The sequence below is a fragment of the Dipodomys merriami genome, unplaced genomic scaffold (genome assembly GCF_024711535.1).
Source record: "Dipodomys merriami isolate MVZ:Mamm:240054 unplaced genomic scaffold, mDipMer1.0.p SCAF_6, whole genome shotgun sequence".
NCBI classification, from domain to species: Eukaryota; Metazoa; Chordata; class Mammalia; order Rodentia; family Heteromyidae; genus Dipodomys; species Dipodomys merriami.
Window position 1 is genome coordinate 63,454,134 of NW_027206179.1, and position 72,089 is coordinate 63,526,222.

Sequence of the window (72,089 nt, forward strand, 5' to 3'; positions counted from 1 at the left end):
TGCTCAAGGCTAGCACTTTACCACATTGAGCCACAGTGCCACTTCTGGTTTTCTGGTGGTTCATTGTAGATTAGAGTCTCACTGACTTTCCTGCCCAGGCTGCCTTCAAACTACAACCCTCAAGTCTCAGCCTCATGAATAGCTAGGATTACAGGCAGGAGCCACCCATGCCGCAGATCTGTATGAGACTCTTATCTCCAAGTAACCACCAAAATGCCAGAAGTGGAAGTGTGACTCAAGTGGTAGAGCGCTTTCAATCTCCATGCCATTTTCCATAAGGATTGTCACGTGTATTGCATTTTCTTGAGGAACTTTCTTCCCTGTCCCAGTTTTATTTGTTTAATTTTGAGTGGAGTTCGAAAGAGGCGATGGGTTTTTTCTTTTTATAGCAATCCATAAGTGCTTCTCACACGTGAGAAATTTTGTTTTTGTGCCTCCTTTTTCCTCCAGTTTCCATGGTGGTTTCTGGATTGCATTTGCTCGGTGGTTTAGCGTCTAGATACTGTCAGTTGCCTGGCCCTGGTGCGGGCACTGGGACTCTGCCGGGAGCAGTGCTGACAAGTCATGGCCCTCAGAAAGCTCAAGTTAGTGGGAACTGCTGTTTGAAAGTGTCATATTACTTTTTCTTCCTCCCCCCCCCCCCCCCCCGCTTTCCCCCTCCTTCCCTTTCCCCCACCCTTCTGTGTGTGTGTGTGTGTGTGTGTGTGTGTGTGTGTGTGTGTGTGTGCGCGCGCGCGCGTAGTCCTGGGACTTGAAATCAGGGCCTGGGTGCTGTCCCTAAGCTTCTACAGCTTCTAGCTCATTCACTTCTGGCCTTTTTATTGTAAACTGGAAATAAGAATTTCATGGATTTTCCTGCCCAGGCTGGCTGGTTGAACCATGATCGTCAGATCTCAGCCTCCTGAGTAGCTAAGATTACAGGTATGAACTTTTCTTCTCCTTTTTGTTTTTGTTTTTGTTGTTGTTTTTGGATCCGGTCATGGGGCCTGAACTCTGGGCCTGGACGCTGTCCCTCAGCTCTTCAGCTCAAGGCTAGTGCTTTACCACTTGAGCCACAGTGCCACTTCCAGCTTTTTTCTTTTTGCTTATGTGGTGCTGAGGAATCGAACCCAGGGCCTCATGCATGCAAGGCAAGCGTTCTACCACTGAGCCACCTTCCCAGCCCTTTTCTTCTCCTTTTATCTGTTGCTGGCCTTGCTCAATTCAGCCTGCTCCTACCTGAAGCAGAGCTGTTACCTGGAATAAGCAACTAAAGGAAAGTTCAGAAAACCCCAAATTCGTAACGAGTCTAGAAAAGATGCTCAATGTCACCCATATTAGAGAAACACAACATCAGTCCACAGTGAGATAATATTTCACACCCATGAATCTGGTTAGCAGAGTGCTTAACTCCAATGGCATTAACTTGACTAGCTTTATATCCATGTATGAAAAATGAAACCCATTACAATTGTAACACTAAGACGGTACTAGTGGCTCATGCCCATAATCCTAGCTACTCAAGAGGCTGAGACCTGAGGATCACAGTTTGAAGCCAAAGGGGACAGGAATATCTGAAAGGCTTACCTCTGAATAACCACCAAAAAGCTAGAAGTAGAAATGTGGCTCAACAATGTAGCACCCCCATTGAGTATAAAAGCTAACAGTGCCCAGGTCTCGAGTCCAAGACCCCCTGCCTCCCCCCACCGAAAAAAAAATGTTAAAAAAAAAAAAAAAGTAGGGGCTAGGAATGTGGCTTGGTGGTAGAGTGCTTGCCTAGCATGCATGAAGCCCTGGGTTCTATTCCTCAATACCACATAAACAAAAAAGGCCAGAAAGTGGTGCTATGGCTCAAGTGGTAGAGTACTAGCCTTAAGCAAAAGAAGTTTAGGGACAGTGCCCAGGCCCTGAGTTCAAGCCCTACGACTGGCAATAAAATAAATAAATATAAAAAGTCAAATGTTAGAGATACTATGGCTTTCGAGGAGAGAATACAAAAGCAAAGCTGTGAGAAGTTGGAAGTATGGGTGCTGCTGGTAAGAATGTAAAAGTTGTGGGGTGAGAAGGTGGCTCCATGGTAGAGCGCTTGCCTTGCATGCATGAGGCCCTGGGTTCGATTCCTCAGCACCACTTAAGAAAAAAGAAAAAAGCCAGAAGTGGCGCTGTGGCTCAAGTGGTAGAGTGCTAGCCTTGAGCTGAAGAGCTGAGGGACAGCGCCCAGGCCCAGAGTTCAGGCCCACGACCGGACCCAAAACAAAACAAAAAAAAAGAATGTAAAAGTTGGACAGTGTGGAAAACCCAAACCCTGTGACCCAGCCAGTCCCTGTCTGCGGCTGTCTCCAGGTTCAGGCAGATTCTTCCACACCTGCATGCACACCAGGCTCCACAGATGTTGGAAGCAACATCCCTCCCGAATGGAACAGACAAATAAAACAGTGGTGTTGTGAGGGCAGGGAAGACACTGTACAAAAGGAGATGTACTCATTACCTGACTCATACAATTGCAATCCCACTCTAAATCACCTTTATGATAGCAATAAAAAATAACAAAGTACGAAGGCTTTTAATCCAACAAATAAACAATAGCTATTACAGTGTAGCACATATACAGGAATAGTGTTCTGCTCTAAAAGGGAAGGCAGGTTTAATCCATGCTACGATGAAGGAGAGCCTGTAGGCCAAGGTTAACAGGCCTGTTCCAGAGGCTCAGGGGAAGGGAGGGGAGAGTTACAGAAGTCAGGAGAAGGCCCTGGGGCCGGGCCAGGCTGTATGGGGAGTGGGAGCGAATCCTCCCCATCTGCGGGGTGCGGGGCTCATGGAGTGCCGGTGTAGCCTCATCCAGAGAGAAACTGAAGGACCCAGAAGTACCTCTCTATTCTTGGGAGAGGAAAACGGTTTTACTTTTCTTAACTTACAAGGAAAACAAAACCAGAACGTGCACATTCAAATGGGCATTCATTGCTCTGCAGAGGGAAAGTATGGGGAGGAGGAGGCAGCAGCAACGGAGCCCTGGTGGGGCCTACACGGATCCCCTCCATCCGTTACCGCGGCTGGGAGCGGGGCTGCTCCGAGGCTGTCCCGCACGCAGCCACCGCGCAGAGTCCCGCCCGTCCTCACGCTCGCACCGTGGCTGCCGCTGCGCCACGGGGCGCGCTTGGTCCCGGGGAGACGCGCTCCGCTCACCGGCCCGCCCGCGGCTCCACCTCTCCCCCCCTTCCCCCTCCCCCGTCCTCCTCCTCCCGCCTGGAGACCGATTCCGATTCCGCAGCCTCCGCGCAGTGCCCCCGCCCCCGCCCGCCCCGCCCAGGGTGGCGAAAGACGCCACCGCCGCTGTGGAAATGTGTACAGTGCTCACCGTGGTCTGGGCAGCTGGGTCTCTGTGGCGCAATCGGTTAGCGCGTTCGGCTGTTAACCGAAAGGTTGGTGGTTCGAGCCCACCCAGGGACGGCAGCCGTTCTTTTCCGCTGAGTCCACGCCCTGCAGGGGAGGTTCATTTTAAACTGCAATCCCGAGCTTTTTAACTGGATACGATGCTCGTAGCTTCCCTCTGGTGCCCAGGGCGGGCCCTAGTGGGCTGCGGTCCCGTGCATGATTCAAGGGCAGTTGCACAGGCGCTCTGCGGACCCAGCAGGGTGCTCGCAGGCAGACCCAGCAGCCTGGGGTGCTGGGGCTGGAAGTCAACCAACACCAGTGATTTCTCGGCCACGCTGCACAGCACCAAACTGCAAAGGTAGCCTTTAGTATTTTGCTGTGTGGAAACGGAAGAGCCTTCTAGAAGTGTGCGAAAGCAGCCTGCCTTAAGAAAGCTCAGTTCAGCTGCTGAATGTGGGGACAATGGACTTGAACCCAGGGAAAGATCTCTCTCAGATTTCACACCGAATCTCCCTTGAACTTTAGACCAAACAGAAACCCCGGGGGTTGCTGTTGGAAAGTATCGAAAGAATCCAATGTTGGCTCCGGAGGTGATGGTTCACGCCTGTAATCTCAGATACTCTATAAAGGTTGAGATCTGAGGATGGTGGTTTGAAGCCAGCCGGGAGACTCTTATCGCCAATAAAACTACTCAGTAAAAGCTGAAACTGGTGCTGTGGCTCAAGTGGTAGAGCACTAGCCTTGAACCAAAGAAGCTCAGGGATAGCACACAGGCCCCAAGTTCAAGCCTCAGGACCAGCATTTAAAAAGTTTCAGAAGACATATTTTCACCTCCAGTCTCACAGAAGACACTAATATTTTTCTTTCTTTTCTTTTCTTTTTTTTGGGGGGGCGGGGGTCCAGTCGTGGGGCCTGAGCTCTGGGCCTGGGCGCTGTCCCTCAGCTCTTCAGCTCAAGGCCACTTGAGCCACAGTGCCACTTCTGGCTTTTTTCTTTTTGCTTATGTGGTGCTGAGGAATCGAACCCAGGGCCTCAGGCATGCCAGGCAAGCACTCTACCACTGAGCCACCTTCCCAGCCCGACACTAATATTTTTCAAGTAGTTGATTCACTTAAGACTTTAATAAAGACAATCACATATTGTCATTTTTCTGCCAATACGGAGGTGGTAGGGGTAGGTGCTTTGTCTCTGGAATCAACTTCACTGGCAACTTGAGAACTTTAAGAGCCCCAAAAGAAGGGGCAGTTAACTGAGCCAGTAAGGCAGTTTCTTAGATGAGACTGGGAAAAGCCAATTTGTTACAAATAACTGCTGACAATAATATATCCTCTATTGTACAAGTAGAAGTCCTAAATGTGGAGACCCTATTGAGGACAATGGAATTTCAGACAGAATAACAGCCCCTGCAGAGTGAACCCCTGCTCAGATGGTCAGATCATTTACACATGCATACACCATTCAAAACATTCAGTATCCCTGCATGCCTGAGGATTCAGAAAGCCCTTGGTCAGCCAGTGTTGGTGGCTCACACCTGTAATCTTAGCTACTCAGGAGGCTAAGGTTTGAGGATCCAGATTCAAAGTCAGCCCAGGAAGAAAAACTATGAAACTCTTCTCTCCAACCAGCACAACAACAACAACAAAAACAAAAACAAAAAAGCACCCAAAAACTAGAAGTGGAGGTGTGACTTCTCTTTTACTTAACAAAAAAGTTGGGAGAGACCCTGAGTTCAAGCCCTAGTGCCAGTATGCAGTGGAGTGCGCGCACACACACACATGCATCCTTGTTTGTGGAGATTCTCGTGGATGTGTCCACTGAGTGCAGGTCTCTGGCATGGCTCTGCTGTCCTAGTCCCCAAGTGCCTTTCGCTGCTTGCCCTCCACCTGGACCCACTTTTTCAGGCGACACCATCTAAAGATGCAGTATCACATCACCCTGAAAACAGTGAGGTTCTTGTTACTGTATTAGAATCAAAACCCATAGGAAGACATAGCCAGGTTCCCATCACCTTGCTTATTCTTCTAGCACAGGCCTATCTCATGGTTCGTGCTGAGTACAGAAGCAGTCTCTGCCTTCATAAAAATATATGGCTCACAGAGATGCACAGCCAAACTGCACAGGATGAGGCATTCATGTGAGGCCCACACATTGTTCCCTGATGATTAATGAGATCAACGCTGTCTGGAGGTGGGTCTTGAAACAACCCTTAAAGAATGGGACAGCTAGCTGGGTGCCAGTAATCCTAGCTACTCAGAAGGCTGAGATCTAAGGATAATAGTTTGAAGCCAGCCTGGGCAGGAAAATCCGTTAGACTCATTTCCAATAAACAACCAGAAAATTGGAAGTGGTGCTGTGGCTCAAGTGGTAGAGCGCTAGCCTTGAGCTGAAGAGCTCAGGGACAGTGCCCAGAAGTCCAAGCTCCACAATCAACAGAAGAAAAAAAAAATGATTGCAACAGTTTAGAAGAGAGAGGCACTAGCCGGGTGCTGGTGGCTCACGCCTGTAATCCTAGCTACTCAGGAGGCTGAGATCTGAGGATCGCGGTTCAAAGCCAGCCCGGGCAGGAGAGACCGTGAGACTCCTATCTCCAATAAACCACCAGAAAACCGGAAGTGGCGCTGTAGCTCAAGTGGTAGAGCGCTCGCCTTGAGCTGAAGAGCTGAGGGACAGCGCCCAGGCCCAGAGTTCAAGCCCCACGGCCGACCAAAAAAAAAAAAAAAAAAAAAGAAGAGAGAGGCATTTATGGCTGGGGAAAACTCAAGACAAGATGGTGGGTGGAAGGCAAATGAGTGTAACTGGTGTGCAGAGGACATGTCCTTAGCTTATGAAGGATGCTTGGAACCGGGGGATGTGGCAAGACTCCACTGTAAGGGAGGGAGGGAGGAATGGAATCCTTAAGTGGATGATATAACACAGCAAAATAAAAGATCAATGAACAGCTAGGAGGCAACTATATTCCAAGAGAGGTTCAGGGATAAGGCGAGTAGCAAGAAAAAGAGGTGGTTACATCAAGGGGAGACAGGAATATATCAGAGAATTCAAACATGGGTGAGGCACATCCAGGGCAGCACCTGCATTAGAGCCTGGTGGCTTTCTTAAAAGGGATTTGGGATTTGGGTTTTTTTTTTTCTGCCTACATCAGGATCAGTGCTGCCTAGGCTATGCATCCCCCTGGGCTCAATCTTTCCACCTCAGCTTAACAAATGGCTAGGTGGAAGAGATCTTAACCTAAAAAACTAAAACTAAATTATGAGTCAGTACCAATGGCTCATGCCTATAACCCTAACTACTCAGGAGGCTGACAAGGAGGGATCATGGTTCATAGCAAGCCCCGATAGTCTGGAGACTCCACCTACAGTTAACCAGTGAACAGCCTGGCTGGAAGCATGCTCAAGTGGTACAGCACCAGCCAGAAAAGCCAAAGGAAAACATGAAATACTGGGTTCAAGCCTTAGAATAAGAAATGCCAAATTGCCCACATTCACTGTAGCTTATTGCATTAGACTCCCCAGCATATTTCTGTTAGAGTCAAACCTAGAACAAGAAATAGCTTTTTGCTATTTTCTTAAATTTTATTTGTTGAAGTCAAACTTCCCACAGTCTACTATAGGAATTCATATGGGATTTTCATGTATTCACAGGCACACTTTTGCCTCTGACACTCAGGGGAAGACACTGTGAAACAGAGTTGTTGGCTCCCAAGTTTGGAAATCCTATATTTGTTTTGTTTTGTTTTGTTTGCTGAAGTTATATTCTAATTACTGATAAACGCCACAAAGCATGTCAAATCTAAAATGTTTAAATATGGCAAAAACCACTCATCTGAGGACTTGAAGGTAACACAATGAATATGAAGAGTCCAGTACAAAAAGAAATCACTTTGCTTTGTTTTGTCTAAGTAGATCTGTAAAACTAACAATAAAGGACTTGAAACAAAAGCAGCTGCCTTGAGGTTTACACACAAAGCTTTATTGTCGCAATCAGCAATGCCTAGATGAGAAGGGCTTTAATACAGTGACCCACACAGTAACTTCTGTGGAGAGCTATGCCATTAGCAGATAGCAATTTGCATTTCTTTCCTGTGAATCTCTTTAATGACACCAGCAAATTGCCCATTTTAGTTAGCTCTCATAGGAATTGAGCCATTTTTCACTGTTTTTCTTTTGGGAAAAACAGTAAAATGTATGGAAATATCACCATGCAACACCTTTGTACAATTAGTATCTGCTAATAAAAACAACAAATTATTGTCGGTTGAAGATGAGGTTATTACCTCACAAGTCAAACCCATACTTCAAAATATGCCTTTGTGCCAGGCACTGGTAGCTCATGCCAGTAATTCTAGCTACTCAGGAGGCTGAGATCTGAGGATTAAGGTTCAAAGCCAACCTGGACAGGAAAATTCATGAGACTCTTATCTCCAAATGGGCAAAAAAAAAAAAAAAAAAAAAAAAAAAAGAGCAAAGAACCAGGCACTAGTGGCTCACATCTGTAATCCTAGCTACAAAGGAGGCTGAGATCAGAGGATAGTTAATGGCTTGAAGCCAGATCAGGCAAGAAAGTCCATGAGACTCTTAAGCTCCAATTAACCACCAGAAAGCCAGAAGTGGCAAAGTGGTAGAGTGCTAGCCTTGAGCAAAAGAGCTAGGGACAGCACACAGACCCTGAGTTCAAGCCCCATGACCAATTTTTTAAAAAGAAAGAAAAGAAACAATAACTGAAAGTGGAGCAGTGGCTCAAGTGGTAGAGCACTAGCTTTGAGCAAAAAAGCTAAAGGACAGCACCCAGGCCCTGAGTTCAAGCCCCAGTACACACACACACACATACTCTCTCTCTCACACACACACATGTTCACAAGCAAAAATACATATGCCTTTGTAAATGCTGAGATAATTATGTGTGTGAGCATAATGATGGCTTGTCTTTAGCTGATTTGATATATTTACTTACACTTGAGTATAGGTTTGATGGCTGGAATTTACCATGATAAATACAGTGTAGGTGAAAATATGCATAGATTAAGACTCAGGTAGAACTGTAAGTTTATAGAATTTCTCAATTAAATAAAAGCATAGGGATTCTCTATGCCAGTGGGACATCAATTTACAATAGCAAACTTGTTGCCATCCTGCCAAATAGGCCTGATTCCCATTGCCTTGGGGGGAAGAGGAACATTGTCAGGTGAGCTGCGGAGACACTGGAGCTTCAGCAGCATCTTTAGATAATCTCAGCCCAATAGGAAACACATAATGGGGAACATCTATATCTAATCTCCATCAACAGAGGAAAGGGAAGCTGGCATGAAGGACACCTTACCAGGGTATTAAGAGCCTGATAAAACAGAAAATGCATTTTCATTTCCAAATTGCAACAATTTCACAGGGTTCCCTTTTTCCTTAGGCCCTCTTGCTTTTGTAGTTCAATTTAAATTACTGTTTAAACATCTTCTTAAGCTGGGCACTGTTAGCTCACACCTGTGATCCTAGCTACTCCAGAGACTGAGATCTGAACGATCATCTCTGATTAATCAGCAAAATTTCAGGCTGGGTATGTGGCTCAAATGGTAGAGGACTAGCCAATCAAGTACAAGACCCTGAGCTGCTTTTGCTCAAGGCGAGCGCTCTACCACTTGAACCACAGTGCCACTTCCAGGTTTTTTGAGTAGTTTATGAAGAAAAGTCTCACAGAGTTTCCTGCCCAGGCTGGCTTCAAACTACAATCCTCAGATCTCAGCCTCCTGAGGAGCCACCGGTGCCCAGGTTCTCAGCATCCTACCTGTGCTGGGGGGGAGAGGGGGAGGAGCAGGGGAGGAGGGAGCTGAGCAGAAAAGGTAAGATTTACAGGGAGAAAACAGACTAACAATGCAGAAACCAGGAAGGGAAGGAGACTGGTTTTAGTTCTTTTTCTTTTTTTGGGGGGGGGGTCCGGTCGTGGGGCCTGAACTCTGGGCCTGGGTGCTGTCCCTCAGCTCTTCAGCTCAAGGCTAGCACTCTGCCACTTGAGCCACAGCACCACTTCTGGCTTTTTTCTTTTTGCTTATGTGATGCTGAGAAATCGAACCCAGGGCCTCGTGAATGCAAGGCAAGCACTCTACCACTGAGCCACCTTCCCAGCCCCTTAGTTCCTTTTCTTACAGGGCTCTTACCATGGATGACAGTATCTCTTCTAATTGGTTGCTAGGAAGCTCCTGGGCTCTTTCTGAATACTAGCCAGTTGTAAAGTTGTTTGATTACAAGGTTTGCTCCACTTTTGGGGCTATGCAAGAGCCCAGTCCAAAACAATGACCTCCCATAAAGTAACAAGGCTCAGAGGGACGAAATGGAGAATTTCACTGAGGCCCTTTTGGAACTTGTTGACAGTGGTTCTTTACCTGTAGCCAGAATGACGCTGTGAAGGGTTACCACTGAAATATGCAGAATGAAGTCCATTCCAGCGTTAACTTCTGCAGGGGCTTTCTCTAACACACCACCTTAGCCATGAACCCTTCCTCCCTTCCCAGGGCATACATCTCAAAATGACCTATATCTTTTGTTTGCTTCTGTAATGCCCAGCAAAATTAATACTTACTTTTTTCATTCTTCATACTCCTTTTGAAGATTCAATGTGCATTACTGTGATATGAGGACAAAAGAAAGCCTGATCAAAATCCTGTTACTAATGACTTTCTTGTCTTTTTTCTTCTGGAAACTGGTATTGTATCAATCATCTTAGCTTTCAACTGGCATGTGGTAATAGATCACTAAAAAATATTTCCCAGTAACCTCAATAATCTATGCAAATTTAAAGTATGTTAATAAACTGCTTGAGGATCTGGCTGTAGTTGTAGAGTGCTTGCCTACCAAGTACAAGGCCATGGGTTCAAATCTAGCAAACACATACAAATTCTAGCAGTACAACCAGACAGTGAAGTTATGTTAGGTGTAAGTAGCCCATATTAGTAATCCCAGCACTCAGGAGGTAGAAGTGGGAGGAGCATACGTTCAAGGATAGCCTTGTTACTTAGTGAGACCCTACCCCAAAATCCAAGGTTTGGTGATACAGTTCAGTGGTAGAGAGCTTGTGGCGTGTTGAATGCACAGGCCCCTGGGTTTCATTATTCCCAGTACTGAAAAAAGAAAGATAGGTGAATGATGTTTTTTGCATGGCTGATGAGTTGTTCAGGTTACTGGACAGAATTCAAATAACTTTACTGTGGGAGGGATAGAAAATAGAGAAATGTAAATGTTCCATATCAAAATACACCCCAATACATCACACACACACACACACAGAAACCTAGTTTCACTTTTTTTTTTTTTTTGGGTCCGGTCGTGGGGCCTGAACTCTGGGCCTAGGCACTGTCCCTCAGCTCTTCAGCTCAAGGCTAGTGCTCTACCACCTGAGCCACAGCGCCATTTCTGGCTTTTTTCTTTCTGCTTATGTGGTGCTGAGGAATCTAACCCAGGGCCTCAGGCATGCAAGGCAAGCGCTCTACCACTGAGCCACCTACCCAGCCCCCCTAGTTTCATTTTAAAATGAGGAAATATTTATAGTTTAGGGGATTGAAATCTTGTTAATAATGCATTCCACTAAAAGAGGAAATTATGTGAAACTTCCACACATTCAAACATTAAAAATAGCAGCCTGAGCCAGGCTACCAATGACTCATCTTGTAATCCTTGCTACTCAGGAGGCTGAAATCTGATTATCACGGTTCCAAGGAGCACTGAAACATGAGACTCTTATCTCCAATAAACCACTGAAAAGCTGAAAATAGAGCTGTGGCTCAAGTGGTAGAGCGCTAGCCTTAAGCAAAAAAGCTCAGATACAGTGCTCCCAAGTTCAAATCCTAGTTCTGGTACAAAAACAAATAAAGGCCTGAGCCTTTGGTGCACACCTGTAATCCCAGCACTCCAGAAGCTATGGCAGGATTGTGGATAATGAATTAAAGGCTAGCCCAGGCTAATGAAACCTGTTTTTAAAAAGTATCCTAGAAAACAAATTGCCAAATGACAAAGTTTACTATTTTATATGTAGAGGTAGCACAAATGAATGTTGAAGAGGTTTTTCAACATTCCAGCACCTCCTAATAGGGCAAAGCAGAACAAGTCTGAAGCACAAGTGTATTGGGTACCATTCCAGATCTAACATTACTCACACATAAAACCTTTTTAAGTCCTTGTCTCTTTCCTCCATTTGCCTGATGAATCATTCCTCTTCTCTCACTACATCTAACTCTGGCAGGTTCTTTGACTTACACTAGAGCAGATAAAAATGATGGGTGGAGTGGAGGGCATTAGGGGCATTAACAACAACAAAAAATGAACACCCCCCCCCGAAAAACCGCCACCATTATTTGCAGTCTCAGTTAAGTTTAAGACCATGGTACCCTTGGGGGGGGGGGAGAGGGAAGGGGGTCTTGACACAGCCTAGGCAAGTTCATCCTATTGGATTAGCTCCCCTCTCTTCCAAACCTCACTTCAATCTCCAATTCCTCTTCCCTCCACATCCTCAGCAGCTGGTCATATTAGTTCCCTGAGAAAATACTAGAAGCTGGGTGCCCATAGCTCACGCTTGTAATTCTAGCTACTTATCTGGGGATCATGGCTTGAAGCCAGCCTGGGCATGGGAAGTCTGTGAGACTATCTCTAATTAACTACCAAAAACCCAGAAGTAGAGCTGTGGCTCAAGCAGTAGAGTTAACAAGTGTAACTTAAAACACTCAGACAGCATCCAGACCCTGAGTTCATGCCCCTGAACTGGCACAAAAACTGAGCAACCCCCAGGAGAGATCTTTTTCCTTTCCCACCTATGCAATGTTTCCTCTGGCATTAGAAATAAACTCTTCCTCTTTTAAGGTCACATCCTCCTCTTCTATACTGGATCCTATCCCTGGAGAAACCTCTTGTAGTTTCTCACCAGGTAACAGACTGGCCACACAGAATCTATTATGTCATCTTGCACAGAAATCCAGGCACCAGAAACTGCTTCAAAAAAGTGGGTGTAGGACTGGGGCTGGTTCAGTGGTAGAGCACATGCTTGGCATGCATGGGTTCCATCTAGCACCTTCTCCTAAAAAGCGAGTCTCCATCATATAGCACCACTTTCTCACCACACCCTGCTCAGGAGCCCAGCTGGGAGTCCTTTTAGGGCCCATTCAACTGTCCTTGCTGTTACCATGGCCTTCCTTACTGCCCAAACCTCATGTTGCTTATTGTCCAGCATCTGATAATCACCCCCCTCCTTCCAAAAAGTATTCTTGCTTTGACTTTGGGGTAACATGTTCACCTACTGTCCCAGAGCTGTTTCAGCTCCTTTGATAGTGGCATTAAATATATACAATCAATCATACATAATCCCTAAACAAGCATCTCCAGCATCTCCTCCCCTGAGCTCCAACACTACTCCGATTCACCAATATGAACATATATAATGTGTACCTTTTTTCAGGTGCTGAGGATCCCAAGGCTTCACAATGCTGGTCAAAAAGGCCCTACCACTGGGTTAGTCCTCAGACTAAGGAAGGTTGTTTTTTTGTTTTTTTTTTTTGTCGGTCGTGGGGCTTGAACTCTGGGCCTGGGCACTGTCCCTCAGCTCTTCAACTCAAGGCGAGCGCTCTACCACTTGAGCTACAGCGCCACTTCCAGTTTTCTGGTGGTTTACTGGAGATAGGAGTCTCATGGTCTCTCCTGCCCAGGCTGGCTTTGAACCGCGATCCTCAGATCTCAGCCTCCTGAGTAGCTAGGATTACAGGCGTGAGCCACCAGCGCCCGGCTTGAGGAAGGTTTTATACATAATGCAAACCAACAATTAGCAAGCCCTGCAAACATCATACTTCTCCCTGTTACCTGGTGCTTTGGTTATAGAAATCAAAGTCTTGGGAAGATTGTACATATACTAACGTGTGAACATTTTGCACATTATCACAAAATAGGTTACTGTTCTCCTGTAATACATTTATTGACTACTTACCATTACTCAAAGTTCTATTAACAAAATTTCTTACCAGCCTTTCTAAGGCTAAATCAGAAGGAAACCATCAGGCATTCACACATCTATGTTCAGAAATTTAAGTTTGTATGAACTAACTAGAGCTTTTCCTGAAACATAGAACCAAAATTTAATGCAACTAGACAATATTTTTTTCATGAAATCTTTGTTGTTGTTTTTGGTCAGTCATGGGGCTTGAACTCAGGGCATGGGTGCTGTCCCTGAGTTTTTCCCTCAAAGTTAACACTCTACCACTTTGAGCCACAGTACTACTTTCAGTTTTCTGTGGTTAACTGGAGATGAGTCTCATAGCCTTTCTTGCCTGGGCTGGCTTTGAACCACAATCCTTAGATCTCAGACTCCTGAGAAGCTAGGACTACAGCTATGAGCCACCAGCAACCAGCTCTCATTCCCTTAGAGGTACAAAATGAGTCCCAACAAGAATACATTTTTTTTTTTTTTGGGTCCGTCATGGGCCTGAACTCTGGGCCTGGGCGCTGTCCCTCAGCTCTTCAGCTCAAGGCTAGCGCTCTACCACTTGAGCCACAGCGCCACTTCCAGCTTTTTTCTTTTTGCTTATGTGGTGCTGAGGAATCGAACCCAGGGCCTCAAGCATGCAAGGCAAGCACTCTACCACTGAGCCACCTTCCCAGCCCCAAGAATACATTCTTAACTGATTTTGGTGCTGGTTCTGGGACTTAAATTCAGGGCCTGGGCTCTATCTCTGAGCTTCCTTTGCTCAAATCTGGCACTCTTCCACTTGACCCACATATTCACTTCTAGCTTTTTTTCCTCCCTAGTCGTTAACTGGAGACAAGAGTCCCAGATTCCTGTCCAGGTTGGCTTTGAACTGAGATCTCAGATCTCAGCTTCCTAAGTAGCTAGGATTATAGGTGTGAGCCACCAATGCCCTGTGATAATTTTAATTTAAAACAGACTTCATGCTTCTTGGAAAGAATCAAAAGCAAATCCTTCAGCAGCTTATATTTTATTCACCATTATTACACAAGACCAGTGTGCAAATACTACCTGAAAACAGAAGATTTTCTATAAACAATAATAAATATTAAACTAGAGTTAATAAGAATTCAGCAATTCTCAAACAGATATTCATCAAAGTGAGGTATGTCTAATGTGTCATTTGCTAAAGAAGTTAGTGAAGTAGAAAAAAACTCATCAAAAATATCAGTCTTCATGGGACTCTCCAAATTTAATGTTCTCATACAGGTGTTATTTGTGAGTGAGTCAGGCTGAGCTTCACACTGATTTCTCTTGGTAGGACTGCAATAGTTGTGGTCCTGTTTGAGATGCGTCTGGGGCACACTGGTTAATTCACTAGGTACTGGTGCTGGAGTGTGGTCATCTCCCATTTCCAGATACCGCAAGTCTGTTTCTGCATCTTCTGGCAGCTCTGTTGATACAGGCGTAGGAGACAGTAATTCTGCTAAAATTTCTTCATGAGTTTGACCATTGTATGAGACACTAGGCACAGGAGTACATGCAGTCTTTTTATCAGCAGCATCAATTTGATATTGTAGTTCTTTTAACAAGTCTTCTATTGATTCACAGTCATTTGGAGACCCATAATGGGACGCATGTTCTACATTTTCATTGGGAAGTGTCCTATCTGGGGAAGAAGCTGTAAGAGCAGCTAATTTCTTCTTCTTTGCCCTTAATTTCTTAAGAAGTTTCAGTCGAAGTTTATGAATCTGACTTTGCACGGAGTCTCCATGGTTGGCTGGAGAGCTGCCACTTTCATTTCCATGTGAATGGCCATTGAGGTGCATTCCCTGTGCAGTGCTTCCCTGGACCTTCCAAAGTCCTGCAGCAGCATCCCCACCTGTGTGTGGATGAGCCATGGTGCTGCCTGCTCGGGGAGGGACTTGGGGAGAAACCGGGGGAGGGCTGCTATTCACAGCAGGTGGCTTACCTGCGTTTCTGCCAGCTCTTCTGGATGCCCGGCTGGCCTTTTGGTTTACACCTTTTGTCTTAAAGCCACCAAAGCTGCGCGCTCCTTTAACTGAAGGCTGCAAATCAGTTAAAGAGTTTCTATTCTGGGCAGAAACACAGGGAGGCATAAACGAAGCACCCCTGCTTAACAACCCTTTAACCCAACTTCCCACAAATGGCTTCTTCTGAGTCTCTTTTGGAGGTGGATTCTCTGATAACTTTGCTGTTAGGATTTGAGGATTTACTGTGATTTCTTTTTTCTTCAAATTAGAAGCCTGAGATGTAATGTGCTGCTTATTTTCATTGTCTGGTTTTAATTTCTCAATTTTTAATGGGGACAATTGTTTAAATGGAGTGTCCTGAATTCCCACGGACTTGTCTTCCTGTACAAAACCAGCAGTAGGAACAGTATTCAGAGATTTAATAGCTGTACCATCTTCTGTGCTCTGCTGTTCTGACTGTGCATCTATACTTGCAAGCTGAAGCGGAAAGCTTAAATCCGCCAACTGCATTTGGATAAACTTTTCTTTACATGGAGACAGGGAAGAGACCATCAGTGACTCTAGTGATTGTGGAGTATTTGCCATGACAGGTCCTGCAACTTCTGCCACAGGTTTGTTTTGAACTAGCAAAGCTTTAGAGTTCATTTGGAAAACAGAGGTGGCTTCCTGGATAGTTCCTTCAAGCATCAAGCATACATTATTATGGTCAAGCACATCATTTGGACTTGAAAGTATAGAATGTCCATGCATTTCAGCTCTGTCCAGTGCAAGAGCATGAGGAGCACCTGATGCAGGTGGGGGGTGAGCGGCTGAGGCGGCCTCCACTGCAGCAGCAGCTTCGCGCCCTGAGCACAGCGCTGGAGATGCTGGTCTCCCCTCACCTGGAGCAGGCTCATCGCTGGGCTTCTTGAGTGGAAGGCAGGCAGCTTCTTTAGCTGTCATTTGGGATGTTTTTCTTTCCCAAATAACAATATGTATCTCTGAGGCAGGAATGTCAAATTTCTCGTGCCTTTCAACACACAGGCCTTTTAAATCATCACATTCCAGCCAACTACCTGGGGGATGAGAAAGAAAGCCAAAGACGTCAGACACTCCTGGACTACCAACCCACTGCACTTCCTTCTACTCTTCTGAACTGTAATAACACTGAATATGCACCAAAAGAGAACACTTAAAAACATGGCTCTACCCTTGTTCTCCATTCTCTGGTGGATATTAAAGTGCATATTAGGATTGTAGGAGGTGATGCTAACATATGCACAGCCTAGAAATCTGGGATAATTTTGTGGAGTTTATACTGGTTCCTAAAATACCCACACACACGAAAAATCAAGATAAAATAACTTTAACTTTTGGATGGTAAAATAAATACCTATCAGCACTGAAAAACAGAAAAAGTCATTCCATGAATTAAGTTACCCCAAACAATTGTTCCATTTCTTGTTTGTAATCTGACAGGATCTTGCTATGCCTAGGTAGCACAGCCCAGGATGGACGGGGTGCCCAGATCTTCAGCCTTCTATGTACACAATAGCAGCTATTTTGTCTTCTCATCTCTCAAGGGAGAACAAGGAGAATAAGATGCTGGATGGCAGGACAAGTGTAAGGACTAGCAGCAGTGTGCAGTGTAAGTATTGCAGAACTGATATCAGACCTGTGGAAAGTCCATTATTCATAGCAGTTTGGTAACTGGCAATTATTTTTCTTGGCATAGCAGGCAGAGGAGTCATTCTGAAGTAGACTGAGGCATGAATGAGTAAGACTGTAACTCATTCATAAATTGCTCCTCATAGAAGGACAGTAATCCACTGGGTTAGCTGTTATAAACAAAGAAACTAACAAATGTTAACAGGGACTTGGTAAAACTGGAACCCTTGGGCATTGCTAGTGAGAATGTAAAATGGGGAAGTTGCTGTGGAAACAGTTAAGCCATTCCTGAAAGGTTTCACAGAATTCCAATAAGACATGGCAATTCCACTTGTAGGTATACACCCAAAGAACTGAGAACAGGATTGAGATAGCTACTAAGGTTCAAAGCAGCACTAGGCACTATAGCTAAAAGGTAACATAATACAATGTAGTATTAGTCCTGAAGAAAGGAAATTTAACATAGTAACATGGTTGAACCTTGAAAATACACACTAAATGAAATGGGCCAGATGCAAGAGATAAATACAGTATGGTTGTATTTATATGGTACCTAGAACTATGAAATTAAGACGCAGCAGAACAATGGCTACTATTGGCTGTGGGAAGGGCAACAGGGAATTATTGTGTAATGAGTAATTTTATCCACTGGTAATGCATGGCAGTGGTTATTATACAAACTAAGAATGTCATGAATGACAATATATCATTAATTTATAAATGAAAAATGGTAAACTTAAATTCTGTATCTTGCGTTTTTGTTTTGTGCTAGTCCTGCAACTTGAACTCAGGGCCTGGGGCTCAAGGTTAGCACTCTACCATTTGAGTAGCACCTCCAGCTTTTTTTTGGGGTGGTTAATTAGACATAAGAATTTCACAGACTTTTCTGCCTGAGTTGGCTTCAAACTGTGCTCCTCAGCTCAGCCTCCTGAGTAGCTAGGATTATAAACATGAGCCACTAGCACCCAACAATAAATAACTTTTTTAAAATATAAAAACAATAGATCCTTGGGCCTGATCCCTAAGATTGATTTGCTGAGCTAGAGGTAGCAGACCTTGTAGATTCTAGAAATTTTTATAAGCTAGCCATGTGATTCTCACATGCTATTAAGATTAGAAAACTTGGGGCTGGGAAGGTGGCTCAGTGGTAGAGGGCTTGCCTTGCATGCCTGAGGCCCTGGGTTCAAGTCCTCAGCACCACATAAGCAAAAAGAATAAAAGCTGGAAATGGCGCTGTGGCTCAAGTGGCAGAGCGCTAGCCTTGACCTGAAGAGCTGAGGGATAGTGCCAAGGCCCAGAGTTCAGGCCCCATGACCGGACCGAAAAAAAAAGAAAAAAAAAGAAAAGATTTAGAAACTTATACTTGAAGTAGATTTTTCATTCCACAGAATTTGATCAAAGTTAAAATATAAGCTTATTTTCTTTCACTGTTGTTGTTTCTGTTAAAAACTACTTCCAACCAAATCCTGGTGACAGATAAAAACCTCTTCAAGGTAGTAATTACATTTCCAGAGCAAACTGCAGATACTCACTAATATCCATCCAAACTACTTCCTAGAAGAAAATGCCAAATATAAAAAGTAAGCCAGGAGTGACAGCTCAAGCCTATAACCCTACCTACTTTGAGAGGCAGAAATTGGGGGGAATGAGGTTTAAGGTCAGTCAGGCATAAAAATTCACAAGATTCTATCTCAACCAATGGCTGCTTGGAAGCACAATGCCTGGGCATAGAAGTATTCACCTGTCATTTCCACATGTCTTTTCCACTGAGAATCACAAGCAGGATCATAGCCTGGGCTGGCCTGGGCACATAGTGAAATCCTAACTAAAAACTAAACAATGTAAAAGGGGCTACAGGTGTGACTCATAGGTGGAGTTCCTGCCTAGCAAGTACAATGAATGCCCTGAGTTCAATACCCAGGACAGCTCCTTCCTCAAGAAAAGTACAGACAAAAGAATCGAAAATAGTCATTATCAAAGTAACCTCTTACCTAGGGCCTGATACAGCTCTGTAAGGGATCTAACTTTCTTGTCGAAGATAAATGCATAATGTGAAAAAAACAACTAATCTAAACTGGACTGTATTTATTCAGCTTTCCTCTGGGAAGTTTAAATACTTAAAAGTAAATAAAGGTTTTATTTTGACTGAGACTGTTAGTAAACTATTTCAGTGACAGAGGGCTATACAGTCCTTTGGTTCATAGTTTAAAAAAAATTTTACTTTATTTTTACTTTTAGTTTATTTGTATTACTGGTTATAATTATGCTAAAAATTTATTTTTGTATTTCCCAAAACCTTTCTTTTAAAAAGTATAAGGTATCTGAAAAACATAGATATTGAGTGGAAAAAGCAAATTATAAACCAACAATGGTATATAAGCTCATCATTCAAATGCTTGAGTATCAGAGTTCTTGAGTCCAAGGCAGGCTGGAGTGAGACCCTGTCTCAAAAAGCCCAAATAAATAAGATAGAAATATGCATATGTATACACCTACAGATATGTGATAGAAGAGTTAGGAAGGATACTGAAACCACAAACATTAGCAGAAGGAGAAATAAGAGTTAAGGTACAGTGTCTTTAAAAAGAAAAATACAATAGTAATTTAGTATAGTTAGACAAGAATGATGATGAAATAGTAGTTCCCATGACTATGACCCTAAAAGGCAATATTTAAACACTTACCACCAGGCTCTAAAGTCCAGGCTATAAAGTGGTTACTTGCTCGGTACTGAATTATGGCCGTTATGTGATAAAGGCTGCCTTCAAAGTGGAAGGTGTAGTGCTGTAGGTCACTCCGTGGCAAGCCTTCTACAAAGTGCAGCATGAATATAGGAGACACTCTGTGGAGAGAAGGCAAGAGAGGCAAACAGATGTGATACCACATGTCTACTGTGTCTGCTCTCACACAACATGTCATGACATGAACCAGTCACACACACTTTAAAGACTAACTGCACTAATTTTCTTGAGCACCTCCAGATGTGAGCCTTAATTAGAAATAGAGGACTCACTGTAAAAAGTACAGAACAGTAAACCCTTTTAGGAATGGCATTATTGACAGACATTGTGAAGACTAACAAAGCCCATTAAACAGAATTTGCTCTCTGAGCAGCAATGTTGCTTTGATTTAAAGATCCAAGACAGCTACTTTGTAGAACTCAAATCAAAGTCCAGACCTTTTAGAATTTCCTCTGGCATCTAATGTCCAAATTACCTCTATTTGGTGTAGAAAGTAAATCTTAAGCCTAAGACATTCAAATAAATATTAATTTCACCCATGTTTCTGGTATCTCAGGAAGTTAACTAAATAAAGCAAAATGGTTGTTTTACTACAAACTTCAAGATGTGAATATAATTCCCATAATACGTTGTACTATTGTAGCAATGTCAAACTAAAAAGCAAAACCTATACGGGCCTAAAATAAAGTTAACAGTGCTCTCAGGATTTAAGAAAAATGTTGAATATCTCTTTTCTTAACATTTAAACAGTGTCAAAACTTTGTTAGCTTATCAAAATTTATTCAGCTGAAGTGAACTAGAATCAATGTCCAAAATGCAGAATTATTTAGAACGACAAGGGATAATTTGTAAATTACTCCTTGTCAGTCATTTTGCTAAAGAAGAATCAGCCCTTAAAATCTGAGACAAGTCTGGCATCGGTGGCCCACTCCTCTAATCCTAGCTACTCAGGAGGCTGAGATCTGAGGATAAGGGTTCAAAGCCAGCCTAGGCAGGAAAGTCCAATTATATCCAATTAACCACCAGAAAACTGGAACTGGAACTGTGGCTCAAGTGTTAAGAGTGGTCGCCTTGGCTGGAGAACTCAGGCACAGCACCCAGGCCCAGAGTTCAAGCCCCACAACCAAAAAAAAAAAAAAAAAAAAAAGTCTGAGATGTTAAAGTCCTACAAATTGTCTGCAACACTACCTCTGTGCCACTCTTAAATCATCCTGACTTCACAGAATCCAAGATGTCACTGTTGATAAAAATGTGCTATATACCACACCATTGATCTTTAAATACATTTTCATCTCGAGTATGTTAAAATGTTAAGTATATGAGTCTTTGAATCAATAATCCATGGTAAAACTAGAGATGTAATCTCACAGCCATATATACAGGCTTTAGGCATTTGCCTTTTTTATTTACTATTAAACTATTTTAAAGTAAAGAAATTAAAAACTAATAAAGTTATTAGGAACTTCCAGGTATCAGGAAACTCATACCTGTAAATCCTAGATACTTTGGAGACTGGGATAGGGAGGATCAAGGTTCAAGAATAATAGCCCAGCCTCCCCTCCTAAGAAAAAAGCTAGCAAGACCCTTCCTCCAGCAAGAGGTGAACATGGTGGTACACCCATCCTCCTTAAGAAATGTAAATAAACATGGTCTAGGCACGTGGTCTAGAATGTAGTGAGACCCTATCTCAAAAAAATCATCGAGGATCAAAGACCTTGGAGTCAAAGCAGACACTCTGAAAACATTACAGGATGGAATAGGAGAAACCCTAGGTCTTGTTGGCACAGGCCAGAAACACACAAATCAAAGAAAGGTTGGACAAATAGGATTGCATGAAATTGCAGAGCTTCTGCATGGCAAAGGACATAGCTAGCAAGATCAATAGAAAGCCTACGGATTGGGAGAAGATTTTCACTAGCCATACATCGGACAAGGGTCTTATATCTAAAATATACCTGGAACTCAAAAAATTAAATCCCCCAACAACAAATCCTCAAAGAAACAACTGCCCAATAATAAGTGGGCTAAAGACTTAAAGAGACACATGAAGAAATGCTCAACCTCTCTAGTCATAAAAGAAATGCAAATCAAAACAACATTGAGATACCACACCTCACCCCAGTTAGAATGGCTAAAATCAAGAACTTTAATAACAACAGATGCTGGAGGGGATGTGGGCGGAAGAGAACCTTACTGCATTGTTGGTGGGAGTGTAAACTTGTTCAACCACTTTGGAAAGTAGTATGGAGGTTCCTCAAAAGACTCCACATAGAGCTCCCCTATGACCCAGCAATCCCACTTTTGGGCATTTACCCAAATGTTCACAAACAAGACCACACTAAAGCTACCAGCACAACTATGTTTATTGCAGCATTATTTACTATAGCTAAGATATGGAACCAACCCAGATGGCCCTCAGTAGATGAATGGATCAAGAAAATGTGGTATATACACACAATGGAATTCTATGCCTCCATCAGAAAGAATGACATTGCCCCATTTGTTAGGAAATGGAAAGGCTTGGAAAAAATTATATTAAGTGAAGTAAGCCAGGCCCAAAGAAACACAGGTCCCATGGTTTCCCTTATTTGCAATATCTAGTATATGTCTGAATCAAGCAGAAAAGGTCAGATAAGGTGATGTTAGGGAAATGAACCCTAAGATATGTATTCAAATGTTTTTTTTTTTCTTTCATGAGATTGTTTCTAACACATTTATAAGATGATTTCTTTGTTGCTTTGTATGTCCCTCCCCCATGGTATAACCCCTGCTTTCACTGTATTTGATGTTGGTATAATTTGTGGAGGGGAAGGGGAAAAACAAATCGTTTAAATAGGGTTACAGGTAGACCCATTGCAACAATGAGATGTACAAGTCGTTATGTTGAAAACGAACTTTACAACTTTGGTGTGGGGGGAGGGGGAGCGGGGAGAATTGGAAGGGATGGGAAGGGGGAACAAAGGAGGAGGCTACAATGCTTGATAAGAAATATACTCATTATCTTGCCCATGTAATTGTAACCCCTTTGTACAGTATTTTCACACACAAAAAATCATCGAAAAAGAAGGCTGGAAATATGACTCAGCTGTAGTGCACATAGCAAGATGGAGGCCTTGAGTTCAAACCCAAGTACCACTAAAAAGAAAAAAAAATAAAGTATTAATAGTTTCCTTAGGCTCATACATACCATAGTTTTCAAAATAATTTGAGGCTACTGAAACAATCCCTAGATCCTAGACTAGAAAACTAGTTTTTTGCCTTTATGTTAATGAAAATGTTTCGAAACATACATATATTGGAAATAAATTAAGGGCTATGAGGCCAAACCTGACAGATTTTTAGGTTTTTTTTTAAAATATTGCAAACCTTCCAAACTATTCTTTTGCAAGTCATTCTATACTCAAGATTTCTTAGATGTAATAGATATTCAAAGTAACCCCAATAACTCCAATGCCTGTTTTGAGAAAGCTACATAGGACAGAAATTAGGATAGAAATTTGATTTTATTATCCAACAAAGATAATTTTTTTTAAAAAATGGATGGCAATAATGGAGAAACTATACAAAATTTTAAAACATCCTTTAGATACTTTTGTTCATTATTGATGTGAGACATCATGTGTCACTATGTAGTCAGGATAGCCTCAAAACTCAAAATCTTCTGCCTCAGCTTCCTGTGTGCTAGAATTTCAGTCAGTTGGCTATCAGATCCTCTCAATTACACAAACCCTTCCTACCAAAAAATTATCTAATACAGCAGTCACCAAGGGCCTGGAGCTGAGCAGAATCATAATTTCATAATTCTTTTTTGGTTTGTTTTAGTTTGTTTTTGTCGGTAGTGGGGCTTGAACTCTGCGCCTGAGCACTGTCCCTGAGCTCTTCAGCTCAAGGCAAGTACTCTACCACTTGATCCACAGCACCACTTCTTATTTTTCTGTTTTTGGTACTGGGATTTGAACTCACACAAGCCTCACACTTGCTAGGCAAGTGCTCTACAGCTAAGCCTTACCTCTAGACCTTTCCACTGGTTATTCTGAGATACTCTTTGCTTCTTCCTTTAGTCCACACTTGGACCAGAATTTACCTATTTTATGCTTGATGCTGTAGTTTCAGTGACAGGCACGTGCTACCAGTTCCAGCTCTTCAGTTGAGATAAGAGACTTGAGAACTGTTTTTTTGGCAAAAGCTGGCCAAACTGATCCTCCCAGTGGATCCAAATTGATCCTCCCAGTGGATCCAATTTGATCCTCCCAATCTTAAGTCTCCCAAGCAGCTAGGATTACAGGTGTAAATCACTGTGGCACCTGGCTCAGAATTACTCTTTAGTTTTACTAACATTTCACACAAAGGCAAATCTTTAAAATGTCCTTTATGAGTTTCCCTTCCTGCCTCACAGGCTACTATTCTTATTTTTTATATTTTATTTATTTATGTATTTATTGTCGGTCGTGGTGCTTGAACTCTGGGCCTGGACACTGTCCCTGCACTCTTCAGCTCAAGGCGAGCTCTCTACCACTTGAGCCACAGCGCCACTTCCCTCATAGGCTATTAACACTGAGCTAGACCCACAGTGTCTCTACTCTACATTCTACAAATGTAAAGCTTTTTAAGTTCTAAATTTCAAATAAAGTCCAAATGATTTTCCTTGTATTTTAACAAGACTGAGGAGCACAATTAGGCTGTCTCATTTCCAGCCTCTCAGGTGAAGGCTGAACTCTGCACATAGGTTTTATTCTCTGGCTTTTTCCTACCCTCAATGCTGGAGTATGCAAGATGATGCCCAGGCCTAGAAGAGAGGAGAGGAAAATGGGACAGAATGAATAACAGAATGGGAACAAGCAATTTCAGGCCAAAGACATACGTGCCATCACCTAACATGGGTTGAACTTCTCTTACAAAAATCTACCCTCAGGAAAAGGAGAGCAAGCACAGGGGAACCAGGTAAAACCCTGGTTGCCCAAGGACAGCGAGGAAACTACAAGTCCCTACACCACACAGAGCAGGGACATCCTGGGCTAACAGCTAGCATACAACTTTTTTATTTCAACTCAATTTATATAATTCATATCTAAGAAATGCAAGTTGAATAACATTCATATGTGCATCCACACTGTAACAATGCCAGTTTTAAGCAGAAAATTCTGTACATGTCATTGTTTACCACCATTACAGTTTAGATCTATTATATCTTTGCAATTCTTTCAGACGCTATGACAAGAATGAAAAGTACGAATAATCAGCCATAATTCAAATAATCAGAATTATCCATACACATTAATATGTAAATATCTTTATAAAAATTCATATGTTCAAGAAGTTTTAAGCACTATTCTCTGAAGCTAAACAATATAGCACTTTCAGTCAATGAACATTTAAATTAAATTTACATTCAATTATGGATTAGTATTCTATCCAAAGTTCGGTAGGGTCGTTATAATCTCGCTCCTTAAAAGAAGGCCTTCGTAAGCACAGATGGAAATGTTTTCTTACCACTCCATTATTCTTTACAAAGAAATCACTGCCAAACAAAGGCACAATGCCTTAGTGCCTCTGATCACATAATATTTATTGAAATAAACCTCAAGAAATAGTAACAAGAGGGTTTTTTCCTTTTTTTTTTTTGTCTTGTTTATCTGTCTTGGGGAGAGGGGAAAAAGCAGCAAAGAAATGGAGGGACAAAGGGTGAACAAATGCACCAGTGGTACTCACTAGACACTTGTAGATAGGGATGGAAGGGGAAAACGGAGAGAGTGAAGGAAGGGGTGACACTGCCCAAAAAGAAATGTACTCATTATCTGACTTATGGAACAGTAACCCATTTATAATAACAAAATATTTAATAAAGATAATAAAATGCAATTTAAAAAATACTGTTTATAATATTGTCAAAATAAGTAAGGTAACTAAGAATAAATCTAATTAGAATGCAAAAAAAAAAATCACTGCTAAATTAACTAAACTTCTTCAAACGTCCCCTCAGAGGAGTACATGGCTCCTAAAGGAGACTGTGGCAGTAATGTGAAGTTCATTGTAAGAGCTTGTGAAGTAAAATGAGATCTGATTCTAAGATGCTAGTTGCTCTACTTTACCATACTGACTGTAACTCCTAAATAACTTACTGAGAGAAAAGTAGCAGACTTCACCCACGAGGCATCATTCACCTGATTTATCCCAAGTTCTTGTTCTAATGGGGCCATATTCCAGATGTGAGTCATCTGAGGCAAGGTGATCAGGGAATTTACAACACTGTTCCTTTTTAGAATGTTGCATGATGGATGCAAGTTAAGTTGTCCCTAAAAGCTATATGAAATGTGATTCTAAATTCTATATGACACCAACAAATCAAGTTATCCTCATTATGAAAAAAAGAACTACATTAAGGCTTTTGTAAAGATCTTGCCATTTAAAATTTAAGTGAACTTTTACATAAGTTCAACTTACTTTTAAAGAATATAGGAAATGTTCAAATTATAATTTTTACTTTTAAACTGGAACTCAAAATACATTTTGGCCCACTGGAACTCAAAATACATTTTCATTAAGAAATGATTTTAGCTAATGGTTGCTGATCAAAGCACACATCTTTAAGTAATGCAACATATTTATGTAATTAAAAAGTATACATTGCAATGCAGCCAACTAACAGATCAAACAATAAAAGTGAATTTATCCTCAACCATAAGTCATGAGAAAAAAAACAGATATAAACACCAGACAATATTAACACACAATTAGCTTCAAGCAAATCAAGGGCTCAGAATAGGACCTCAGCAGACAGACCCTACTGTGCTACTACCTGTGTCACCATCAAGGAAAGCTTACACATGGGATTCTTCAACACTTAACTCACAAAACCTGGACACCAAATGGCCAAGCAAGGTGACAGACTTTTGGTTAAGATAGCTGCTCTTTTTCCCACTCAGATGCCTTCAAATGATAGTGAAGAACAAAAAGAGCTATGGCCCAAACGCCTGGAAAAAGGGAACATGCAACGGGAAAGAAGTAGCCAATACAGAAGCAAACAGAAATGTGGAAGCGGGAGAGGAGAACAGATGCAGTGATGTCAGATGTCCTGAGGAGGGGAGCTCTCTGTCCTACAGACCCCCAAAGACTCAGCATCGAAATGCGGCAATTGTGAAGGATAGAAACTGAGGCTTGCGCTAAATCGGATTTTAAAAGTAGAAAGAGTATCCGTAGGTGGCCAGTCCAGAGGGGAGTCAGTGCAGACTGGAAGACTGGAGTGACAGCACAGAAGTCAACAAAAGAGAAGCTTCCAGGAAAACAAAAGCCAGAGTTGGAAGAAGCTCAACATTTTGAAGCATTTGAGAGTTAGAAATATACATAGTTAGAAATATATGTCAATTGGGAAAAAATCCAATGAATAAACAAAGCAAATGAAAATACAAGACAAGGATAAAGAATTGCTAGAGAGGGGCTGGGAAGGTGGCTCAGTGGTAGAGCGCTTGCCTTGCATGCCTGAGGCCCTGGGTTCAATTCCCCAGCACCACATAAGCAAAAAGAAAAAAAGCCGGAAGTGGAGCTATGGTTCAAGTGGTAGAGCGCTAGCCTTGAGCTGAAGAGCTGAGGGACAACGCCCAGGCCCAGAGTTCAGGCCCCACGACCGGACCCAAAAAAAAAAAAAAAAAAGAATTGCTAGAGAAATAAATCAAAACCATGTACACTGCCTGGCCAGAGAAAGAAATAATATATAGACATTAAGAATAATTCAATATGGAACCAACCCAGATGCCCCTCAGTAGATGAATGGATCAAGAAAATGTGGTATATATACACAATGGAATTCTATGCCTCCATCAGAAAGAATGACATTGCCCCATTTGTTAGGAAATGGAAAGGTTTGGAAAAAATTATATTAAGTGAAGTAAGCCAGGCCCAAAGAAGCATAGGTCCCATGGTTTCCCTTATTTGCAATATCTAGTATAGGTATGAGTCAAGCGGAAAAGGTCAGATAATGTGATGTTAGGAAAATGAACCCTTAAATATGTATTTTAATGTTTTCGTTTCTTTCATGCATGTGTTTCTAACGCATTTATAAGATGATTTCTTTGTTGCTTTGTATGTCCCTCCCCCACAGTGTAACCCCCGCTTTCACTATATTTGATGTCAGTATAACATGTGGAGGAGATGGGGACAAACAAGTCGCTTAAGGATTCAGGTGGACCTGTTGCAACAATGAGAAGTACAAAATGTCATGTCAAAACCAGCTTTACAATGTCGGTGTGGGGGGGGAGGGGGGTATAATTGGGTGGGGGGAGGGGGTATAATTGGGTGGGGGGAGGGGGGAGGCGGGGAAGGGAGGTGAAGGGTAAACAAAGGAGGAGGCTGCAATGCTTGGTAAGAAATGTATGCATTATCCTGCCCATGTAATTGTAGCCCCTCTGTACAGTATGTTCTCAAATAAAATAAAAAAAAAAAAAAAAAAAAAAAAAGAATAATTCAAACACTAGTTTAACCAAGTACTCATTCACACTGGAAGGGTAGAAAATGGCTCAACAGAGATGGGGAGCAAGGAGCCCTCGTCCTCCCTCCACCACTACATAGCATGTCATTTTGCGTTTTTGTTTTGGCTTAGATTTAGGGCCTTGTGCTCCAGCTAGGCTTTCATACTAACAGGTGATACTACCACTTCAGCCACACCTCTAGTCTAGGCTTTTTGCTGGCTATTTTGGAGATGAATCTCATGGGATTTTTCTAGCCTTAGCTTCCTGAGTAGCTAGGATTACAAGCATGAGCCCCCAGCCCTCAACATACTTTGCTATGTCAAAGTAAATGCAACCTTAATTTGAAGATTTGATATAGAAGCCTGGAGAGGAAGTGAGGCAGAGTATAGTTGTACTTTTAAACCTTTTGGCACTATTAAAGGAAAACGTCTTATTTCAATGACAACATACTTTTAGGAATAATTCTGAGGTATTTCTGGAAGATTTAAGGGGAGAGTTAATGTCTCTGGCTCTTTGTCTGGAGTCAGACTCACATGATGGCCAAAGAGGATGTGAACATGTATAAGCAGATCAACAAGACACAAACTGCTAACATAGAGCTGGAATTAAAGTCAGAATTACTCTAATGGTGACCAACTTTCCTGCTGAAAACAAGCCAAAAAGTTGGCAACATACAGTGAAAGCATATCTGCTCAAAAGCTTACAACATGGAAGAACTGGTAGGCTGGTACCTATGAGAAGACAGACATTCAGACAGGTGAGGCACATGATCTTCTTTGAATCATCTTAGTTGTTGAAATTAAGGATGTTCCAGAATTCTAGTGACATGAGAACTTGACAGATGAGGAAACATTAGCAAAGAGGCAACAAGAGGGGAAGTAGTGAAGAGAGGAGCAGCTCAAGAACAGGATCCGGAAGGAACAAGGCCACTCAGCAGCACTAGGACATTGCCCTAACCCAGCCCTGCAGCACTGTTTTTCTTTAACAGCTTGCATATAGTCGTCTAAGGTCCTGATTCCCAAGTACGGGCTAACTTGAATTTCTGAAAGGGAAGTTGCAGTCGCCACTTTCTGTTCAATGTAAATGTTATCTTCATTTCATTTCAAAAATTAAAATATGGTTTTAACTCACGTTTCCAATATCATTTTTCTTATTTGTGATTTACTGTTGCAATTGTTACATGGTCCGAAATGGGCGGCATTAAGTGGGTGCCAGTCAGGGATAACATTTGTGAAGGTGACAAGATTCTTTATACACCTGTGAAAAAAGAAGACATGTATTAAATTCTTTTATGCTAAGTTCCTTTGCATTAATTTAAACCAATGCCTAAAATAAGTCCTTTATGCTTATTCATACTTTTCTATCTCCTACTTTCCCAAGTCATGTATTTGTAGGATACTGGTCCCTCCCCTGGTCTTGGTAAAGAAGTTCTCTGTGAAGAATCCATATTAACATTCTAGTTTTTTTTTTTTTTTTCTTTCCTTTTTTTTGTTGTCTGTGAAGCTTGAACTCAGAGCCTGAGTGTCATGCTCAAGGCTGGCACTCTACCATTTGAGCCACAGTATCACTTCTGGGTTTTGAGTGGTTAACTGGAGATGAAAGTCTCACAGGAACTTTTCTACCACGGCTGGCTTTGAAACGCTATTCTCAGATTCCAGCCTCCTCAGTAGCTAAAATTACAGGCATGAGCCACCAGCACCTGACAACAGTCTAATTTTCTTTGGTCAGCTGTGGGGCTTGAACTCTGGGCCTGGGCACTGTCCCTCAGCTCTTCAGCTCAAGGCTAGTGCTCTACTACTTGAGGCACAGTGCCACTTCTGGTTTTCTGGTGTTTATTGGAGGTGAGTCTCAGTTTTTCCTGCCCAGGCTGGCTATGAACTGGGATTCTCAGATCTCAACCTTCTGAGTAGCTAGGATTATAGGCATTGAGCCACTGGCACCCTGCTAACAGTCTAATTTTAAACTATGAGCGGAAACAAAGTGTGAAAGGCAAGGTTTCTCAGCAGCAATACATGGACACTTTGTACCAGACAATCTCTTGTTGCCAGGCATCATTCTTATACTGGAAGATGTTTGTCAGTATCCCTGGCCTCTCACCAGAAGCCAGTTATCAGTGCTCAAATGCAGCAACTAATGCCTCTAGCCACTGCTAAATGCTCTCTTGGGAAACTATTATAGAGCTGCTGGTTGAGAATCTCTGCTCTAAGGTTAGTGAAGTCAGAGCTCAATTCCTATTCAAAACAATCAGGGGTATTTTCTTTTCTTTTTTTTTTTTAATAAGTTTTTTTTAATTGTGAAAATACCATACAGAGGGGTTACAATTACATGAGCAAGGTAATGAGTACATTTCTTATCAAGCATTGTTGCCTCCTCCTTTGTTTTTCCCCTACTATCCCTTCCCTCCCATCTCTACTTCCACACTCCCCCCTGCCCCCCCACCCCCCTCCCACAAGAGTTGTAAAGTTCATTTTTCGACATAATGTCTTGTACATCTCATTGTTGCAATGGGTCCACCTGTATCCCTATTTAAATGATTTGTTTTTTTCCCTTCCCCTCCACAAATTATACCAACATCAAATACAGTGAAAACAGGGATTATACCGTAGGGGAGGGACATACAAAATGACAAAGAAATCATCTTATAAATATGTTAGAAACAATAGCAAGAAAGAAAAAAATCACTTGTGTCCTCATCTTGGGGTTCATTTCACCTATCATCATCTTATCTGACCTTTTCTGCTTGTCTCAGACATTTACTAGTTATTGCAAATAAGGGAAACCATGGGACCTATGTTTCTTTGGGTCTGGCTTACTTCACTTAATATAATTTTTCAATCAGGGGTATTTTCAAATATATACTCAGGAATATATATATATATATATGTTAATTTTCTTGATCTTAAATTTTAAAAAAAGCATCAGTTGTTTAAAAAAAATCTGTTCTTCAGTTTAAACAAGCTCTAAATTTGTACCGTAATCTCAATACTCAATAGAAATAGTCACCTAAAAAGATGACTGAAGATGTACTGAAACCTCAGCTGCATCCACTTTCATAAAAAGATTTCAACTAAAACAGCAGTTATGTATTGTCCTCTCCCCACACCAAAAAAAGAAATACTGACACATCATGAGGAAACAAAGCCCTGGCTATGAACAACAAATCAGTTCTCAGGAAGCTAGTATTTAAATGCAAGACAACACAAAGGAATCAACAAATGCATTAACTGCATTTTACTCAATTCTTAATTGTTAAAGACACATTTGCTATTTGGGAAGTGGAGATCTTCTTGATCCAGGCATAAATATAAGACTCTATTAAAAAAATAACTAAAGCGGGCTGGGAAGGTGGCTCAGTGGTAGAGCGCTTGCCTTTCATGCCTGAGGCCCTGGGTTCCATTCCTCAGCACCACATAAGCAAAAAGAAAAAATCCAGAAAGTGGCACTGTGGCTCAAGTGGTACAGTGCTAGCCTTGAGCTGAAGAGCTGAGGGACAGCACACAGCCGCAGAGTACAGGCCCCATGACCGGCCCCCTCTCCAAAAAAAAAAAAAAAAAAAAAACTAAAGCAAAAGGACAGGGGGTATGCCTAAAGTGGCAGAGTGCGCCTACCTGGCAAGTGTAAGGACCTGAGTTCAAACCTTACTTCCTCCTATTTTTTAATTAGTAAAAAGGAATTACTGCTCTACAAGAGAGCTAATGTTTCTGAATCCTTACTACATACAAGGCAGGGCAAAGTACTAGAAATTCATCTTTAAACAAGTGTAGGTAGCAGGTGCCACTTAGTTTCCTCCCCTGTGGGCAGAGTATGAAAGTGAACTATGATAAGGTAGACAAGACTGGGGATCTGAATCCAGGTATCCTGCCTCCGAAGGCAGGTTCTTACTGCCTCGGATATACCTTCTAAAGCACGTACAAGGACACTTCCCAAACAGCAGCACACAAATGAACTGGATGGACAGTCTTCCTTCAGTTTACCTGGAGATGCTTCAGTGATGACACTGAAATATTTAATAAAATGCTACTTTCTTGGCTTTGCCTCCAGCTGCTTTCACTTTCAAAACAACTTTTTTTCTTTTTTTTTTCTTTTTTTTTTTTGGTGCCAGGACTGGGGCTTGACTTAGCCTGGGCACTGTCCCTGATGTTTTTTCCACTCAAGGCTGGCACTCTTACCACGTGGAGCCATAGCTCCATTTCTAGCCTTTGTTGATTAACTGGAGGTAAGAGTTTCACAAACTTTCTAGACCAGGCTGGCTTTGAACTTTGATCCTCAGATCTCAGCCTCTTCAGAATTATAGGCATGAGCCACTGGTGCCTAACTTGAAGATTATTTTAAAGAAACAAAAGCAGCTGGGCACTGGAGCTCATGTCTGTAATCCTAGCTATGCAGGAGGTTAAAATCTGGGCTCGTGGTTGGAAGCCAGCCCAGGCAGGAAAGTCTGTGAGACTCTTTTGTTTTGTTTTCTGGCCTGAGCGCTGTCCTTGAGCTCTTCAGCTCAAGGCAAGTTCACTACCACTTGAGCCACTTTCAGTTTTCTGATGGTTTATTGAAGATAAGAGCCTCACAGACTTTTCAACCCCGGCTGGCTTTGAACTGTTATCCTCAGATCTCAGCCTCCAGAGTAGCTAGGATTACAGGCGAAGCCATAGGCGCCTGATGAGACTCTCATCTCTAATAAACGGATCCCAGTTGGAAGCCAGCTCAGGCAGGAAAGTCCATGAGACTCTTATCTCTAATAAACTACTCAGAAAAAGCCAGAAGTGGTGCTCAAGTGGTAGTACTAGCCTTGAGCACTAAGAGGCTAAGGGCAGAGCCCAGGCCCTGAGGTTAAGCCCCAAAGCTGACAAAAGGACAGGACAAGAACCAAAAGGTACACTAAAGTGGCTGGATTCTCCTGAGATTCTTGGTACTTTGTACACACACCTCTAACGTGTGCATGCCATCCTGTGAGCCAAGATTACATAAACCAGCCGAAAGATAAAATTAGTATTAATCCACTGGCACTCTCCCATGTGTTCATATATTATCTCCTTAACTACCTAACAGTCTGAATTTGGCCAAGAGAGAAATTATTTCCAATGGCTATCTGAGCTCCTGGCACACAACATACTCAATAAAAAGCTGTTAAGCTACCAGCATGTAGGTTCTACAAAAGCTGTAATTAAGCTGATCGTAATAATCAACCTTGTTTATATTATTTAAAACCTAGGTAGTGATTACAGAGTTTACCAAGAAAGCTTTAGAGGCCAGTAAAGTCTACAAGTATCTCCTGTCTGTGCCAAATTTTAGCATGCTCTTGAGTATCTCCTAAGAAACTTCAAGCTTCAAGTAAACTTCATACTGACAGATAAGTATCTTTGTCAAATGAAGACACTAGGATCATCCTCAGAGAGTTATCTTTTTCAGTTTTAGTAATGGAACTTGAACTCAGGTCCTTCCTTCCTTGCTTACAGCTGGTGCTCTACCATGTGAACCATTCCTCTAGTCTTGCTCTTTGTAGGAAGAGTTGGATTTTTTTGAAATGGCTTCAAGCCTCAATCCTCCAGGTCTCAGCCTCCTGAGTAGCTCAGATTACAGATGTGACCCAATCAGCACCTGCCCCTCACTGAGCTACCATGAGGAAAAAAAATCAGATCATTTGTATAATTAGTGGGAGATAGCCTTATATAATTCAAGTTCTAGTCATGGTATGGGCAAAACATAATTCTTAACTATTCTAACAGTTTTGAGCTAACTGTTAAAAAACATATACTTCAGCCGGACACCAGTGGCTCACACCTGTAATTCTAGCTACTAAGGAGACTGAGATCTGAGGATCTCATGAAGCCAGCCCAGGCAGCAAAGGCTGTGAGATCCTTATATCTAATTACAAAAAGCCAGATGTGGAGCTGAGCCACAAGGTGCAAAGTGCTAGCAAAAGAGCTCAGGGACAACACCTAAGCCCTGAGTTCAAGCCTCAGTATCAGCATACATAGATACAACAAACAACACAAAACAACAAGAATAAGACAAATACTTCCTGTTGCTTACATTCCCTAGCACATTCATTCTCTCAGACTCAACTCTCCTTTATTGTTTCCTACCTACCTCCTATTTGGATAATGAATGACTATGCAATATTTTTACTTAATAACTTTGAGACTTGGTAATGGTTAAGTTAAAGAAAAGAGGCAAAGAGTTATCTGTATTGTAGAATAATTTGAATAAATTATCAATAGGGCAGTTCACTGTCAGCCAGCAAGTCCTGGGGTCTGGCTCAGAGCAGGGTGCCATGTCAGATGAATGGCCATAACCCATGAGTGCTGTCCAAGAGTGGCAGGTATATAGGAAAGCAGAAGCAAGTATGGAATTATGGCTTCTTTCTTCCCCATGCTTCTTTCCAAGTGCCTGTGTGTCCCTCATGTTCATCTAAAGGATTAAGGGCAGCAGAAAGCTGCCATACATGTGCACGAAGATAAGGAACAGGAAAGCAAGGGCTACCTGAATTGCTGCCAGACTCTAGAAGCCTAACAGCAGTTTCTGAGATTTAAAATCTGCTAAACCAACAACAACAATAATAAAATCCTAGCACTAAACACAAGTAAGCAAAACCCAGCTTGAAGAAATCTGAGCAGCATTCTCAGTGAGCTGGGAATTTGGAGGCATGCCTGTCAAGAGTACTAGTTCCATTTCCTCCCAACTTCCCACTAAAAAAAATACATATGGCCATGAATTCTCCCAGAAGCCCCTGCTCTTCCTCTTCCTGTAAGTGGCCAGAGGTGACCTGTGGAAATGGTTCACTACTCTCTAGACCCAGAAAACCCCACAAAATCATGCAAGTCAAGAGATTCCAATCTTCATGTACACTTTAAGAACACTAGAGAAACAGCCCAGGCCATCAAGAGTATGCATATCCGAAAAGCGACCAAGTATCTGACAGATGTCATGTTAAAGAAGCAATGTGTGACATTCCGGCGTTACAATGGGAGTTGGCAGGTGTGCCCAGGCCAAACATCGGGGCTGGACACGGGTTCGGTAGCCCAAAAAGAGTGCTGAATTTCTGCTGCACATGCTTAAAAATGCAGAGAGTAATACAGAACTGAAGGGTTTAGATGTAAACTCCCTGGTCACTGAACACATGCAGGTGAACAAAGCACCTAAGATGTACCATGGAACTTACAGAGCCCATGGTAGGATTAACCCATCCATGAGCTCCCCCTGCCACATTGAGATGATCCTTACTGAGAAGGAGCAAATTGTTCCTAAACCAAAGGAGGAGGTTGCACAGAAGAAAAAGGTATCCCAGAAGAAACTGAAGAAACAAAAACTTATGGCACGGGAATAAATTTAGCATAAAATAAATGCATATAAATTTTAAAAAATACTTTTTTTTTTTTTTTGGTTGGCTGTAGGGCTTGAACTCTGGGCCTGGATGCTGTCCCTGAGCTCTTCAGCTCAAGGTGAGCTGTTCACCACTGGAGCTACAGCGCCACTTCCCATTTTCTGGTGATTAATTGGAGATAAGAGTCTCACAGAGGGGCTGGGTAGGTGGCTCAGTGGTAGAGTGCTTGCCTTGCATGCCTGAGGCCCTGGGTTTGAGTCCTCAGCACCACATAAGGAAAAAGAAAAAAAGCCGGAAGTGGCGCTGTGGCTCAAGTGGTAGAGTGCTAGCCTCGTGCTGAAGAGCTGAGGGACAGCGCCCAGGCCCAGAGTTCAGGCCCCATGACTGGACCCCCCCCCCCCCCAAAAAAAAAGAGTCTCACGGACTTTCCTGCCTGGGTGGCTTTGAACCACAATCCTCAGATCTCAGCCTCCTGAGTGGATTACAGGTGTATGCTACCAGAAGACACTAAAAAAATTCTTAAAGAAAACTATTAGCCATCTCTTAAGCCATGGAGTATTGGCCTTTCCGTTTAGAGGAACAAGCAAACTAACATTTCTGGTGTTACATTCCCCTTTAACCTTTGTGCTGCAGGGTTAAATATGTGGTGGGACTTGGGTGTGGTACCAAGCCTGTAATCCTAACTCTGGAGGCTGAGGCAGGAGATTTAAAGTTGAGGCAGTCTGGGTTACACAGCAAACTAACTCTCTCTCTGTGTCTCTCTGTCTCTGTCTCTAAATAAGATGTGGTAGAAAATCTTGTCTATTTTAAAAATGCAGAAAAATCTTGGGTGTTATAGGGGCCAACTAGTTTTGTTTAAATGACATTACTCAGCACTAGTTCAATAGAATGAAGTCATTTTAAAAAAGCAGAAACTAACCTGTTCCGATACTGGTGTCCACACTGTAAACATTCAAAGTCCCAAGAAAAAGAGTATGTGAAAAGTTTTTCAATCTGGGGCTCTATCTTTAAGAGCAGGGGAAATGCAAACACAGGGCTTTCCATCTCACCTGCAAAAGAAAAGAAAAAATTACTACTCATAATTAACAGCAAGAATTAAGTAAAATGCTGCCTATCTCTACTCACATTGTATATATATGTGACATAGCATGACAGAGACTAAATCATACACAGATTTACAGCTGGGCAGGGGGTGAGGGGTTTCTAAAAACATCCAGCATAGGTTTATTTGTCTCAGAAGCTTTCTTAGTTTTCTTGGATATTTATGAAAACTTAAGTAGAACCACTTATACTATCTTCTTTGATGGAAAATACTCCAAAATCCTTATTTACTATAACAGCATATATTACAACAAAGATCATGTAAATAGGTCAGGTGCTGTTCATTCATACCTACTTAAGAGGTTGAGATCTAACAAATGCAGTTCAAAGCCAGCCCAGGCAGAAAAGTCCCCATGAGATTCCTATCCAATTAACCACCTAAAGCTGGAAGTGGAGTTGCAGTTCAAAGTGTGCAAAAAATCTCAGGGACAGCTAGGCCCTGAGTTCTAACCCCAGGACTGATTTTTAAAAAATCATGTAAATGCTCTGCTATAAATAACAGATATAAAAATAACCAGAGACATCACTTTAAGGCTGTATCAGAATTGGATAGAATTATGAAAAGTTTCTATTCTAATATGACACTCAGGGCCCACAGGTCGATCTTGACTCACCCCCTCAACATCTACGTGTGTGTGTCAATCTTTTAGTCTAAAAGATTAGCAAAACTTGTAAGACTAAATTTTGTTGTCATTCAAAGAAAACTTGAACAGTGAATGCTGGCTTCTAGCTTTACTCTGACAAGTCATATGAACAGGAGGACTCCTAACCTTCCTGCATTCTTTCTCCAAGTGCTTTTTCCCCCTTCCTATCCTCAAGGAAGCTAAGATGGTTCAGGAGATTCTAGTCCTCACCTCCATACTCCCACTCTCCACAGACAACCTCACAGTGATCGTTAGGGTCTAGTTCTCTCATTGCCTGGACCTAGGGTTCCCACAACATGGGTGGCTGCACTGTCACCTTGGTAGGACTAGGAGACCAACAGTGGATGGTATTGCCTAAGCTTGGTCTATAAATATCAGCAGTTACAAAGGCTAGTTTCCTATCAACCTGGTGTAAAAGTCCCACTGCTATTTTTGCGCAAAAATGTAAAACCAAAACAAAGTACTTTTCTAATTAGAAATATAAATCAACCTTCTAGAAATGAAATATGCAATACTGTGTGCATAAGCAGTAGATAGGGCAGCCCAACTCTATGATTAGTCACCATCCTTTAACTGCTTACTCTTCTAACTTAAAAGGCAACCACTTTACATCTTATAATGACATTAAAACTTCAGCTCTTAAGTTTTCATTGATGCAAACTATGTAAGAGCTCAGAACACACAGTAAAACAAGTCACTCCGAATACAGATCATTAAAGTAGCTTACATAGCTCTAAGTTGACCTTAATGTGGAAATTTTATGAGAGGTTTAAAGCATCTTATACTAGAGACCACACAGTAGCGATGCCTAATTTTAATTCCTGTAGGGTCTATAGTTAGAGAGATAGTCTCTATGCTTCTAGATTCTAACCCATTCCACCCTTCACCTAGTGTGCCTATTTTCCTAATGCAAATTCACTTGCTCATAGACTCAGCCACTCTTTGGTCAGACCACTGCTAACTGAAACTTTATCAGGTTCTGTCTTTTTTTTTAACTGATGTAGAACAGTTTTTTTCAAAAATACTCTGCATCTTATTTGTTTTATTCCACAGGCAACATTTGTGAATCTTTTCTTATGATACAAAAAATTCCCCTTGGAATGGTAAAGATTCCATCTCCATCTTTGCTGGTGTTTTAAGCCCTGCTTTTTGCACATGTCTTTATACTGAAGTTCTTTTCTGATTATGGTCCCCTCTACCAGGAACCAACAGTCCAACACCATCTTCTCCTGACCATTTTTTACCTACTCATCTTCAGATGCACCTCAATCTCCAAAAATGGAAGTTCTTATCCATACTCCAGTTGGTTTCACTGTGTGTCTACCCCTATACCAGTAATTTTTTTTTTTTTTTTAATCAGCCTAGGGCTTGAACTCGGCCTGGGCACTGTCCCTGAGCTTCTTTTTGCTCAAGGCTAGTGTTCTACCACTTGAGCCACAGCAGCACTTTCAGCTTGTTCTGGTGGTTAATTAGAGATAGTCTCACAGCCTTTCCTGCTTGGGCTGGCTTCAAACCATGATCCTCAGATTTCAGCCTCTTAAGTAGCTAGGATTACAGGCGTGAGCCACCAGTGCCCAACTTCCTTATTGTTTTAAGAAAAGAAATGCAGCTGGGAGAAATGCACTCAAGAGACTGAGATCTGAGGATTGTAAGTTTGACACCAGCCCAAGCATGAAAGTGAGACTCTTATCTCCAATTAATCACACACACACACACACACACACACACACACACACACACACACACACACACACACACACACACACACACACACACACACACACACACACACACACACACACACGGCAGGAAGTAGAATTGTGGCTCAAATGTAGAGCACTAGCCACTAGCCTTGAGATAGTGTTCAGGCCATGAGTTCAAGCCCCAGGACTGGCGCACACACAAGTACACGCACACACGCATACACAAAAAAATGCCAACACTGGAGGGAAAAATAAAATTAACTGAAGACAGCAGTTAAATTCCTGGGAGATAAGGAAGAACTAGGGAAGAGTACAAAGAGAACAGAGGTTGTTTTTATGTTACATTTCTTAAACTTCAGAAAGGGAGAGCAAAGTAGAAAATTTACAAGTTCACAATGTGTTTTTTAAAAACGATTAAAAAGATAAAGAAGCTAATATAAAAAGCTCAAACAACATTCAGGTTCATTACAAGTTACAGTTCCATGTGTTTAAAACATTGAAATAAGTATTAATATCCAGAATGACAAGACATGGATTGTAAACTTCAAGCAAAGTGGCTCATGCCTGTAATTCCCACTATTTGAGTGGCAGAGATAGGAGAATCAAAGTTCTAAGACAGCCTAGATGCCTTTCTCCAAAAAAAAAAAAAAAAAAAAAGGGAGAGCCTATCTTAATCTTAAAATACAAGCCAGGTGTGGTGGTAATCTAAGCTATGTGAGAGGCCAGCCTAGTCAAAGAGACTCTATCTGGAAAAAGGGCTGGAAACACAGTTCAAGGATTAGAATACTTGCCTACTAAGCACAGAGTCTTGTGCTGGATAGAAGAGTTCAATCCTCGGTACGATAAAAAGAAAAAGAAATGTCTTTGGAGCACATTACATTTCATTGGTAAGATCCTAATCTCTACTGTGGCACCTGTCCCTGTTGAAATGGCAAGAGTACAAGCAATTGAGGACTGTACTAGTAACATTCAACATTCATGATTTCACAATAATAACTGAGAATTCCTTCTGTTACACAGAAAACCAGGCCCAAGTGGAAGGAGAGCAAGACATGACCCATGACTCAAATGATTCAGACTGGGGGTGCAGAAGTCACATGTGAGCTCCTAGCTTAGGTGACAATAAGGGATAGAAGATACCAGCAGAATGGAGCATGGAAGCCTGACTCAGTCTGTACTCCAGGAATGTTCTGGAAATACCTCAGTGTTTGGGGGTAAGAAACAACATTGACAACTAAGGAGTCTGTGGGGTGACAGACTTGTACCACATCTCAGTTTTGGTGATAGTTACACAACTATTCACATTTAAAAGTGTTTCTTTACATAAGAAACCAGGCTTTGGTGAAGAAAAAAGGAACATCCCTTCCAATGGATATCCCACCTGACTGACAATGACAACAGTCTTGAGACATTGAAGGCGATGTCAGACAAGGAATGTGGAGAATCAGCTTATTATTAGCAGAACAGAGCAAACAGAGGAGTCCCTGAAATACAAAATCTACAAGACAGAGCCTGCAACAAGTAGGCAGACCAAAACCTGTCAGGTGTGGACAAAGACATTGTTTCCAGATAGACTATCTGAGCCTGATAAAATGAAAAAAAGTAAGGGGGGGGAGGGAGGGAGGGGGGAGCGAATGAGGGAGGGAGGGAGGGAGGGAGGGAGGGAGGAAGGAAGGAAGGAAGGAAGGAAGGAAGGAAGGAAGGAAGGAAGGAAGGAGAGGGGGGAGGGGGAGTTGATGGCAAAGGAAGGAAGGAAGGAAGGGAGCGAGGGAGGGAGGGAGGGAGAAAAAATTACCATTCATTAAGAGAAAATTAGAAGACATTGATACTCTACATAATTTAGGATGGGCAACCACTAATAACGTGTATCATGTATTAATAGAAAAGCTAATTAAAAAAATAAAAGGAAAGTAACAAGTTGGCCTGCAGTCCAGGCCAACCCAGACAAAGCCATAAATTGCTACCTGAAAAGTAACTACACCGGGTGCCAGTGGCTCATGCCTGTAATCCTAGCTACAGAGGAGGCTGAGATCTGAGGATTGCAGTTCAAAGCCAGAGGGGGCAGGAAAATTCATGAGACTCTTTTCTTTTTGGGTCTGGTCGTGGGGCCTGAACTCTGGGCCTGGGCGCTATTCCTCAGCTGTTCAGCTCAAGGCTAGCACTCTTACCACTTGAGCCACAGCGCCACTTCCGGCTTTTTTCTTTTTGCTTATGTGGGTGCTGAGGAATCAAACCCAGGTCCTCAGGCATGCAAGGCAAGTGCTCTACCACTGAGCCACCTTCCCAGCCCCTCATGAGACTCTTACCTCCAAATAACCACCAGAAAACTGGAAGTGGCTCTGTAATTCAAGTGGTAGAGCCTTGAGCTGAAGAGCTGAGGGGCAGTGTCCAGGCCCAGAGTTCAAGCTTCACAACCAACCAAAAAAATAAAACAACTAAAAGCAAAAAGGGGAAGTATGGCTCAGGTGATAGAGCACTTGTCTAGCAAGAGCAAGACCCTGAGTTCAACTTACAGAATTAGAATTCCACACCTCAAAGAAAAAAAAATGAGAAAGGTATGCTAAAAGGTTATGGCATATTTCTCTAATAACCTCCTGGCCAAAATTATACCAAAACTATCCATCCCTCCTGCCCCTCCCCTCCCCCCCCACACCTCTCCTGTCTGTGTATGTACAGCAGTCCTGGGACTTGAATTCAGGGCCTAGGCTAGTGCTTTACCACTTGAGCCACAGCTCCACTTCTTGCATTTTGGTAGTTAATTGGAGATAAAAGAGTCTTACAGACTTTCCTACCTATGCTGCCTTTGAACCACAATCCTCAGATCTTAGTCTCCTGAATAGCTAGGATTATAGCTTGAGCCATCAGTACGCAGCCCAAGTGTCCATTTTTATAGCGCGCGTGCGTGCGTGCGTGTGTGTCTTTCTCTCTCTTTTTCCTGGGGCTTAAACTCAGGGGCTGGAAACTGTCCCTGAGCTTTTTTGCTCAAGGCAAAGCAATTTAACAACTTGAGCCGCAGCTCCACTGCTCCACTTCTGTGTGTGTGCGCGTGTGTGCACACTTGAAGGGAGATAAGAATCTCATGGACTTTCTTGCCTAGGTTGGCTTTGAACTGTGATCTTTATATCTCAGCCTTCTGGGTAGCTAGAACTATAGGGGTGAGCAACCAGCTCTTCTACTCGCTTTTAAGAAAAGCAGAATTAAGGTAGGGTATCAGTGGCTCACACCAGTAATCCTAACTACTCAGGAGGCTGAGAGCTGAGGATAGAGGTTTGAAGCCACCTCAGGCAGGAAAGGCCAGGAGAGTCTTATCGCCAGTTAATCACAGAAAAAGTTGGAAGTGACACTGTGGCTCAAGTGGTAGAGCTCTAGCCTTGAGCAAAAGGGGCTCAAGGATAGCACCCTCGTCCACAGTTCAAGTCCCAGGACTTGTTAAAAAAAAATGCAGAATTCTTATGGCTAATTTAAAACCAAGATTCTCAACCATGCTCAAAAACAAGAATTAGGTGAAACTTCTAGAAACTACTGACTACCTAACTCTCAACCCTGAGTGATTTTACTGAGCTGGCTAGCCTGTACACTAAAATTACTTTCTAGAGAAACAGACTACTCAGATACTGAATTACTCCTTCAAGTACATCATCATCCTTGTTAGTGTACACACCTCTGCCATAGATGAGTTAAGTCTGGCACTTACCTAATGTGCATCTAAGCTGGGGCTGAAGTTTAGAAAAAATTTCATCTCTGACTTCATTCAGACAGGTCTCTATCTCTGTGAATACTTCAGAAGTAAGTTTCTCCCCATCTTCATCTAAAATAAAATAGGATATGATCAACTTCTCATCAATATGTATTTTTCCACAAAAACTGAGACATTAAAAAAAAGTTTATCAGAAGCAGTAAGTTTTACACAATTTCCTTAATTCTTCTTCTCCTGTGGTATAATGCACATCCCTTCACCAGCTGCTACCTGCACAACAGCATTAGCAGTCATCGGATAAGAACTTAAACAGGCCTTTCTTCTCATTCAGATAGCCATGGGCCTATAAAATACAGGCTGGAACCACAGAAGTGTCTCAAATGTCAGGACTTTACCAGATCCTGGAATATTTGCATAGACATATTTAGGGATAGGACTCAAGTCTGAACATATAAATATTTCCTACTAGGCCTACACAACACAACTAAAGATAATTTTATACAAAATACTGTGTTTGTTGTGTGACCCATCACATGAGGAACACAATATTTTTGGACATCATCTTGGCATATAAACATTTTCAGAACTTTTTTTAATATATACAAGCTTTATGACATATATGAAAGCAATCTCATTCCTAGGAATGTGCATCTATGTGCACCAAGAGACAGACATAAAGGAGGAAAGAAATCTGCAGCAACTTCAATTTTCAAAATATGGAGCATTTCAGATTTTAACTAAGGATACCCAACCAATAGCTAAACTTTTCAAATATTCTGCCTGTCTTTAAAATAGCTAAAGCTATCTTTTTATACTGAATTACTACTTATATTAAAAGCACACATTGTGATTTATTTTCCCCCCAATCTTGGGGCTTGAACTCAAGGCACTGTCCCTGAGCTTCTTTTGTTCCAGGCTAACACTCTACCACTTGAGCCACAGCACCACTTCCAGCTTTTTCTATGTGGTATGAGGAACTGAACCCAGGGCTTCGTGCATGCTGGCAAGCTCTCTACCACTAAGCCACATTCCCAGCTTTGCTGGGCATGTTTCTTTGCTTAAAATTGTAATTATTATGGTGATAAACATACTGAAGTGCTTATCTGCCCATATTTTGATCATTTCTTTAGTGTAAAAATACTCAAAATGGGGCTGGGAAGGTGGCTCAGTGGTAGTTGCTTGCCTTGTATGAATGAGGCCCTGGGTTCAATTCCTCAGCACCACATAAGCAGAAAAAAGCTGGAAGTGGTGCTGTGGCTCAAGTGGTAGAGCACTAGCCTTGAGCTGAAGAGCTGAGGGACAGTGCCCAGGCACAGAGTTCGGGCCCCACGACTGGCAAAAAAAAAAAAAAAAAAAAAAAAAAAAACCTCAAAATGGAATTACTGTGAGAAAATTATGATTGTTACTTTTTGTCACCTGAATTCTGGGCCTGGGTACTCTGTTCTCCCTAAGCTCTTCAGCTCAAGGCTAGCTCTACCACTTAAGCCACACACCACTTCTGGCTTTTTACTGCCTATGTGGTGCTGAGGAATCGAACCCAGGGCCTCATGCATGCAAGGCAAGTACTCTACCACTGAGCCACCTTCCCAGACCCTAAGAAAATTATTTTAAAAGGCTGGAGATCAGGCTCAATCGGTAATAATGCCTGCCTCGCTAGCCCAAAATCCTTACTTCCAACCCTGCTACCACCAAAAAGAAACAAATTATTTTGATAAAAGCCTCCACAGGTACTGGACTTTAATTACTTCAAAGCTAAAATTAATCTTTTATTTATTTCATACAAACCTTGATCATTCTGGTTATGTTCTCAAATGAAAATACTTAATATTGTTTATAATATGAAGTGTATGGCTGGGAATATGGCTTAGAGGTAGAGTGCTTGCCTAGCATGCATGAAGCCCTGGGTTCGATTCCTCAGTACCACATAAACAGAAAATGCTGGAAGTGGTGCTGTGGTTCAAGTGGTAGAGTGCTAGCTTTGAGCAAAAAGAAGCTCAGGGGCAGTGCCCAGGCCCTGAGTTCAAGCCCCAGGACTGGCAAAAAAATATGTATATGAAGTATATATTACCTAAGTTTTTCTTGGTCATGGGAACAAGAAAATTTGTAATAAAGCTCAATAATAACTAAAACCAAAGCAGGCGCCCACAGCTCATGCCTGTAATCCTAGCTATTCAGGAGGCTGAGATCTGAGGTTCATGTTCCAAAGCCATCACAAGCAAGAAAGTCTGTGAGACTTACATCTCCAATAAACTGCCCCCAAAAAGCTCAACATAGAGCCCTGGCTCAAGTGATAAAGCACTAACCTTGAGCAAAAGAAGCTTAGAGACAATGCCCAGGCTAAGTTCAAGCCCTAGGACTGGGGCATACATGGCATGCAGGCACACAGATAAGCATGCATGCACGTGTGTACACACACACATACACAAATTAAAAACCAGATTTTTTTTTAAAAAACTATTATTTGGCAAAGACTTAATAGAAGATTTTAAAAAAATTAAATTCCAATATTTCAGTTGAACAGCCTGACTGATCAACAATGGGAAAACAATGCACAGGACTGTACAATCAAGGTCATACTTTTAATTAATGATTAAATCTGTCAAAATGATTAAGAATACAAACAATAAATGATGGTGATGATGTGATGATAAAAGAACTCTAATACACTGTCAGTGGGACTATAAACTAGTGTAACCACTCTGTAGGTCAGTATGGAGGTTCCTCATAAAACAAAAAACAAGACTACCCTATGATCAAGCACCACTGCTAAGGCATTTATTTATCTAAAAGAATGTAAATTAAGAAACAAGGTATCTCACATCCATGTTCATTAAGATACTATTCACAAGAGCCAAGTTATAAAAACAGCCCAGATGAACTACTTCTGACAAATTAAGAATATATAGACATATATAAAAAAATTGAACACATACACACACACATATGTACACACACATACAATGTTATTTACTTCATCCAAAAGAACATTGTGTCATTTGCAGGGAAATGATGGGACCTGGAAAAAATTGTGTTAAGTGAAGTAATTCAGGGTCAAAAAGAAAATGGTTTCTATTTTTTCCAGTATGTGGAAGTTAGATCTATAAGGTAAACATACAACGAAAACAAATACAGGGCCATATGTATTTATACACATGATCCAACTGACTAAAGTATGGTATATGCAGGAGTAAGATTCTATGATGGAAGCCCAATAGTCATTCAACAGACAGTTTAACAAAGATTAGTATCAGAAAGCTATAACATGTCTTTATTGTGAAGGTGAGCTGCAAGCTACAAAAAGAAGGGCGTGAACTAATGGAAAGAAGGGTAAGAGAATGCAGTCATAATATTCATACATAGTTGAAAATGGACCCAGGAAACTGAAGGAGATGGATGGGGATGAGATATGTAGGAGGAGAGACTGAGAAGTAATTCTGATCAAGAAGGAAGACACATAAATGGCCATGATAAACTGAACCCCTGTGGTATAACTATTTGAAGATTAAATAATTTAAACAGCAGTAATCAGTCCATATTTATACAACAAATATAAGCAATGCTTGTCAATTTGTTTTACAACTTTGTACAGTGTTCCCCTCTTATTCATGCTCTCACTTTTGAGGTCTACAAATAATAGATGAAAATGAAAAACAAGTCAGGATCAAAATTAAACTTTATGAACTCTTCCTGACTTTAGGGGAGAAAAGACTAATTTTGTTGGTTTTTTGGGGGGAGGGAAAGGTGTGCACTCACGTGCATGCCAGTCCTGGGATTTGATCTCAGGGCCTGGGCACTATCCCAGAGCTTTTGTGCTCAAACTAGCACTCTATCACTTGACCCACAGCTCCACTTTCACCTTTTTTGGTAGTTAATTGGCGTTAAGATTCTCACAGGCTTTCTTGCCTGGGCTGGCTTTGAACCATGATCATCAGATCTCAGCCTCCTGAGTAGTTAGGATTACAGGTACGGATAAAGGTATGAGCTACTAAAGCCCACTGAAAAAAGGTTTAAAAGCCACCAATTATTATTAGCACTAAAAACAAAGCCAAACACTTTCCCGTAGACCAAAATACCTCTTAAAAAGCAAAATCACAAACTGCAAACTTGAGAACAAGTAATATCTATATATCTATATAGATATATAGATATACAGATATATATCTATATATCTGACATGAAAATACTAGAAGGCTATAAAGAAAAATAAGTAAAACGTGACAGTCAACATAACAAACAGGATTTCATGAGAGGGAACCCATATGATCAACATACACAAGAAAAAGCCAATGAATCAATCTCTTAAAATATCTGGGATAAGACAAATCAAAATTGAAGACCATTTTATACCACTCAAATAGAAAAATCTCAGTATGAAAATAACCAAGGTAGGGTTGGGATATAGCTCTGTAGCAAAGCGCTTTCTTAGCAAGGTAGGGTTGGGATATAGCTCTGTAGCAAAGCGCTTTCTTAGCAAATACAATGTTCTGGGTTCAATCCCTAGTACAAAAGAAAAAAAAAAGACAAAATATAAAAATGTAAAATGTAAAAAGAAAATAACCAATAACCAAGGGAGAATGTGCTGATCAGGACAATATCTTATACACTGATAATGAGAATACTGACTGTCACAACCACATAGGGAAACAGTTGCCATTATCTGTAGATCTGGACTCAAAGCCTATTATCTGGCCAACTCCATTCCTATGGGATATACAAGAGAAAATCCGTTTGTACCATGGCCTGGGAACTGCTCAAGAATGGTCACAACAGCAGTATTATAATGGCAAAAAGTAACCCACCATCCACCAACAGGTCAACAGGTGAACAAACATACAACTAGTCCTTGGCACCTGCAGGTTCCACATCTCTACACTCAACCAGACTGAAAACATTTGGGGGCAAAAAACTGCATTTGTTTGAACACAGACTTTTCATTGATGTTATTGCCTAAACAATAGCCACTATTTACAAAACATTCTCATTGAAGTGGGTATAGTAGGCAATCTAAGAACAATTTAAAAAGGGATAAACATACAGCTTAGTGGTAGAGTTTTTGCCTACCTTGCACAAGATGCTGGGGCCTGATTCCTACCACCACAAATAATGGAAAGTAAAGTTACACACAGTTTAAATATGGCTAGATTTAAAGGGAAAGGGAAGGAAGAAAGGGAGAGAGGGAAGGGAGCCGTGTATAGCATCCTTGGATTTTGGTGGCTATAGGAAGCCCTGTAACCAGTGCCCCATGAATATACCAGAGAAAGACTGTATTATAGCTTAAAGACTTTAACTCTGAGAGGACCACTGCAACTCTGATAGGCTAAGACACATGACTACTTTTCTTCTTTCTGACTAGCTTTAGAAAGACTGCTTTTCTGTGGCAGTTGTGACGCTTGTAATGAGTATTATCTCAACCTTCACAGCACTATGCCTAGGCTGCCTACCTCCAGATCTCCACCCAGAACAGGAACTAGTGATGGCATCTTTTCCACATTCTCTGAGACAAAACTCAACATTCACATCTTAAAAAAATAAGAGAAATATACTAGTACCAACCTTTATCTCTTTCTAACTGATTGGCATACAGAAGCTTATTTGCTTGACTATATCTCTCGAAGAGCCGCCAAAATATTGATTTCTCCTTGGAACAAAGTTCAGTCACAGTGGTCTTCAGCCATTCCAAATGCACCAAGGCTGACAGGATGCAGTCTAACCAACACAAAGCATGAGCATTTCTCCACTGCACATACATAGTATGCCGAAATGATACAGCTCTATTCTCCAATGGTGTTTCCGGGTCAGACCTTTCATTTTGAGGGGAAATTCCCCGAGTTCCAGAGATGGTAATCGTAACAGGATCTTCAGCAACCAGAATGATTCTGTCAGCTTCCAAAGTCTCTTGTGGCTCCAAGGAGCCCACTGTTCTAACTGGGTTCTGTTGACTCCTACTGTGCTGTATGTCTGATAAGGCTGCAGTACATATTTCTCCATCACAGTCACTATTCAAAGTCACGTCACTGCCAGTGACAACAGAATGTCTAGTCTTTTTGGAACTCGATAGAAGAGGCAAATCTTTACAGCTATTTTCCAGTATCTTTCTTTTCTGAGGTTTATTTGGAGTATGACAATCTTCTGAATCAGGACAAATTAAATTATTAAGTGATCTAGAGCCCAAAGGATAGATGCACTAGAAAGGAAAAATAAAATCATAAAAAATGCAAATATTCAAATAAGCTCAAGTTTCTATGCTATGAAAAACATACATTTCTAGAATTAACTGGACTTATCAACCTAAATTTAAAACAACTAGAGACAACTATTTAATCAAAATTTAGGCCCCCAAAAGAGTAATTTTTCCTAGCTAATTTGGACAACTAAGGATTTAATCTGAGTTATAGTAGGGTAATCTAATGAGGAAAATCTTTATTTTTCCTTTAATAAAGAATCACATGTCAAGTAAATTAGAAAATTCCACCAATGTAAGGAGATGATGATGTCATTATCTTCAGACAGATGCACTTTACAGCACTGAAAATTGAGAAAGTATTTAACATAAGAAATTACATTGGGCAATTTCTATGTTCTACATTTTGAAACTGAGTATGAATCTATTTTATATCCTTATCAGGTTTAAAAGTCAAATTGGCTGAATTTTAATGAATTATCACTTCTACTATACATTAACACAATTTCAGCCAAACATAAAGAATGTAAACAAATCATTAGTGAATTCTTCCCAATTTTGAAGACTACTAAAATACTCTACAAATTTAAAAGCCAACACACTAAATACTCCCATTTAAAAATATCTTTTCTAGGGCTGAGAATGTGGCTTAGCGTGCTTGCCTAGCATGCATGAAGCCCTGGGTTTGATTCCTCAGTACCACAAAAACAGAAAAAAGCCTGAAGTGGCACTGTGGCTCAAGTGATAGAGCACTAGCTTTGAGCAGAAGCTCAGAGACAGTTCCCAGGCCCTAAGTTCAAGCCCCATGACAGGCAAAAACAAACAAACACAATAATAATAAAATAAAAAACAAGTAAATAAAAATAAAAATATACTTTCTAGAGTGAGGTCTGATAGCACAAATCTATAATCTTATCATTAGTGAGGCTGAAGTAGGAGAATGAGTTAGTACAAGGCTAGCCTACATATTAAGGCCATGTCAAAAAACATGTCTTAATATGCCTTCTAAGAAGTACCTTACACCAACTGGTCACATGTGCATACCTGATACACATGAGTCTGATAAGTAAGCACTGACTCACTGAGCCCTGCTCAGAGCTCAATTAACCTCAGGAAGAACAGAGATGCCCAGGTAACTGAGGTAGCTCTTTGACAGCAGCCAGTGCCAAATGCCAGACACATGGCATTCAGCCAGCCCAGTAGACACTATACTTGGTTAACCCAAAAATTATGAAAATAGTAAGCTGAAGCTATTGCATTTTGTAAGCCAGCAGACCGGAGATGATTTCACAGCAATAAGTAAAATGCACTAAATTATCTTTCTGGGCACATAAATACTATTCTGAAAAATACTTAATTCCAGAGCATAGGAGAGAATGATGGAAGGGGTTATACTGATCAAGATGGATTATACTCATAACCTGACTTGTGAAACTGAAATTGTTTTGTACAACTAGTTAATTAAAAACTGAAGAAATTCTTTAGTATACATGGACAAATTCTGGATTCTGACTATGATTACCTTCTAACTATACAGTGAACATCAACTTTGAGATTTCCTTGAGATTTCCTAAATGCTACTCTATGCCGAGAAGCTAAGAAAATCAGTAACAAGTCAGGCATAGTGGTACATGGTTATAAGCCTAACACTTTGGATGCTGAAGCAGGAGGATCTCAAGTTTAAGGACAGCCTAGTTCTAAGCTATCCTGAAATCCTGTCTTAAAACAAAAAAAAATTAATAACTAAATATATATATATATGTATATGTGTTATAATCTGTTGCAATAATTAAATCATAAAGAAGAGAAACTGCAGGTGTGACTCAAGTAAGCAGCAAGCACAAGGCCGCAAATTCAATCTTGTATATTGCCTTCCCTAAAAGCCATGAAAAGGTGTATATCTTTAAAAAACTGAAAACAGGATATCAAATGGATATCTGCACACTCATGTTCAATGTAGCATTTTTCACAATAGCCAAAGATTCAGATTTCACTTTCAATGAAGCACACTCCTCACCACTCCATTTAAAACTCCAGTCTCTATTGCTTTATTGTGCTGCCCAACACTGTTCTTTCTTTGTGGGGAGCTAGGGTCTCACTCTGTTGCCCAGGCTGGCCTTGAACTGGTGATCCTCCCAAATAACTGGGATTATAGGCCCATGCAACTGAGTCACAACTTCTATATAAGAATTATAGCAGTGGATGCAAATTACCGTAACTCTAAAAGGTATTTACATTCTTTTATTGTGTTAGGATTTGGGGGGGAGGTGAGTCCTTTTAGGTTTTGGAGTTTTTTGTTGTTGTTTTTGTATTTTTGGAAACAAGGTCTCTTACATAGCCCAGGCCTTCTACCTTAGCATCTTAACTGCTCAGATTACAGATATGTGCCACCATTCTTGACTTAAAACTTTTAAGTACATACTATTTATGAGCATGCACACCATTTTTTAACTAACCAATTTCTAAATATTCTTCCAAGTAAACTATAAATTAATAACTTTTCTAAAGTTAACAAACAGAAGTAAAAGTAACTATGATATGCTAGAATAGCTAACAAAGACCCCACAAGATTAGCCAGTAATCATATGTAACAATTCAATAATCCAAATGGAAAATAAAAACATTGTATATTAGACAGATTTAGGAATGCAGACTGCCCACACATTAAAAAGTTACCTTCTGTCATACAAAATGAGTAAAAATTTTGACAATGAAGAAAAAGTAAAAGACTAAAACCCATATAACTATTTCAGATTAATACTTTACCTGTAGATCTTCACACAAAAAGATAGACTCTTGAAAACTAATTCGGTAAGTCTTTAAAGCATTCAATTTTCCCTTCTCTCTACAAGCAGGGCAATACTCAATTGAAGTAACTTTAGCTGGATCGTAATTCTAAAAGGGAAATAAGGCAAATTAAAATAGACACTCCTAAATTATAACAAATTACAAAAAGTTAAATGGAAATGATAACCAGAAAAAAAAAAAAACCCACACAATTTTCAACTACAAGTGTCCTGGCCAGATCAAACACAGAAAAATAAATGTATATAAAGTTTTAAACACAGCTATTAGTTGAAAAAGTACATTATACTTTTAAATATAAATTTCAAGGGTTCAGTACCAATTTTATTTGCAAGAAAAAATGTACATAAACTGCCAGGGAAATGTCTCACTTTTTAATAAATAGTAAACCTTAAGATCTATGTTTTATATCTACTTTCATACATCAATAACATGAGAGGTAAACACATTAAAACAATCTTTCGCCATTGCTGTAAGATTTCCGTGGAAGACATCATTTTAGAAGTTAATTAGTAAAATTAAAACTGAATTTAATTTTCAAAAATAGAAGAAAAAAAAACAGCTTTGCACTGAGGCAAAAAATAAGTTCACTAACTTTTCCCAAGTACCCCACCACGGGGAGTGATGATCTCCCTATATCAGTCCCCGGTCCCAGCACTGGCAAACCATTTCCAATCTTCAGAGAATCCATCATTCCGAGTCATTGGCTAATTTATGTCACTTGAAACATTTCAATATCACTAAGGATATTTCAATGAACCCTGGAAAAAAGAAAGTCAATAAACGGTTAAATAACTAAAAAACAGCTTTGCTATTTTATGAGACAGATATACTAGGTATATTTCAAGAGCCACCTACCCTAGAATAAACATATTCTAAAACTGGAATCTTTAAATTGAAAACTACCTACATTTATAGAGGCCAGAGAATTTTCAGATGAATTTTCAGAGCAGACCCGAAAGCAAATGAAACTAAACTTTAGTAGAGGTAGTTGCTTATTAATATTAAAGCCACTATTTCACTAAAATTTGAAAACCTATGTTTTTAAGACTGTATGCACAATTTAGGAATAAGCCAGAATTAGAACAGTAACTGTGTCAAACCTGTCCTCCATCCACTGTGCTATTACTTAATAGAAATAATACAACAAAAGAACCCCAGATTTCATACATTCCTACTATTCTCACTACCAATCTCTCCTCATAAATTAAGAATGATACTTTTAAAGTTTCCAACAAGATACTAATTTACATTATTTGTAAGTGATATGTACCACATCAAACACTCCCCATAGTACAGAGTACACATGATATTGCTTGGGGGTGTAATCCCATGGACTCTACATTCAGTATAGTCAAAATTACAAGATGGGACTCAATATAAAGAAAAAGCTATTAAAAGATATTTAATACCCAGGCCCAGAACTTAAGCCACATGACCAACCAAAAAATAAAGAAGGCATTTAAATGTGGATTTAAAATATAGCAAAATGAGATACAGAAGTCCTTTTAGCAGCAGTAAGTTATGCTGAGCAAGGACATATAATTTCAGCTTAAATCTTTCTGAAACCCAAGAAACCATGATCCTAGAACCACCACCTTCTTCTGTCCCATGGATTCACTCTAAAAATGATTTAGGCTTTTCTGTTCTAGCTGTATAAACATCACACACCTTTCAGGTCAAGATTCAAAAAACATCATTGAAGGTGAGCCTTTTCTATTTCTGAAAAGTAATCACAGAATAGGGCTTCTCATCTTCAGTACCTCATGTTTTGGACCAGTTATTCTTTGTGACTAGTGCTGTGATGTCAATGGAGGATGTTGAGTGGCATCCCAGACTTCTACACACTGGGTTGGACAAACCAAAACATTTCCAAACACTGCCAAAGGTCTGCAGGCAGGCAAATATATCGCATTGAGAGTGACTATGTAAGGGTTATTACAAGTTGGCTGCTCTGTAGGCTCCTTACAGACAATACCAACTTATTCTCTTTGGCTGCTTACTAAAAGAAATCTCAAAATACCAGGTACTACTTTAGTGCTACTTTTACATTTTTCATATAAAATGTCTACATATATAAACTTTATGTTATACTATGTAGAATACATGCCCGTGCATATATCCTCAAAAAGAAATGTGGTAGGTTTTGTACCCTCAATATATTGATTCGATGAGAACTTCCATAATCCTGATAGATCTAGGAGATAGTTTTAGCGGTTCTCTTTTCTCAATCACAGAAATGAGATGTTTACAGATCTACTCTAATCCCACTACCCAATATCCCAATGGCAGAAGCCATAGTACCGAGTATTCAGCACTCCATGAAAGAAAATTCACTTAAAAAACAAAAACTGCACGTGTACTGTCCATGTCCTCTTTCAAATACAATTTACCAGGTCTTATGTATCAACCTTAATTTTCCCTTAACGACTGCCCTACACCATCTTCCCTTCAAAATAACTTGTTCATCTCCCCTGGATCCCACCTCCAGTTCGGCAATCTCCAGCCATCCAAACACAAGAGTAGAAAGTTGGAGCCATTCTCTAAACTCTTATTGCCCATTTCATGCAATGAAAGAGACCAAATTTGGGGGCGGTTCTCTGGCGACGTTTCTCATCCCTCTTTCCCGTTAAATAAGCCTGAGCCTATCACTGTTCAGCTTAAAATCGCCTACTTAACTCCAATGGGAAAAGTCCAAGAGACGAGCCTACTTTTCCCAGTCTTACTCCACCCCGAGCATTCCTCCTTACATCCCCCCTTTTCAAAGCTTCCAGAATGCTAGCCCAGTACGATAAAGACGCCAAGCGTGCATAAAGTTCGTCCCGGGGCTCACACCAGGCATGTGGTTAATTGAACTTCATTCAATCGCACGTGCAGGACCGGGAGCCGGAGGAAGAAGGGCCGAGCTCGCCCCGGGCAGACGGGGCGGGATCAATTCGTGACCTGTCGGGACTAGGCAAGCACCGGCGCACCACTGTCAGGGGCGAGCACCCCCCAGAGCCAGGGCCAAGGCGGGGTTCAAGGCCCATCCCCGGGGGCCCGCGGAGACCCGCTCGCCGCGCCCCGCTCCCGGCCCCTCTGGTTTCTCCTCAGCGTTGCCCCGCCGGCCGCGCACACGGGCCGCGCCTGCAGCCCGGCCCCACGCCGCATGGGTAACCCGCACGCTGTCACCCTAGCGGTCCCTCACTTCGGAAAAGCCCAGCTTCCTGCTTTTACCTGCTCCGGACACTCCCCTTCATGTCGGGCGGGTTGGATCTCGGGTTCCACCTTGAGCTCCGACCCTACGTCCCGGTAACGTCTAACCCCCACGTTCCCCCTCAAGCTACTCCACCACCGCCGCCCCCCCCCCCCACGCCAACGGCGCCTCCGCTAGAAAAGCGGCTTCCGGTTTGAGTTCGCGGCAAAAGCGTTCCCCTTCCGGCAGTACGCCAAAGAGTTTCAAAAGATGTGGGCGTGGCGGGGAAGACGAGGGCGGGCGCACTTCCGGCGAGCTCCGCAGAGGCGGGGCCGGCCGCTTCCCAGCGGCGGCCGCAGCCGCAGAGACCCGCTGCGGCGACCGGTAGGGGCGGGGCCGGGTCACTTGCTGCGGCCCGAGTAGTGTGAGTGGCTGGATTGGGGTTGTGGAAGCTGCTGGAAAGCACTCAGCAGCAGCGGGGGGAGGGGGGGAGGGAGGGGCTGGCGGAGATGACGCCAGCGGCCAGGGGGTGGGGCGTGATTAAAACTAGTGCGCGGCCCGCTGCGGAGGGATTACGCGGCTCGACCCGGCGGCGGCCGGCGTCTCTGGGCTGTCCTCGCCGGCGCCTGCTGGGGGTGGGAGGTGGAGGGTGAGGGTCCGTGAGTGGGGGGCGGGGAGGGAGTTAGCCGAAGGCGGAAGGACTGCCGCCGAGGCCCCCCGCCGGCTGCCCGGGCTTCGGTGCGCCGCCAGCGCGCGCTCCCTTCCCTCCTCCCCGCACTCCCACCTCGCAGACGGGGATGCGGTGCCTCTCCTCCTTTCCTCCCTCCTAGATCTTCTCACGGTAAGGGGGGAGGGGGAGGGACCGCGGCCCGGCCTTGTTCTCGAGAGTTCTGAGGAGGAGGCGGGCTCGTCGCTGCGCTGGAGGAGTTTCGGACCGCTGCCCCCCGGTTGGCGGGGACGTGGCGGCCACGTCCGCCGGCCTGGTCCAAGTCCCGAGAGCAGCCTGCTCCTGAAGGTCCGATGTGGACCGCGACCACGGATCTACGATTTGTGGTTTCCCGTCGTTGCTTTGCGGGAGGCATCGTGATCCTGGGGACTACAGGCCTTAAAAAAAAAAAAATAAGTGGTCTCAAAGAGTAAATTCTGGCATCAGGACCTGATCGTTTGGGGTTTGGGTGGTTTGGAGTAACAAGCACCGCGTAGGAAGAGATAATAATAAAAAGGATTTTGGTTCGTGGAGTTTACAGTAGTTTGTGAGGGTTCACACACACACACACATTAGACTGACTTCTCTCTTTTTTTCTTGTAGGTGTACCCTTCTGAAAAATCTAGGTAGAGTTTTTATTTTAACGATTACGATGTTAGAAAGTAGTGTTTCCCCCTGAATTAGTAGCCCCAAAACAGGATTGTTTTCTTAACGTGCTATTTCATTTTTAGCATGGAATAGGATTCTTTAGCAATAACTTCACTGAATGTTAACTCAGAAAGTGAAAGAAACGGACTGGTTCAATAGCTATACTTTTAATACTGCAAAGCAACGACCAACCTGCATTACATCAAAAAGTTAAATGTCCTGCAAAGCTGATTTGTAGTCATTTAGTGCAAATTTTATTTTATGGGTTTTTTTCGTTTTTTTTTTTTTTTTGTCAGCCCTGGGACTTGAACTCAGGACATGAGTGGTGTACCTGAGCCTTCTCACTCCAGACTAGTGTTCTATCACTTTGAGCCATTTGGGGGGGGGGGGGGGGAGGGGAGTTGTTTTTGTTTTTGTTGGTCGTCCTGGGGCTTGAATTCTGGGCCTGAGCGCTGTCCCTCAGTTCTTCACCTCAAGGCGAGCTCTCTACCACTTGAGCTACAGAGCCACTTCCGATTTTCTGGAGATAGGATTTTTATTGGAGATAGGAGTCTCATGGACTTTCCTGCCCTGGCTGGCTTTAAACCATGATCCTCAGATCTCAGCCTCCTGAGTACTAGTATTACAAGAATGAGCCATCAGGGCCTGGCCATTTCTGGGTTTTTTTGGTGGTTATTTAAAGAGTCATGGACTTTCTTGAATTATTTGGAGTTTTTTTGGCTAGAAAAAAAAAGCAACATATACTGCAGGTGAGACTTAGGTTATAAGAGAAAACCAGAAGGATTTTAATATGTACAGTGTTTGATTGCAGAGATTTAACCTTTGTTAAGAAAAATAGGAAAAATCTTAAAAGATAAAAAAGGGGACAATTCTGATGCAGCTTAGAAGTTAATTAGAAAACATCCCATTTCTGAAGAGGAAAGAAGGATGGCCAATAGACACATGAAGAAATGCTCACCCTCCCTAGCCATAAAAGAAATGCAAATCAAAACAACATTGAGATGCCACCTCACTCCAGTTAGAATGGCTAAAATCAAGAACTCTAATAACAGATGCTGGAGGGGATGTGGACAGAAGGAAACCTTACTGCATTGTTGGTGGGAGTGTAAACTTGTTCAACCACTTTGGAAAGTAGTATGGAGGTTCCTCAAAAGACTCCACATAGAGCTCCCCTATGACCCAGCAATCCCACTTTTGGGCATTTACCCAAATGTTTACAAACAAGACCACACTAAAGCTACCAGCACAACTATGTTTTTTTTGTTGTTTTGTTTTGGTTTTTTTTTGGGGGGGGGTCCGGTCGTGGGGCCTGAACTCTGGGCCTGGACGCTCTCCCTCAGCTCTTCAGCTCAAGGCTAGCACTCTACCACTTGAGCCACAGTGCCATTCCGGCCGTTTTTTTTCTGCTTATGTGGTGCTGAGGAATCGAACCCAGGGCCTCAGGCATGCAAGGCAAGTGCTCTACCACTGAGCCACTTTCCCAGCCCCAGCAGCACAACTATGTTTATTGCAGCATTATTTACTAGCTAAGATGTGGAACCAACCCAGATGCCCCTCAGTAGATGAATGGATCAAGAAAATGTATATATATACATTGTGTATATATACACAATGGAATTCTATGCGTCCATCAGAAAGAATGATATTGCCCCATTTGTTAGGAAACGGAAAGGCTTGGAAAAAATTATATTAAGTGAAGTAAGCCAGGCCCAAAGAAACATAGGTCCCATGGTTTCCCTTACTTGCAATATGTAGTATATGTCTGAATCAAGCAGAAAAGGTCAGATAAGGTGATGTTAGGGAAATGAACCCTAAGATATGTATTCAAAAATTTTTTTTCTTTCATGAGATTGTTTCTAACACATTTATAAGATGATTTCTTTGTTGCTTTGTATGTCCCTCCCCCATGGTATAACCCCTGCTTTCACTGTACTTGATGTTGGTATAATTTGTGGAGGGGAAGGGGAAAAACAAATCGTTTAAATAGGGATACATGTGGACCCATTGCAACAATGAGATGTACAAATCGAAAACAAACTTTACAACTTTGGGGGGGTGGTAGGGGGAGGATTGGAAGGGGAAACAAAGGAGGAGGCTACAATGCTTGATAAGAAATGTACTCATTATCTTTCCCATGTAATTGTAACCCCTCTGTACAGTATTTTCACAATAAAAAAAATAAAATATCCCATTTGTTTAGGCCCCAAGTTTATAAAACTGAATACATTTCTACCTTTTTTTTTCTTTTTGTCCCTGCAGGGTTTTGTTTAAACTCACTGTGTGGCACTTGCTGGGCCAGGGTTCTGCCGTTTAAGCTATTCCTCCAGCTCCACTTTTTTTCAATAGAGAATTATCTTGTACTCTTCTGCCCCAAACTGGCTTAGAACCATGAGCCTCTGAATCTTAGTCTTCTGAGCAGCTAGGATTACAGGTATGAGCCACCTAAGCCCAGCTGGAATTCTTCTATGTACACTGGTTCCAAAGAGAGTGCAATTACCTTCTAGTGAGTGAGTGGAGCTCATTGGCTTCATCCCTTTGTCAACATTGTGGGAGAGAAATTGTATTTACCTGTTTGATCTGAAAAATTTAGTGAAAGGAAGCTTTTATTAATAACTAACAACTACAATAGGAGTACAATGCCATACAATTAGGGCTTTTTCCACTCTATTAGGTTGAATTTCTTAACCCCAAACCAAGCCTTTAGCCTTTAGTAAATATTGCTTCTGTAATTGCTTGTTCTGATACGAAGAATTGGAGGTATGCTCAAGAATGGTAGAGCTCCAACCTTTAGTGAAAAAGACATATGAGTGTGAGACCTTAAGTTCAAACCCCAGTTTGAGCATAAACAGAAAAAGGAGTTGAAGTAACCAACTTAACATTCTGGCACTCTTTAAGTTTTTAGGTGACTCCTTATCTAAATCTAGCCTTCAGAAACCTTGGAAAATTAAGTTTTTTTAATGTAGAGACAAAACTCACTTGGTAGTAAAGAAGGACCTAAACTAAGGACAAGCTCTTTAGCCTTCATCCCATAGGTTTTACTGAGAGTGTAACTATTAAGACTTGATTCTATTACCAGTTGCTGCTCTTGGCCACTGTATGTGTAGTATTAGGTAATGGTTTGTGTACTTGTAACTTTTTTGTATGTGCCAGTCCTAGGGCTTGAACTCGGGCCCTGGGCACTGTCCCTGAGTTTTTGTACTTAGAGAGAGAGAGAGAATGTGTGTGTGTTGTAGATAAGAAACTCACAGATTTTCCTGCCCTTGCTGGCTTCGAAACCCAATCCTCAGATCTGACTCCTGATTAGCTAGGATTACATAAGTGAGCCACTGGCAGCCAGCATAACAGTTTTTAATTCCTAGAAATTCTTAGCTCTAAAATAAACCTAACCCTTGGGTTCTAGTGAAGGAATTGTGATCCTGTATTAATGTTTGTGATAGTACTCTATGCTAGGTGTGCTATAGCCAGCCTTGAACAAAAAGAAGCTCAGGTACAGTGCCCAAGCCCTGAGTTCAAGCCCCAGGACTGGTAAAAAAAATAATAGTAATTTGGGACATTTTAGTATTTGTCCTCAGTGAATTTCTTTGAGTTAGGATAGGAAAACAGGTTGTGTAAGTAACAATTACAAGGAACAATATGCATAGTTTGTAAGTGTAGTCACATAATGACCCAAAGAAATTACTAGCCCCAATGTGTTGGTTTCTACTTTGAACTCTACAACTTAGATACACTATGGTATCATAGTATAGTATAGCCCAACCTTATTTTGTTGTGCTTTGCTTGCATTGAGTGAGAACACTGAATAATAATGAGTCCTCAGTAGATATTGGAATACCTGATTTCTCATTCCATCTCTTCTGCTGTATGACCACATAGAGCCTCCTTAATTTTAAGTTATTGGAACCTATCAAAAAAAATTTGGAACAGATGGATGTCTTAAAGAAGGTCCCCTTAGAGTAACAACATTCTACATGTAGAAATTTACTCTTGCAACTATCTCGTCTTGTTTTTAAACTACATTTTTAATAAAGTGTTTACAAAGGACATAATCCAGCTCCATCAAACTGCTATATTGCTGATGTAAATGTGTTTTGTTTTATTTTGAATCAGGTGATTTCAAAGGAGCTACAGTTCTGAAGATACTCAGCAAAACAATTTCCTGCCACACCTGTCCCTAAATCAACTAGCTCCCTGCTTAGGAAGCAATAAAAGCTAACAATTTCCTTTTTAATTTTGGGGAAAGGGAAATATCATGCCTATATAAGTAAATAAGTACTACTGGTATATGTTTTATTTTTCCCTTTTTATAATATTTGTGTATCTTGTATGTCCACTGTCTGAGAGATGGTTTAAGATGTTTGCTCATTCTTTTTGTATGTCTGCCTTATATTCCATTTTAACTTTTTATCATATCTCTCCTTTATAGACATTTGAAGGTTTTTTTTCAGTAAAATCATTGTGCAGTGAATAACTATATTCATAATATTCCACATACATAAACATATCTATGTTCTAAACAGTGGTATAGCTGTCTTCCTTTTTTTTTTTTTTTTTTTTTGCCAGTTCTGGAGCTTGAACTCAGGGCTTGGGCACTGTCCTGAGATTCTTCTCAAGAGTAGCACTCTACCACTTGAGCCACAGAGCCACTTCTGGCTTTTTCTGTAGTACTGAGTAATGGAACCCATTACTTTATGCATACTACTAGGCAAGCACTCTACCACCAAGACACATTCCCAGCCTGTTGTTTTTTTGACTTTTTAAAAATAAGAATTCGATAATGTAGTCAACATCTTGTTTGACTCTACAGTAAGCATAAAGATGCAAGATAAATCACATCACCTGAATGTCTTTTGCTTTATTTGAGCCCCAGAAGAAGCCATAGAGTGTATGCTGAAGGACCTGTGCAGACATGAATCGTTAGGCATTTAAGATCATGAACCAAGCAAGATTTACAGTGAGGCATGTGAGAACTGAGCACACAGAAGTGTGCTTCAAAGCTTATGCCTACCTAGGACATGTGCTCTCTAAGTACTAAATTTGCTTTTCTTTAATATTTCACCAAGTATATACAGTTAAATTTGTCTATAATACAACTGGATACTCTCACTTAGGAATACCAAAACTCGAAAGGAATAAAACATTTTACCCAATTTTTTAGAGCAAAGTGGCAGCTTTGGACTGTATTCTCCAATTTCTAATCCAGTCTCCAATACAATTTATCTGCCACCCTCATAATTAAGCGTGTAGCTCCAGCAGTAGATCTGAGAATGCTAATTGGTTATGTACTTTATGTACATCGTTTCTCCCTAGACCAACCTAGAGTTCAGCAAAGTAGCAGTGCATTTTTCCAATGACAAAATAACATTCTATAAGAACTCAAAGCAATCACATAATGAGCTGATTAGCAATCAGAAAGTCTCCAAATCAAAAAATTAAGCTCGTGCAGAAAAACACTCCTAATTGAGACATAGTTGTCACTTAAAGGATAAATTTATCAGACTGGAAGGAATTTAGGTGGTAATGAAGGTATAGAATATGAGGAAAGGCTACAGGGCTCCACAGAAAGGGTGAACAAAACATTTAAGCCTCAAAACTTTTTCCAGCCTTCTCTAACACTTTGCTATTGTTTCTATGATGACTCCTTTTTAAAAGGAAGCTTATCATTTTATTGAGAAAATTCTTGTCAACCAGGCTTTTCTTGAGTGTGCAAGTCTTTGGTCTAAATGCAGGGAGAATACAAAAGTAAAGGACATACAGTTCATGTAGAACGTGCGAATCAGTACTTGTAGAAGTACTGTTGTACAGGAATAATTTTTTTTAATAACTTCAATTAGAAGATCTTTGTGGAGTTGAAATTTTACTTTGGTCTTGAAGATAGAGAAGTGGAACTGAAGTCCTGATAAATGGAGAAGAATACAAAAAGTTATTGAAAGTAATTAAAAGCAAAGGACACTTAGAAAACATTTCAAAACATTCTTTAAAATTTTGATTCTAAAATAAGGTATAACTGTTCAAAAAGAAATGTACTCATTACCTTACTTATATAACTGCAACCCCTCTATACACCACGTTGACAATTTAAGTTCATTAAAAATTTTTTCAATTCTTTTTTTTTGGAGGGGGGGTCCGGTCGTGGGGCCTGAACTCTGGGCCTGGGTGCTGTCCCTCAGCTCTTCAGCTCAAAGCTAGTGCTCTATCACTTGAGCCACAACACCACTTCTGGCTTTTTTCTTTTTTCTTATGTGGTGCTGAGGAATTGAACCCAGGGCCTCATGCATGCAAGGCAAGCGCTCTACCACTGAGCCACCTTCCCAGCCCCAAATTTTTCAATTCTTAATAAAATTTATCCAGCCTTTAAACTTACATTTTTAAAGTTAAGGCTAACCATGAAACCAGTTTGATTGTTTTGTCTAGGTTAGTAGGTCCCAACTAGTAGCTAAGTAAGATTAGTCTAATGATTGGATTCTAACATTACAGTTTGGTTGCTAATAATTTTTTTTTTTTTTTTGGCTGGGGCTTGAACTCAGGGCCTGGGCACTAACCCTGATCCTCTCTGTGCTCAAGGCTAGTGCTCTAGCACCACTTTTGGGTTTTTCTGAGTAGTTTATTGGAGATAATAGTCTCATAGACTTCCTTGCCTAGGCCGGCTTCAAACTGAGATCCTCAAATCTTATTGAAAGATTAAATAGACTTTGCCAGAGAACCACACATACATCCAAGTACAGAGAACAAAGAAAGGTTTATTGCCAGGAAAGGGGGGTGGCAAGACTCCTCACGAGGGAGAAGTGAGAAGAAGCACCTGCTGTTGTCTGAGGTGACCTATACAATCTAGGATGTTTAGGAGGGGCTAGAAGGGACTAGGAGGTGGAGACCCTGGTGTGGATGTGTGGGCCAGGGGCTTCATCATGGGGAACTATAGCTGCTATCCAAATAGTAGATAAGGGTCCTGCAGCTGCCCAGACCTGAAGGTCACTCTAAGGGGCTCTTGTTGCCTTATATGGTGGTAGCTGCCCCAGAGAAGTGCCATCCAAGGTAAAGGGGGCTGGAGGTTGATTGTTACTGCCTTTACTACATGGGCCTAGTGTTTCCTAGGAAGGGAGCGTGCTAAACTGTGGAGAAGGGAAGGAGTGGACTCAGCTATGGGAAGGGAACTCAATTTGCTAACACTCATGGAATGGGAAAAAAAATTTTTTTGGTTGGTCATGGGGCTTGAACTCTGGGGCCTGGGCTCTTCAGCTCAAGGATAGTGCTCTACCACTTGAGTTTTTTTTTTTGTGTGTGTGTGTGTGTGTGTGTGTGTGTGTTTTAAGTTTTCTGAGTGGTTTATTGGAGATAAGAGTCTTGAGTACTTTCCTGCCCAGGCTGGCTTTGAACTGTAATCCTCGGATCTCAGCCTCCAGAGTAGCTAGGATTACAGGCATGAGCCACAGCGCCTGGCTTTTTTTTTGGGGGGGTGGGGGGTGAGATTACTGGGGTTGGAACTGAGAAAGGGAAATGAATAAGTAGATAGGGATTAAAACTTGGCAGACATAACACATGTCAATAAAATGTATTCCATCATGGTGGTTCTTGTTCTCATAGTGCCTTGGGCTCCTGTTCAAATGACTTCCCCTACGCTAACGCTTCTTCCCATAATTCCCCTCCCCCCCTCCCCAATACTTCTTCCCGTTTCCCTAGGTGCCCACTCAACCACTGAAAAGGGCCAGGGCAGTACTTGCACAGGACATCAAGCAATCAAGGCAAAGGTGGGGGCGGGGAGACACAGGAAGAAACATGGGGGGAACCCCATAGTAAAAATGACTTTCCTAAAGGATTCCACTGGACTCATCTTTAGATACCTCTCTGATGGAGAATTTCTGCTACTTCCTTTCATGGCTTTTCTTTCACTTTCAAATAAATTCTGTTTACCTTAAACACTTCCTTGCTTTTTATTTCTTTGATGGGTAGAGATGGGGATTTGGTATGTAGCCTGGGTTGACTGGAAACTTGCCATCATCTTGTTCCAGTACTGTGTACTGAGTGCTGTGATTACAAGTATATGCCACCATGCCCAGTTTCACACCTATTTGCTAGAAATCAGGTTTCTTATATTTAGTAAATATTTAGCCCTTCATGAGTTTTGGGTTATATCTAAAATATACATTTCATGAAGACACAAAAAAGTACTTGATTTACAGGATTGATTTTAAAAAAAATAATGCCAGCGGGGTGCTAGTGTCTCACACCTGTAATCCTAGCTACTCAGGAGGCTGAGATCTAAGGATCGAGGTTCAAAGCCAGCCCAGGCAGGAAAATCCGTGAAACTCTTATCTCTAATAAACCACCAGAAAACCGGAAGTGGCGCTGTAGCTCAAGTGGTAGAGTGCTAGCCTTGAGCTGAATAGCTGAGGGACAGGGCTCAGGCCCAGAGTTCAAGACCCATGACCGACAAAAATAATAATGCCTTCTCTTTTTTTTTTTTTCTGTCTCCTTAGGTTTGGATCCACTGAAATCAGATAGATGAATACTGAAATAAAGTTTACCAAAAAGGTGGTTTGGAGAGTATGGCTGAGGTTTGCAGCTCCAACACTGTACTCAGGGACTGACAGATTCAAATCTCAACTTAAAAGGCTAGAGCTTGTGCCCAACCTTTGCTCCATGACACAAAGCAGGCAGGAACAGATGACAGGCAGTCAGAGAAAAAATAAGAGGGTGAGAAGAAAGGCTGGCCTCAGAATTTCTTCTCCCAAACTTGCTGTGGGATCAGTTGCACTCTCCCACCCAGGAGACGCAGGAGTAAAAGAGCAGAGTCAGCCGTGAGGGCCACCCTACAGCAGCCTCATGTGCAGTAGAGCACTTTCTTGCTCTCATTGGGCCTCAAGAGCAATTTCTTAGTATATTTTAATTGATATGTCGTGGTTGGCATATTTGTGAGGTGCAGTGTCACATTCTAATAATATAATCATACATTTGAATCTCAGATACAGTATCATCTGTGTTGAAAACATTCAAGATTTTCTGTATAATTTTGAAGTCATCAGCTATAGACATCCTACTGTGTTAGAACATTAGAAATTATTCTTTCTATCCATCTCTGTACCTAATGTTCATTCTCTCTCTCTCTCCCTCCCTCTTTCTCTTTCTCTGCCAGTACTGGGATTTGACTTCTAAGCTTTGAGTTCTCAAGGCTGGCCCTCTACCACTTGAGCTATACCTCCACTTCAAGCTCTTTTTGGTTAATTTTACTTTAAGAGTCTCAGATTTTTCTGACCAGCCTAGTTTTGAACCACCGTTCTCATATCTCAGCCTCTTCAGTAGCAAGGATGAGAGTCAGGAACCACCAGCTCCAAACTTCCATGTTCTCTTCATTCCTTCCTCTCACACACTCTTTCCCCTAGTGGGTTTTTTAAAAAGACCTTGAATCAGGATCTTGTGGTTTTTAATGCCTAAATAAAAAGTTATATTGGGCTGGGAATGTGGCTTAGTGGTAGAGTGCTTGCCTAGCATTCATGAAGCCTGGGTTCGATTCTTCAGTACCACATAAACAGAAAAAGCTGGAAGTGGTGCTGTGCCTTAAGTGATAGAGTGCTAGCCTTGAGCTAAAAGAAGCTCAGATGTAGTGCCCAGGCCTTGAGTTCAAGCCCCAGAACTGGCAAAAAAAAAAAAAGTTATAATGTTCTAACTTTAAGTCATATATGTTACTGTGTTAGTAACCTTTTCCTCTGTGCAGCACACTATCTCCAAACATCTTGAAATAACAATCATGTATTATTTTAAATAGTTTCTGGTGGTCAGGAATCTGGCAGTGGTTAAACTGGGTGGTTCCAGGTGAGTCTTTCATGGGGTTATAGTCATCTGAAGGCTACTTGAGTATCTTCACAACATGGCAACTGGCTTTTTCCCCTGTGATCCTAGAGGCACAATGCTTTTTGTCACCTAGCTTCAGAAGTGACATACTCCCTTTGTGCTGTATTCTTTGAGTTACACAAACCCACCCTGAGATTATATGACAGAGACCTATATAGGTGTGAAAACCAAGAGGCAGGTTTCACTAGAGGCTGAAAACCACAAATTACATCTCTTATAATGTACTTTATAGACCAAGTAATTTAATAATATTTAATATCCCATTAAAATGAAAATATTAATGGTAGTGTCATGAAATAAATGTCCCTTTGAATCTATGACATATAATTGCCTAACTGGAGATTAAGTTGAGGGAGAATGATTTTTCTATTCCTGGCCCCTCCTTCCTATGCAACTCTGTGTTTAAATCAATCACATACACAGTATGTCAAGAACTACTCTCTTAGCAATTTAGATAGTGAAAGTTCAAATCTATAGGCAGGCTTCTTCTAAGGTGATGATAGCTACAATGTTTTAAACTTGAATTAATAATTCTACTTGTTGATAGCTACAATGTTTTAAACTTGAATTAATAATTCTACTTACCTAGCAAGTAGAGATTTGTAGATTAATTCCAGACTAGTACATGCAAAAAGTAAGATCTAGCCCAAGAAATAAACCAGGTGTGGTGGCCAGGTCTGTGATTCCAGCTACATAGGTAGAAGAATTGCCATACAAGTCTTGCCCCAGGCAACACACACACACACACACACACACACACACACACACACACACACACACACACACACACACACACACACACACACTCACTCACTCACTCACTCACTCACTCACTCACTCACTCACTCACTCACTCCCCTATCCAGAAAATAAAGCAAAAAAAGTGTTGGAGATGTGACTCAAGATCCTCTGCCTAGCAAGCATGAGACCCTGAGTTCAAACTCCAGTACCACAAAATACTAAGTAGTAGTAACTCTACTTTCTATGTTTATCATAAAGTTGTGATTTTTGTGAATTTTTTTGGGGGGGATTGGGGGGTTGGTCGTGGGGCTTGAACTCTGGGCTTGGGCGCTATCCCTGTGCATTTCAGCTCAAGGTAAGCTCTCTACCGATTGAGCCACTGTGTCACTTCTGGTTTTCTTTAGTGGTTTATTGGAGATAAGAGTCTCATGGACTTTCCTGCTGGGGTTGGCTTTGAACCCCAATCCTCAGATCTCAGCCTCCTGAGTAGCTAGAATTACATGGCTTTTTTTTTTTTTTTTTTTTTTTTGGTCCATCATGGGGCCTGAACTCTGGGCCTGGGCGCTGTCCCTCAGCTCATCAGCTCAAGGCTAGCGCTCTACCACTTGAGCCACAATGCCACTTCTGGCTTTTTTCTTATGTGGTGCTGAGGAATTGAACCCAGGGCCTCAGGCATGCAAGGCAAGCGCTCTACCAATGAGCCACCTTCCCAGCCCTTGTGGATTTTTTTTTGCAGTAGTAATTGGACTAGATGGCTAGTGAAGGTCATTCATCTCACTGAAGGTCATTCATCTCACTGTAGGCCCCAAGAGTTAAAATTCCTAGTGAGTTGATCACTGTAAGTGAACATCAGTGGTTTAATAAAATTCTAATGCTAAAACATTAACGAAGTCCAAGAAATGAAATAAACTAGTGAAAAACATGATTTACTTTCATACAGTAGGCTAAATAATTTTAAGTTTTGGAAGATACCAAACAGAAATTGCAATGTGACTTAGAGGAAGCTTGAGAATGTTCATTGAATTTAAAATAATTTATTTCCTTTCAACACAGTGGAAATAATTTTTTTTGAAACAGGGTCTCCCCATGTAGTCCAGATTAGTCTTGAACTCTTAATCTTTCTGCCTCTGCTTCCTGAGTGGTGGATTACAGGTATGGCTAGAGCTGTCCTGGGAAATTAAAAATAATTTGAAGAGCATGGGAGAAAGTTTTTAACTTGAAAATGCTGAACTGTTCCTTTTAATTCTGACCATAAACATAGTTGGATCAATTTTTTATTTTAAATTGCTTAAAGAGCTTAGCCACAGAGCTTGGGAAAGTGGATCATGCCTGTAATCCCAGCACTTGGGAGGCTGAAGTAGGAGGATCATGCATTTGAAAGAAAGTAAGACTACATAGTGAAACCCTGTCTCAAAAAGAAGGAAGAACTTATACAAGAATAATCAGTAATAGAAACCAAATATTAGCATAATCAGGTTTCTCATCTGTAAGCTGTATGCTACACAGAAACGAGCATAGAGCATGCCAACATAGACCCTTGAGCTCATTTGGATGTCAGAATTTCCAGACATGTACGCATATTTGACAGCTGCTTTACCCTCAAGTATTAGGAGACACTATTTTGCTAATCAGGAAAGAAATTTCAGGAAGTACATTTTGCTTTCTAAATGCAGTTTGTCATGATTAATCAATAAAAGGATATTTGGTTGGGGTACTAATTAACTTTAAGATGAGATCTATGAATTCTTAAGGTAAATGAGAAGTACATTCGTTCCAATACAAAGAATCAATAAAAGGATAATCAATAAAAGGATATTTGGTTGGGGTACTAATTAACTTTAAGATGAGATCTATGAATTCTTAAGGTAAATGAGAAGTACATTCGTTCCAATACAAAGAAGATAAACCCTAGAGTTTTATTATTACCAAAACTAATAGGTGATGAGTAAATGGATTTTTTTGTTTGGGTTTTTATTTTGGGTCCGGTCATGGGCCTGAACTGAGTCTGGGCACTGCCCCTCAGCTCTTCAGCTCAAGGCTAGCGCTCTACCACTTGAGCCACAGCACCACTTCTGGATTTTTTTTTTTTTTGCTTATGGGTGCTGAGGAATCGAACCCAGGGCCTCAAGCACGCAAGGAAAGCGCTTTACCACTGAGCCAACTTCCCAGCCCAAGTAAATGGATTTTTTTTTTAAATCTTGGAATAAATTGAAGATTATCTGAAAATGAAAAAGCAGAGCAATATAGGAAACTTAGGGACAATGTAATTTTAGAATATTATGCCAGAGTGCAGTGCCACATACCTGTCATCCCAGCATTAATAGGAAACATTAATAGGATGATCACTGTCCATACCAGCCAAGGCAAAAATGCAAGACCCTACTTGAAAAAAATAATACAATTAAAAAGGATTGGGAGTACGGTAGTGAGTACCTGCCTAGCAAGCATAAACCCTGATTTCAATTTTCTCCACCATTTAAATACTGTCAAAAAAGATTATTGTGCCAGAAATAGTAAATATATTTACTGCCCTCAAAAGGTCTCCTTTCTAGAATAGAAGAAGTGAAATGTATAACAAAGAATTAGCCAAATGCATTGTATAAAGAAAGGTCTTCTTAACAAGTCACAATAAGAGAGACAAAAGAGCCAGACATAGTGATCCATACCTGTAATCCCAGCCCTCAGATCAGATAGATAGAAGGACCACCAGTTCAAGGCCAACCTAGGCTACACAGCAAGTTCCTGACTCTGGGGAAAAAAAAAGAAAAGAAAAGAGTGAGAGACCAATAAAACATGACAAAGGAATGAATATGTGAACTGCTAGTGGTTCTTGGTGTGCAAAACATGCTATGGAAACTTGAATTTTCCTAGTTACAAAATACAATGGAGGGCTGGGAAGGTGGCTCAGTGGTAGAGTGCTTGCCTTGCATGCCTGAGGCCCTGGGTTCGATTCCCCAGCACCACATAAGCAAAAATTAAAAAGCCGGAAGTGGCACTGTGGCTCAAGTGGTAGAGCACTAGCCTTGAGCTGAAGAGCTGAGGGACAGCGCCCAGGCCCAGAGTTCAGGCCCCATGACCAGACCCAAAAATAAATAAAAATAATACAATGGAGAATATATTTAGATTTTTTTCCCAGATGAACTTCTTTCTTTTTTATTGTTATTACAAAAGTGATATACAGAGCAGATGGGATTCTAACAGTGACTATTCTTACATAGAAGAATGGATTTATTTGATATTATCTCCATATAGTTTAGATATATACACAAATATCTATTAGTAAAACAAATATGATACACTGCTAAAGGTTGAATATAAAGCTAGTTGTCACACTGTTCTTTTCTTTATGTATGTTTGAATACATAAAATAAGGTGGGAGAAAAACATGAATCCTATTTCTTAGTTCAGCATTACAGAGTAAGGCCTTAAAAGAGTATCTCACTGTTTATAGCTCCTGCCTCTGCCCTTCTCTACAGTCAGCTCCATGCTAGTCAGGTTACTGTTACCACCTCCCTGCCAGATTGCTCATTTCCACATCAGCCTTGGAGTCCTTGTTGCCAGATCTGGTGGTCATTCTGAGGCTTCATTTTCCTTGACCTCTGAGCAGCATTTGGCACACTTGATCAGTCTCTTGTACTTTCTGTTCTACATCTTGACTTCTTCCTGTCCTTAGCTGGGTCCTTGTCTTCTCAGTTTTCATGTGCTCTCTAAATAATCTCATCCTGTCCCATAATTTTTTATACTGTATAGATACTCAAACTCCCAAATTGACTTCCCCAGCTTCAGCCTTTCCCTTGAATTTTGGACTCATGCATACATCTGCTTACCTGATAAATTCACATGATACCAGGTAGACATTTTAGTTTCACTGATCAACTGCCTGCTGGTCTCCTGTTATTATTCATCTTAGTGAGTAATAACATTACTCACTTCTTCCTTTTAATAACACAGGCAAAAAAACCTTGGATCAGCCTTGATTCCTCATTTTCCCTTGTATCTCATATTGCATTCCTCAGGCAAATGTGGTCATTTCTACTTTAAATATATATACAGAAACCAGATGCTGGTGGTTTAAAACTGCCTTTATACCTACTCTGGAGGCTGAAATATGCAGATAGCAGCTTGAAGCCAGCCCAGGCAGGAAAGTCCATGAGACTCCTATGCCCAATTAACTACCAAAAGCCCAAAAGTGGAGGTGTGGATTATGTGGTAGATTGCTAGCCTTGAGCAAAGAAGCTCAGGTACAGGGCCCAGGCCCTGAGTTCAAGCTCTATGACCAGTACAATATGTATTTTAGATAGATAGATAGATAGATAGATAGATAGATAGATAGATAGATAGATAGATAGATAGATAGATAGACAGATTGATTGATAGAGTGTACGTTGTCAGCATCTCACACACACACACAAATAAATCTAAAAAGAGCTATGATGTTAGCAATAGAGGAACATTTGTCTAATATGAGGCCTTGAGTTCAATCCCTAGTATTGATGTATTTATATATGCATATATGTATTTTCATATGTGTATATATACATGTACATGTATATATCAGTTTGTAGTGTGTATATTCATATTCACATCCAGAAGTTGAGTACTTCTGTACTTACCATATTTCATTTTTCTTTTTGCAGTTCTGGGGTTCAAACTCAGAGCACTGTGTTCTAGGCAAGCACTCTACCACCATAGACCATCACAATTTACATCTGTCTACAGCAGTTTCTTAGCCTCAGCTGTATTGACATTTTGCACCAATCATGCTGAGGGTCAGAAGCTGTCTAGTGCAATGTGCATTGTAGGATGGTTAGTAAGCAGTAGTTGCCTCTAGCCACTAGGTACTAGTAGCAACCTCCCCACACCCACACAACAGGACAACCAATATGACTAGGAATTCAGTTTAGGACCACTGGATTTTAGTGATACCTGTCAATTCTCCCTACTACTTTCCCTGCTTCTTTTCATCTTCTTCATCTGGCCACCAGTGTTTTATGCAAAACATAACTAGGTTATGTCATCCATTGTTCCCATGGCTTGCCACATCATTAGGGTCAATCTCTAAGTGCCACAGGTTTATTTCCTACATATACCACACACACACACACACACACACACACACGCACGCGCACGCACGCACGCACGCACGCACGCACGCACACACACACACAGAGCAACTGAGAACAGCTTGTTCCCTTGGTGCTGTTGGAAAGGGTAGCCCTTTCCCCTGCTTTGTCCCCCTTAGATCACCTATCACCACTGTATGTTATAACAATATACATGTATTGTCAAGGTACTAAACCACTACCTAACCTAGTCTGAGAATGTCAAGGAAGGCTTAGTACTTACCCAAAGCATAGAGATTCTGTGAAATTCTAGGGGGGAAAAAAAAGATTCCTAAATATTAT

General features: G+C 41.4%; 1 protein-coding gene and 1 non-coding gene across 2 annotated transcripts; one reads left to right on the forward strand and one right to left on the reverse strand.

Annotated features, from left to right (window-relative positions):
- Positions 1–3,352: 3,352 nt before the first annotated feature.
- Positions 3,353–3,426, forward strand: Trnan-guu (transfer RNA asparagine (anticodon GUU)). Its single transcript has one exon. It is a non-coding gene; the product is annotated as a tRNA-Asn (tRNA).
- Positions 3,427–14,292: 10,866 nt separating this feature from the next.
- Positions 14,293–54,862, reverse strand: Uspl1 (ubiquitin specific peptidase like 1). Its single transcript, XM_070003027.1, has 9 exons — positions 54,788–54,862; positions 52,167–52,332; positions 51,533–51,661; positions 48,139–48,769; positions 42,583–42,696; positions 36,360–36,489; positions 29,254–29,379; positions 19,604–19,761; positions 14,293–16,327 (listed from the first exon to the last, which is right to left on the reverse strand). The coding sequence occupies exons 2-9, from the start codon at positions 52,263–52,265 to the stop codon at positions 14,409–14,411; spliced, it is 3,306 nt and encodes a 1,101-aa protein (XP_069859128.1). The 5' UTR covers positions 52,266–52,332; positions 54,788–54,862; the 3' UTR covers positions 14,293–14,408.
- Positions 54,863–72,089: the final 17,227 nt, after the last annotated feature.

What these genes read in the sequence shown, in the direction of transcription:
- Uspl1 (XM_070003027.1), bottom strand. Translation starts at nt 52,265, where the DNA reads ATGATGGATTCTCTGAAGATTGGAAATGGTTTGCCAGTGCTGGGACCG. An exon ending in TGGTGGGGTACTTGGGAAAA is followed by an intron (nt 51,662 to 52,166) that starts GTTAGTGAACTT and finishes TTTCCCTTTTAG; the next exon opens with AATTACGATCCAGCTAAAGT. An exon ending in TCAGTTAGAAAGAGATAAAG is followed by an intron (nt 42,697 to 48,138) that starts GTTGGTACTAGT and finishes ATTTTATTTTAG; the next exon opens with ATGAAGATGGGGAGAAACTT.